The 60,948-nt window shown below is 41.3% G+C and overlaps 3 protein-coding genes across 7 annotated transcripts; 2 read left to right on the top strand and 1 right to left on the bottom strand.

Moving 5' to 3' along the window:
• Nucleotides 1-345: 345 nt before the first annotated feature.
• Nucleotides 346-15,295, top strand: smurf1 (SMAD specific E3 ubiquitin protein ligase 1). 2 transcript variants are annotated; one of them, XM_042007890.1, is made up of 18 exons: nt 346-615; nt 9,179-9,217; nt 9,399-9,507; nt 9,698-9,831; nt 9,950-10,015; nt 10,150-10,225; nt 10,326-10,537; nt 10,632-10,716; nt 11,049-11,195; nt 11,496-11,730; nt 11,832-11,935; nt 12,932-13,046; nt 13,132-13,310; nt 13,452-13,589; nt 13,684-13,804; nt 13,879-14,080; nt 14,771-14,846; nt 14,932-15,295. In XM_042007890.1, the coding sequence occupies exons 1-18, from the start codon at nt 561-563 to the stop codon at nt 15,029-15,031; spliced, it is 2,193 nt and encodes a 730-aa protein (XP_041863824.1). In that variant the 5' UTR covers nt 346-560; the 3' UTR covers nt 15,032-15,295. The 2 variants fall into 2 exon arrangements, with proteins under 2 accessions (XP_041863824.1, XP_041863816.1); XM_042007882.1 differs by having other exon boundaries at nt 14,762-14,846.
• Nucleotides 15,296-17,476: 2,181 nt separating this feature from the next.
• rnf216 (ring finger protein 216) lies at nt 17,477-35,213 on the top strand. Of its 4 annotated transcripts, none has more exons than XM_042007494.1 (17): nt 17,477-17,552; nt 18,471-18,604; nt 21,007-21,140; nt 21,314-22,648; nt 22,744-22,820; nt 22,985-23,093; nt 24,301-24,462; nt 24,602-24,713; nt 24,989-25,122; nt 25,797-25,847; nt 27,321-27,458; nt 27,706-27,854; nt 27,978-28,056; nt 32,305-32,402; nt 33,133-33,355; nt 34,160-34,229; nt 34,483-35,213. In XM_042007494.1, exons 2-17 carry the CDS (start codon nt 18,496-18,498, stop codon nt 34,851-34,853), a joined length of 3,351 nt encoding a protein of 1,116 aa, XP_041863428.1. In that variant the 5' UTR covers nt 17,477-17,552; nt 18,471-18,495; the 3' UTR covers nt 34,854-35,213. The 4 variants fall into 4 exon arrangements, with proteins under 4 accessions (XP_041863428.1, XP_041863412.1, XP_041863420.1 ...); XM_042007478.1 differs by having other exon boundaries at nt 17,530-17,618; XM_042007486.1 differs by having other exon boundaries at nt 17,535-17,613.
• Nucleotides 35,214-42,061: 6,848 nt separating this feature from the next.
• Nucleotides 42,062-57,360, bottom strand: fscn1a (fascin actin-bundling protein 1a). Its single transcript, XM_042008160.1, has 5 exons — nt 56,319-57,360; nt 46,911-47,067; nt 45,914-46,035; nt 44,409-44,576; nt 42,062-44,222 (listed from the first exon to the last, which is right to left on the bottom strand). The coding sequence occupies exons 1-5, from the start codon at nt 57,157-57,159 to the stop codon at nt 44,014-44,016; spliced, it is 1,497 nt and encodes a 498-aa protein (XP_041864094.1). The 5' UTR covers nt 57,160-57,360; the 3' UTR covers nt 42,062-44,013.
• Between the last annotated feature and the right edge of the window lie 3,588 nt (nt 57,361-60,948).

Raw genomic sequence — 60,948 nt, 5'->3', positions numbered from 1 at the left:
ACCTACACAACTGATCTTCGGATTGTTGGAAATCATGTTGGAGAAGATAATACCCATAAAAATGCAGGCACATCCTACACATTCCTTTACAAACAAGATATTCATTAATTTGTGATGATGTTGAAAGAGATTAAAATACCTTAGACTGAGCTAGTGGCATTGAGGAAGTCAGTGGTAGACTTGGGAATGGTAGAATCCCTCACTTATTTATTTGTTTGTTTATTTATTTATTTATCCCATATAAATACCTCAAACAAAAGTTACTGGCAAGAATGTAATTTCCATGGGAACGTTCACGCTTACAGGGGCGAGCACGTAGCGTTAAGAACATGACGTCAGTTGGCTACGTGCTTGAGCCTGCCCGAAAATGTTCTCCCGTGTTGTAGGATTTCAAAGGAGCGCAGGACTTTGCGGTGAAATAATACATTTTAATCCGTGAAGAAAACAAAAACAAATCGCATGATTTTATTCTATAGTAATTCACAGTCCCATTTTATGGCGAAACTGTGATTTTGGACGACTCCAACGGGAAGTTTACGTGATCTTTTTTTCCCGGAGTGATGTCGAATCCTGGGAGTCGGAGGAACGGGTCCAGCATCAAAATCCGACTGACAGGTAAAAAACGAGACCAAAAGAAATCGCTTACATTGCATGTTTTAACTGAGCTGAAACGTGTTCTTTACTAACCGCACTTGGAACATATAGACCTTATTAAACCGAACAAGGCATCACCAAGTTTCTTCGAGGGTCTTGGCTCTGTTCTTGTATGTCCAAACATCCGGTTTTTGTGTAGCAAACAGCAGCACAAGTGCTAGCTTGCTAGCTGACATGCTAACAAAATTACCGAGAGGACAGTCGAAAAGCAGTCAATATATCTATGTTTTACACATGCGGCAGGCGACTAATCCACTGTTTTAAAGTTATTGGAAAAGAGACATTTGAAACATACTTTATTAAGTACAAATAGCAGCTTTTTAGCCAGTTAGCGTTAGCTGGTAGTAACATTGTATTTAATGTTGACCGCTAATGCTTGCTAGCTACACCCATTTTTCGGGGGTGACCACTAACCTTACCTATCGCTTCTCATGAATGCGACACTCTCTGTTGCAAGAATGAAAGCAAGTATGAAATGCAGCCTCTCTTCAAATTGATTTATCTCTAACTGTGGCATGTTAGCCTAGTTTACCAGTGGGTATCGATTGGCATTTCGCTGCTGTGTCAGCTGCAGCTGGACTCGTTGAACTTACTCCGACCCAGAGAAGTTCACTTTTTGGGGATCACGTCCTCAACTTATCTGAGGGATGTATTCACTTTTTGGGTCAGAGTCTCCTCGTAGGGCATAGAAGAGTCTCTCCTTCAACCTCTTGCTCATACACAGACACAGCTGGAACAATGGTGTTTACTGTAGCTAATGTAACGCCACTAGGCATCGAGGGGCCTCTATTCAAATGGAAATGACCTCTCTGTGCCGCTGGGCAGACGGCTTGGCTTTCTTCTGATCCAAAACTGAACAAGCACAAACCAGAATTTGCTTTGTGGAGAACGAAAGTTTTATTGATATGGTTAGTATGGACAAATACTGGAGGGAACAGAAAGTTAATCATTATTATTAATGTTGCTATTGTACATAGTCTTTCATTTCTTTTGAGTACACATTTGCTTAGCTTTTCTTAAGTAGCAACTATTCAAAAGGACTGTGACAGTCATATTTTAGTAGATGATTAATTGATATCTAATTGTAATTTTCCATTCATTTTATGCCTGTTACTGTTAAAAATAATGTAACTATACCCTTGAGAAGATCCATTTATTTGGGTTCCCATGGTGTTGCTGTAATACTTGGCTTTGTGATTGAAGTCCTGCCATTGTAGAAATGCAGTCATTAAAAATTAAAAGTCAGGTTCCAAGACAATTACTTTGTGGTTTTGATTGTCCACTCAGGTACTAATAACACACTGCAAACTAAATGTGCACAGCATGATGTTCGAGACTGAGTCTAAAAGTGGAAGATAATGAGTAAATAATGGTGTGAATTGGGCATTTTTATTTGTTCATCCAGCTGCTGTTACAGTGTATCTGCAATCCCGTGATAGTAAAATTATTCTCAAAGATCCCAGAATTAATAGAAACTTTTGAATCCAACATTTTTAAAGAGATTAGGAATTTAAACAGAAAATAAAGTTATAACAATTAAGAATCGAGGAAAACACAACATTTGTAAAACAAAAATTTGTATGATTTAATAATGAAGTCGTGTTTTATAGTTAAACTGATGAAAAATTCTACATCCAACTTTTGGATTTTGGATGTCTTCTATCATTAACCAACGGACCTTTTTCTTAATTTGTGCATACGTTACTTGCACAAAACTGCTTTTAGAGTAGAGAAAGCACAGCTTTTAAGTGAACTAAGTTATTTGTTTGTGAAATTAGAGTGATGCTGGGCAGTTGTGTATTTGACTGTTGAAATTGTTGAGGTGAGAAGTTAGAGATCAGGAAATAAGTGTTCACCGCTTACCTGTGAAGAAACACCAGCGAGCAGCCTGGATTCATGCAATCGGCTGTACAAAATGGAAGGCTATGCCCTGACACTGGGCTTGCAGTGCTCACTTGGTCTTCGGTTGTCCATCTGATTACACCAAAGACGTGAACTACTGCTGCTCACCGGTGTGATGCAGAGAACAGCATTCAGCACCCACCCTGTTTACTGCATTTCAGTCAAAGTGTCACTGACTCACTTATTCAATAAATGCATTAACTCTACAACGGAATGAATTGGCAGTCATTAGCTAGATTGACATGGACAAATGTGTCATCTATTCGTTTGAAATCAGTCTGATAAGAGATGCCAGCTGAAATGTTTACATGGACGCTAGATAAAGTGATCTAATCGGTTGTGTGCTTACACGATAGAGAGATTTGATACGATCGTTATCCGAGATTGGTGTCATTCAGTGTAGGAAATGCCAATGTTGGATCCAATTGTTAGTAGCCTATACTAGTTCTGTCCCCCTGCTTCACAGCATCTTGAATTTCTCCGCCAGCAAGTCGAATGGTTTAGCCATCACAATCACGGCTAGAGTTGTTCTAGACAGCTTCTTAAGAAGATCTAAATAACTTTTGTCAGCCTCTTCGCTTTTCTTCAGCTTCTTCTGATCCACCTCTTTATAGAACATTTTACACTAGTTTTAAAGATGTTTTTCCCTGATCAGGTATGGAACATGTAGTTATGTGCTTGCAAAATCTCCCATTATACAAATAAATAATTAGGAGACTTGAGAAAACCAGTAATACCAGGACTGTAATATAGTAATTATGAATGTAAAATATGAAAAATAATATCCAAAAAAAAGTACAAGAGATGAGTTAATAAAAAGTGGTGCTTTACATGAGTTCTGATGAGGAGAGAAGCAGAGGCAGTCCCTCATTATTTCAGCTCTGGATGAAAACAGAGGTTATTGCCCCCTGAATGTGCCCCGCCCCCACAGGTATGATTGGAATTCTAATTGGGTGAGGAATGTGCTTTGAGCCAATGGGAGCGCTTTGCTGCCAGGCCGGCCAGCTCTGTTTAGTCTGTCAGGCAGAGCGGTTATTTGGCCTACATCAGAAAGGGCTGTGTGTCTGTGGCGAGTTTGACTCTGGGTCAGAGACTGTGTTGTGTTTATGAAGTTTCTTTTTAGCTAGACCCATAGTGATTGTTGAGTCTTCCTGTTTCTGTTGTATTATTATTACTATTATTACTACTATATTTTTATGGCCGATAAGCTTAAATGTCAGAAAGAAAAGCGCTTAAGGTTTAAAAAAAAAAAAAGATTTCACACTAGAATAATTTATATATATATATATATATATATATATATATATATATATATATATATATATATATATATATTTTTTTTTTTTTTTTTTTTAATTGCCATGGCTGCTGACCATTCAGATACCTTTTGAGCTACATTTTGGGTTCCATCAACATGTGTAATGTCTATACCTGATTTGACACTTGCACTGCAACCTTTGAAAATAACCTGAAATGTTCTCAGAAGGTTGCAGGTGAGAATGCAAATGTCGGCAATGTTCACTCCTGATTTGTTTGCTGAGGTTTTCCAGCCAGCTGTCCTGTAAGAAATCTGGAACATCAGTCAAGAAAGCTCACACGACATTCTCTGTCTGCAAGTTTTTTCCCCACATTTTGTTCCTCCTTCTGTATTTTTTGCTCAGACAGTATTGCAATATATTTTCTGCTGTGCGAGAAGACATATCCAGCAGAAAATCTCATCATGAAGGTCATGTGTGAACAACACCTTCAGAGCAAGTTTGAAATAAATTGTCTAAATATTGCTCCTGAAAATATCCGATGTTTTTGTGTGAAAACAGCTTATGCTAGCACAGGGACCCTGACAGTAACATGACGGCCACACACACAGGCTAAGGGCTCTTAGACACTAGAGAACCAGCACCTACAAGAGGATTTTTTCTGAGTTGCCAGCTTTGGAATAAACAGACCACAAAGACAACTTCCATCTATTATCTAGGACAGTCATTCTGAGCCAGCACAGAAAGACAGAGCTCATTATTCCAGAGCGTACTTCATTCAGTAAGATATAGCAGCGGACCGCTAAATAAAGTAAACATAGCAGCATATACTGTTTTCTGCAACTTCAAGCAGGAGTGGTCTCTCCTGGTTCAGTTGGTCTTCAGTGTTGCTTGTTTGGGAGAAATGAAGATGACAAATGGCAAGATGTGGTCCGGGAAATGTTCAAGTTAGCCGTCAGCCATCTTCGCTGCCGATACATTACACAGCCAATCAGGTATCATAACTGATGGATGGGTGGAAAAAAGAAGGGCATACACTTCGAAAGACTTTCAACAACATGCAAGAGGTGCCAAAAGGCTTATTATCATTTTGGGCCATAACAAGCCCCACTCATCAATGTAAAGTTAATGCAAACCTCACAGTTTGTTTAGATGTTTTTGATATATTCAAACATAGTTGACGGGTGTAAACATGGGGAGCTAGCACAAGCCTTCTCTGAACAACTCAAGTGTGAAATCTTTAAACTACTAATTTGTCTTGTAATAACGTAGTGCACAATAACAATCTAATTCCAAGGAAAACAAGCCATCCACCCTGCTGGATATAATTTTGGTTTTGTAAGTGCTGCTGGTTATGACATAAAATAGACAAAGGTGTCCACAAAGTGCAACGCTAACAACTTATTTCAGCCATGTGCATATGCAATGTTCAGTACAGAAGTCATTTTAAAACCTTTTTGGAAATCTTGAATGATTTTTCTCAAGAGTCTCAGATTTCTAAGCTGAAGAGGCGATTCTGTTCATTGATTTTATCATTAAATTGGACTTGTTACACTCAGAGTAATAAAATGACATGTCCTTGAAGCAGTTCTTGCTGTGTCCTCTGCAGTAATAGTTGCAGCTCCTCGCTCTCCTCAGAAAGATTGCTATACAGAGTGGGAGCATCTCTGCAGCCTTTTTTCCTCCCCGGTTAGATGGGATGCTGTTCGTGAGCCACCTCCTGTCAGCAACGTTCCACATCCTGCCTTCCCTAACCCTTAACAGAGCATCCTTAGAAAAGGACAAAGCTTCCTCTTTGCTGTTTAGTACCAAGAGAAAATCTCAAATCACCCCTCGTTCGTGTGTGTTTGTAATTTTGTTTTTGGGAAAATGAAAACTAGCAATTGAATTCAGGGACATGGAACAAGAGAAAATGCTGCAAATAAGTAGGTCAAAAAGTAGGAGAGAGGTGTTTTTGTTTATAATTGAAAGGAGTTCATTGTGGAGAGCCGGCATCTGCTGAATGCGTCAGTGGTTCAGCAGGATAATGTTAATTTGCCTGTGGAAGCAACACGTGCTGCTTAGATTTCGGTGCCAGCTTACCGGATTGAACACTAACTTGCCCAAACACAATGCTGAGCAGCATCTGGACAATGGCTGGGTGCAGGGTTCTCACAGGAGAGACGGAGAAATGAGTAGAAAGAGGACACGGAAAGCATAAAAGGCAACCATAATGAGAAAAGAAAAGAGGAATCATGCGTTCTAAAGAAGTAATAACAACTTGTAATCCTCTTATTTAGTGAGCCTAGGAGGAGCCTGTTTACACAGTTGCTCACAAATTAAATATAGAAATATGGAAGAAGACATTATGTGTGAAAAAGGCCACCAAAGATGTATTTGTAATTATTTAGTTTTTTCTTTCATTCACCACCTGATTTGACTGTATTTGTGTATCTCAGCATAGAAACATATTCCTCATCTCTAATGTTTGTTTGGTATGTTATTAGTGGGTGAAATATTTACCCACATGCCCTCAGACAGCTGTTTTTTTGTTTGTTTTGGGTTTTTTTTTTTTAGGATTGAGAGAATAAATGTCTCTAAAGGAAATGACAGAGATGTAAAACAAACATGATCAGACTACTTCACATCACAGTCTGTAAATGCTCAGACAGATTAATCTGCTTCATCTAATGTTTGTTTATCAGATTATAAATTATATACAGAACGCTGGTACCAAAGTACTGATCATTTTCTGTGATTTTTAAATAGTTTCAGGGATAGTTTTATGGTTCCAGCCACTGTTTAAGGATTTTGGTTTCTGTAGGTAGAAGTCAAAGAGTAGAACAAAACTTAGAACAAAAGATGGTTGATTGTGTTGCAAATACGATGCAACGTTAAATTCCTGTAGGAGCTGATAGCCTGTTACTGAAAATGCTCAGTTTTTCCATCATCTCCCAAAAAAAACCATTTCAGTTTCTTCCCTCATTACAGGTTAACAGGATTGTTCTTCAGCTTGCTACTTCCAACTCTTTTTTTTTTCTTTTGTTGCTTTTATTTTCTTCTGTTTTTTTGTTGTTTTGTTTTGTTTTGGGTTTTTTGGGAAAAGAGAAAGGCTTTAAATACTGCTCCCCCCACAGACAGGAAAAAAAGAAGAAAAATCAGTGGGGCATTGAAAGCCAGCCGAGCTGTCGCTGTGTATTTACCAGCAATGACCTTGGCAGAATGAGGAATTTCCTGAGACTCTGTGAAAGGGACTGTCACACATTCAGAGTCAGTTGAAGCGCCGGCTGAGAAGCAGGGGGACGGGGACAAAAAGGGAGTGAATGGGTGAAATTATGGGTGCCTCCTGTTACTGGCAAGAGATTGGAAGATTAGTGGTGTGGATAGTACAGCAGAAGCTGTGAAAAAGGACTGGTTTCTTCTACTTGTTAGAGAAAGATTAGACACATTACTGTTATTATTTTTTCCCCTGACTGTGTTTCTTTTAATGTTTCTGAAGAAGAGATGAGACCTCGGTGTGGAATGTGTGAGTCAGGAGGAGGAGACATGGAAGGGGTTGACGGGGAACAGGGAAGGATATCCTCCAGCCATTCTCCATGGGTTAATCACAGGAAATAGCCTCGGCTAAACCAGACACATCTCACCACCACAGTAACCACATCCTAAATCTGCCTGGCTAACTTCTAAGTTGGCTATTAGAGCCAAAAAGTAATAAATAAATGAATAAAAAATCCTGTTAATACCGAACAATACTGCAGTGCATCTAAAGCCCCTTTGACACATGAGGTACATGACATTAATGGTTTCATTGAACTGTTAAAGCAATGGCATTCAGTCATTTAGACATTAACTAACAACGCTTCTTAGAGATCACAGTAAATCAGGCTGTTTTAAGCATACCAGTGGTGAATGGAAGAAACTGAAAATATCACATTCTACATGTTGAAGCATGTTGAACAGTAGGTGAGTAACTAAAACATTTCATTTCCTCTTCCTGTAGGTTTAGTTTCAACAATATAGTTGTTACCAATACAAGAAACATTTTATCTCTTAATTCACCTGAGGGCGAGCTCTCCACTGTCAGCATTAATTATCAGATGAGAAGCTGTACTGCTTTAAGTCCTTCTAAAGTTACAGCTTTCTCATAGTATTTTGATTGTACATAAAAAGATTCAGCTTACAGGCATGTTGCATTTTAATAAAATAGTTGTGGACATGATCAGAACATCAGCTTCAACTGCAGCTCAAACACTTTATTTTAAGAGTTTTCTTATGTAGCTCAGACACTTGAGAGCTGAGTTATGTGGCTAATTATTGTAAGTTAGCGTGGTGTAGGAAAACTTGCACCAGCAAGTAGTATTTATTTGTTTGAAAATGCTATCTGTTGGATTCCCCTGAATGGCATATCAGGAGCCAAATTAAGGTGCTGCAGTGCATGCCTGGCCATCAGTGTAACTGCAGCAGCTCAGACTTGTGCTGTGTGGAAAGTGGTACGGTTTTGCAGTAGTCAGATTACCATCGCAAAATGTTATTAAAAAGCACCAGAGTGCTCATTCAGACAAGGCATCGTCATGTTACTGTTGGATCAATTGAAATCAGAGGCTCATGGTTCGCATTGTTGTTTCTGGCCACAGTTTATCCATCATTTTGTCATCAAACTGTCAAATGACACCTTAGTTATTACGGGGTAACGAAAACATGACATCAGTCTTGATAATCAAATAGGACACTTGGAATAGGTACAACAAAGCTGGAGAAGTGGATCATGCTGTAACATTAAAAAATGTATTTATTTATTTATTTATTTTTTTTAGTGGATGCATCAAACTGACACAGCCAGCAGCAATATGAGGACAGATTTAGACCAGATTTTAGCTGTTTGATCTGAACTGTGGTCTGTGGGACAATTTGGACCTGTAACTTGAGTCCAGACTTAACAGAAAAATCCAGATCAAACAGGGTGGGTGTAAAAGCACCATTAGAGGAACAGTAGACCACAAAATGAGCTGCGGTTCAGTTCTGTTTTAGGTGTTAGCTCTGAGAGGACCGGAGGTGACTATGTTTACTCGCTCAGCTTTGCTTACTACATCTACAAAGATAATGTGGCAGCAAAGGCATTCTCCCACTCTTGCTGTGGGCGTCCTGTGTGTGTGCAAAGGTCCTGAAACAGCGTGGTTGCATTTTACTGCTCACTCTGTCAGCATGCCACACAAGCTCTTCTGCTCATTACCATTCCCTGGCATTCATATATTATCCTAATCATTCTTCCTCCTCAGAGTTTTTTTTTCCTGCTATGCTCAAGAATTCATTTTAGCAGCCTACACACTCAGATTAGAAACAATGGTGTATGTGGCATTTTGTTCATATTTTATCTTAATCTTTTTCAGTATTGTGTGCCAAGAACCTCGCAAAGAAAGACTTCTTTCGTAAGTATTTTATTCCAGTCTTCTACACGCTTATTCTTCTCTCTTAATTATTGGTATTCACAATGAGGTGATGTGTTTCAGTTAGAATCTGTGTCTCATCAGATAATCGTCGTAAACAGAGTGGCATTAATGTTTTTCAAATGGGACATTTCAAAATCTGATGACTGTCTTGTTCTTGCAGGCCTGCCGGATCCATTTGCCAAAGTTGTGGTGGACGGATCGGGTCAATGCCACTCCACAGACACGGTCAAGAGCACACTGGACCCCAAATGGAATCAGCACTATGACCTGTGAGTCTCTTATTTACATTTGTTTCATGTAGTTGTCACAATACATTTAAAAGCATCCATAAACTGTTATATTACAATAAATAGTTGGTGACATCCATATGAGCTCATCTAGAGTCCAGCTGGATTTTAAAAACAAAACTTGGGTGAAATGATAGAAGTCTAATCATGTCTTCCACCCCCTCCAAACTAGCTACATTGGAAAGACAGACTCCATCACCATCAGTATATGGAACCACAAGAAGATCCATAAACGACAGGGGGCAGGTTTTTTGGGTTGTATACGACTGCTTTCTAATGCCATCAGCAGGCTAAAAGATACAGGATGTAAGTTATTTGTTTATTTCTTTAGCTCCTGTTTGAAATGGATGTATTTTTTTAACAAATGCTCCAGTTTTTTCCACATCTGTGTTAAGTAAAAACATAAATGTTCTTTCTCTTCCAGACCAGCGTCTAGATCTATGTAAGCTGAACCCTTCTGACAGTGATGCAGTGAGGGGGCAGATTGTCGGTAAGTCTGGACACGCTGATAAATTATTTGTCAAACTGACTCCTGCATGTTGCTTTTCTTTCTCTGTGTGCATATCCCACCCTCCTACTCTGCCAAACTGTCCCTCTGACCTCCACATTCTGCCTGTTTGACAGTGAGCTTACAGACGCGAGACCGTATTGGTAGCGGCGGCCCTGTTGTGGACTGTAGAGGACTTTTAGAAAATGATGGGTGAGTCTGTCAATAGATGTTTATGCAGACAATGTCATACGCTAACTTTCTGTGTAGCATCACCAGCTCGTTCATTGATTTATTATGTGATCGTTCACAGACCTGTTTTTGAGGGGTGTTTCAGTGAAGAACCGCTTCCCTACTCCGACCCCACCGGTGCTGCAGGAGGTGGAAACTGCCGACTGGACTCACCCAGTCAGGAGGGCCGTCTTCAGACACAGCGAATCAGAGGGCAGGACTCTAGAGGTCATGGCCACACCCCTCAGAACAGACCTCATGGGCATCAACCGCCTGACCTGCCAGAGGGCTACGGTCTGTCGGAAACTTATAAATCCAACGGATTTAAAACCGATAAGTCACATTTTTTAAGGTCAGTTTTCATATAATTGTTTCCTGTTTAAAACAGAGCAGCGAACAACGGTGCAGGGGCAGGTGTACTTCCTTCACACACAGACGGGTGTCAGCACCTGGCACGACCCTCGGATACCACGGTACGATTACGTCCTACTCGTCTTAGGTAGTCCAAGCACAAACTGAAAATAGGAAGAAACTAGGTCGTTGCAGCATTAGATGGTGATGGCATAAAGAACAATATAACACAGAAACAGAGCAGAACAAATCATGCTATATTTGGTAACCCACCAGACTCAGACTTTCGCTGAAGACAAGTTGAATATTCATAATAGTGTCTGCTGTTTTTATGGGAAACAGACAGTACATTCAGATGAAGAAAACAGATTAAAAACATGTGAAAATAGTCCCTCACTTCCACCAGTAAACAACAATCCAAGGAGAACTGAAACATTGTCTGCTTCTGGTTCAGGGACCTGGCCAGTGTGAGCTGTGAGGAACTTGGTCCACTGCCAGTAGGCTGGGAGGTTCGAAGCACTGTGTCCGGCCGCATATACTTTGTGGACCACAACAACCGAACCACACAGTTCACAGACCCACGTCTACACACCATTATCAGGTCTGTACACTTTGTCTATCATAGCAGGCTCAGTCTACACCTGAGTGTCCGACATGTACAAAATAAGTTTCCAAGACTAATCTCTTGATAATCTAATTTGTCTCTACTGTAAAGCTGAACTCAGACTGGACCTGAAGTGATCAGCTCTGTCAACACTTGTTAATTATATGATATACAGTAGTGTGAGCTTATGGCAAATTTAGCTCCATAAGGTGAATGTTGAATGTAATCCTGTCTGCTTTCCTGACACCTCTCCATCTCGTCCTGCTTTCTACTTTTCATCTTCTTCCCAAATTCCAGTCAGCAATCCCAAGCTAAGGAATCCTCCCAGGCCCCCCAGATGGATGTGGGGGTTGAGGAGGGGGGAGGTGGAGGAGTGAGTGGCGGCGGAGTAGGAGGAGGAGATGGAGATGTGGCGGCGCGCTATGAGAGAGACTTGGTGCATAAGTTGAAGCTGCTTCGCCACGAGCTGTCGCTGCAGCAGCCTCAAGCGGGACACTGTCGCATAGAGGTGTCCCGAGAGGAAATCTTTGAGGTAAGGAGATGCAGGTCTTTCTGATAGATGCAGACAGACAAATACAGACGTTACTGAATAACTTCTTCTATCCAGATGTTTAATGTGTGTTTTCTTCGTAGGAGTCATATCGGCAGATAATGAAAATGAGGCCCAAAGACCTGAAGAAACGTCTGATGGTGAAGTTCAGAGGAGAAGAGGGCCTGGATTATGGAGGGGTGGCCAGGTGATGTTTGCTTCTGTGTCTTGTATTTATCACGTGGCGTCCATTTCTGCCCACAAACTGCTTAAGGGATTTTTTTTTACAGCAAAATAAGAAAGAAAAAAAAAGTCTATTCAGTTTAAGATGGAGGCTCTGTCCACACATGTAAAGGTACTTTGATAACCGTGTTTTTGGCTTTCATCCACATGCAAATGCTGTTTTTGGGAAACGGGGAACAAGAGAGTCTGACTGCAGCAGTAACGCGTGGACAGGATAACCGTCGGTTTGGGCTCACTGCGTCAGATTGTTCGCCCCCTTCTGTGTTGCTTGTGTCACAATATGTGTTGTTAACACCTTTGTTTACATGGCAACAGCAGATGCAGCCAAGATGGTCCTGATGCTAATCTGGTTAACAGATTTTTCTCATGTTTGTATACAAATATACAGTTAGTCGCAGACTTAACTGAAGGATGAAGGTGTCACAACACGTAATTGAGGACAGGACTTCATTCATTTTGGGGGGAATTTACTAGAAACTATTTATTTTTTCTTGATTGGCCAAACAAGGCTTCAGAGGCCGAGATATTACACCACCTTTCTCGTTACCATTTCAGTTCTGTATGCGTGTTTTTATGTAAATAGTGTAGGTGTATTTGTTTGTTTTGTTTTTTTTTTACAAAAAGTAAACTAATGCTGAGCTATTTATTGTTCTTCAGTTCAAGCGAAGCGCGACATGTAAAGTTCACACTTGAGCTTGAAAGGTGCACCGTAATAGCATAAGAAATGTGGGAGAAAAATGTTTAAAAAAAAAAAAACTTCTTTTGAAAGAGTCATTTTGAAGGTTTAGTAGGAATTCAAATGTACGATTGTAAATCCTCAGAATATACCCAGTGTAAATTTAGTTTACCTCAGACAGTTTGCATTATTTTGTGCTATTTGGTAGGTTGTGATTGTAGCCATTTTAATAGCTAGAAAACGAACTACATGTAATGAGTGATTTACTGTTTTTGTTGTGTTTAGGGAGTGGTTGTACCTGCTGTGCCATGAGATGTTGAACCCCTACTACGGCCTTTTCCAGTACTCCACAGACAATATCTACACACTACAGATCAACCCTGACTCTTCCATCAATCCGGTGAGTATAGACAAATAAACACACTCTTCATTGTTGAATCCAGACTTTGTGTCTGACCTCGTGTCTCATGCTGGTTCTCTCGTAGGACCACCTGTCATATTTCCACTTTGTGGGTCGTGTGATGGGCTTGGCTGTCTTCCATGGTCATTACATCAATGGCAGCTTCACACTGCCCTTCTACAAACAGCTGCTCGGCAAACCCATCCAGCTCAATGACCTGGAGACCACCGACCCCGAGCTACACAAGAGCCTTGTGTGGATATTGTGAGCAAACACACTCAGCACAAAAATAAACTCTGTGACAGCAGACCTACTTTTTTACTTTGTGTCCTGCACACGGTGTGTGTTATATACACACACAGATTTTTCAGTTCAGTGTTACTTACTGTCATTTCCTGTCTGTAGAGAGAATGACATCACTTCAGTCCTCGATCACACGTTCTGCGTGGAGCACAATGCCTTTGGAAAGTTCTCTCAACATGAACTTAAACCTAATGGTCGAAATATCCCCGTCACAGAGGAGAACAAGAAGGAATACGTCAGGTAAAAACACACACTGTCCCTATAAGAGTGGAAACAATGCTTACAAGCTTTTATTGAAACATATTTAATTGTTAATGTTAATTGTGTGTTTCAGACTGTATGTAAACTGGAGGTTCATGCGTGGAATTGAAGCCCAGTTTCTGGCTCTTCAGAAGGGATTCAGTGAGCTAATCCCGCAGCACCTCCTCAAACCTTTTGACCATAAAGAACTTGAGGTACGCTTATCGTCTCTGAGCTGCAAGTCAGTATTTCTAACAGAGAGCTGATCCCCCTCTTTAAATCTCTCCAGTTGATAATCGGTGGACTTGGAAAAATAGACCTCACAGACTGGAAGACCAACACCCGCCTGAAACACTGCACAAGTGAAAGCAATGTGGTGCGGTGGTTCTGGCAGGCGGTGGAGGCCTTCAGTGAGGAGAGAAGGGGACGCCTCCTGCAGTTTGTTACAGGCTCCACCCGGGTCCCCCTGCAGGGGTTCAAAGCGCTGCAGGGTGGGTCATGCACTGTCTCAGAGACTACACACACACATCACTTAATGCAGCTTTTCCCAAATTAGGGTTCCCAACTTTTTCAGGGGGTCGCCAGATTATTATAAAAAAAACTATATAGCCCACATTTATTAAATAAATTTTTAATTGATTTTTATTAAGGCTGCCAAAATTAATGTAAAGAGAATAATCTGTAAATTCACGCTTTGATGTTTTAACAGATTAACGCATGAACAAAGTTATTACTTGTGCCTTATTAAAAATCTGAATTTGGCCTCATCCCAGCGAGAGAAGCTGATTTTGGGCATGTAGGCGCTTTGTCCCAGCAGTGAACCAAATTCACCAAAAGCTACTTTATCTTTTTTGTTTAAGCTTCGCAAACACCAGTGTATGTTATCTTGGGGGTTGAGACTCAAAAAGTTTGGGAACCACTTACTATGTTTTTTTTTATGGAAGCTTGTGTTTCACTTACTCGGCATAACTATAGGAAACATCTGCAAATGACCTGATTAATAGGCCAGAATTCATTAACATTCAAGAAGCTTTAGATAAACGTCTGACACCACTGTCTACTAGGATTAAATAATAAGTTATGTGCAAAGAATATGAATGTAATTTCCACTATGACTTGATTAATCTGTTTTCCAAAGTAGAGCAGTGATAACTAGAATGTATGTGTGTAAGGCTCTACAGGTTCTGCAGGACCAAGGCTCTTCACCATCCATTTGATAGATGCCAACACAGACAATTTACCCAAGGCCCACACATGGTAAGGACACATAAAGAATGCAGGTTCTGTTATATGTGCAGTTTAACTGCAGGGCGACTTATGTTTCTCCTGATTTTGTCTCCAGTTTTAACAGGATAGATATCCCTCCCTATGAGTCTTATGAGAAACTTTATGAGAAGCTGCTGACGGCCGTGGAGGAGACATGTGGCTTTGCTGTGGAGTAATGACTCCACCACCAAATCAACATATACACAGTCACACTGGCTTGCACTTGCACACAACTATTTGACATTTTAACATATATGCACACACAGACAGAATATCAAGTATACAGATAAGCCAAGTATCACAAGAAAACACTGTCTTCTTGCCACCTCTGCACCGCCGAACTGTTTGGAGGTCAAAGGAGGAAGCACAGCAGCAGCAGGAGGAGGAGGGAGGGACAGAAACAAACAAACAAAAAAAAAAAAGAGTATTTTAAATTTTTTCAAATGTTTTGGAGAAGCATTTTTATTCTTCAGTTTTAACAAGATATGAGGCCATTCATCAGAATGTCTAACCACAGCAAATCCAACTCCAGTCACACTCGAGTCTGAACAGAATCAGCCAATCACGTACGAGCCTGCGAACAGAGACTTTTTGACATCAGATTTGTAAAGAAAAAGGCAAAGAATGGTTGTCTTTCTCTCTAAGAAGCTGACTGATTGACTAGTATTCATGCTTCATGTTTAACCACTGTCGTGCATTGGTATGATTGTGTGCATGTGAGAGTGAGAGAGTTTACGAGTGTGTGTTTGTCTAGCATGGCACTCCGTTATGCTGTAAAAATGATCAAATGAGCCCGGTCCTTTGTTTGTTAACTTTTTTGTCTCATATGTCTGTATCTGCGACCACTCTGATCCACTCTGATATTTTATTATTTATTACTAAGTGATTACTGACCAAGCTGCTATCTGCTCTGCAACGAGCCCTCACTAATCTCTTAATCAGCCCTCTACCAGAGTTAAAGGGTCAGTTCTCATTCAATTCAAGTAATCCACAAAGTGGGTTTTATTGGATTTTGTTACTTCTTTTTTTAACATTCATATTACTGTGGAGAATAACTCTTGTCAGTGTATGAACTGTCAGTGTGTTGATGTTTTAAAATACCAGGTTACATTTATTGAAGTGAAAGGGAAATTACTTTTCCCATCCCTAGTTTTAAAGTCTAACTCGACTGATGTATGAATATGTCTGAAGGCATGGTTTGTTTCTTTTTTTCTTTTTCTTAATCAAAATGAGCCTTGAGGACGGAGAGAAGAGAGAAGTCAGTTGCATGAATTCTTCAGTTATGATGTGTAATAAAATTTCTTTAAGCCTTTTATACATGTTACATCACCCATATTGCTATATTTTTTATTCATGATGTCTTGCTGTCCATCTTTTTTTTTTCCCCTTTCCTCAACCATAGCCTGAATGGTAAAAGTAGTCATCATCCTTAAGACCACCATGAATGAGTATTTTCAGTCATTAAAGCTCCATAGAAGATAATAAAATTATACAAAAGCAACATGGACAAAGTGTTGGGATCTGCTCCAGATTGAAGACTGTTTAGCAGTATTATTTCAATCTGCATTTTTTAAGGTCTGAGTTCACTGTGTAATGGATGCAAAAGTATTGTAACTTACAATGTAATGAACATTTATGAAAAAATACAATGTAAATAAGATTATATCTAAAGAGATTAAATTGAAAATACAATCCCCGTGTTATGTGTGTAATTCTCTGTGAAAAAGAAAAACTTTAAAGCTGCCAAGGAAAATTTGATTAATCTTGAAGGAAATTAAATATGGTCTGCTTCCACTTAAATGCACCATATCATACTCACTTGTAAACAAAAAAGCAATAACACTAAGAGCACAGATGAATAAATACCAGTTTGTTGTCGCCCAGGTATTTGCAGGAGTTTCCACGTCCTTTGCCTTCATGGCCATGGGCTGTGTAGTCAAGGGAGGTGAATATGTTTAGCTGTCTTAGTGACACCATGCTATAAAATTCTTCACCAAGCTCTGATATTCTCCCTCCTTACATTTCCTGATACACACCTCTATTGCGATATGAGAGAATTTCTGCATGTAGCATGTATCTGAGTTATATTAGAAGTCGGTGGTGTGGAGGGGTATTACTATGGAGGACACCGCTTCCCCACCTAACAAACAGGTCTATCAAGGTGAGATTACATCCAAAGTGGTCATCTTCTCTTGGAGTAAGTGGAAGGCACTCAAAATACAAAGGCCAATAGATTATTATCAGTATTTCTGGACAAAGCAGGAAAATTAGTCATTTGTATGAAACATAATTTACTGTGAAAGCATTTATTGAAAAACACTGTAGGCATAACTTATTGTAAAACATAATGTCTGTTCACTAATTACCCTGTTATAGCTTTATGCAATAGTGTGTGTTTGCAAGATTATCTTAATTAATCTTACCTTAATAATTAAAAAAATAATTATAACAAAAAACAATTGAACATACCTTTAAATTGATACTTCTCTATTTGGTGCATTTATTTATTTATTTATTTATTTATTTATTTATTTATTTATTTATTTGTCTTTTTCTACATGCATTATAGCTGTCTGTTGCTTGTATTCGTTGTCTCAAAGACTACATTTCCCAGAAGCCAACAGTTGTACGTAGCGAAAGGCATTTTGCGTGACGACGCTGCTGTTCTTGTTTTGGCAGTTTGTCTTCGTTTCCACGGTTAGTCTATCAAGGAGGCGGACTAGCAGGAATTATACTGATTATCCACGACGAAGCTGCAGTATAGTACGTTTTTATTTTGACATGTTCTTGCTAGAGTTTACACTGTATGTTGAGGGGTTTCAAACTCTTATGTTTACAATCTTGACAGAAGTCAGCTAACTAGTTATCCAGCTAGCCACCTAGCTAGTCAAGCTAATGAACGTTAGCCTAGCTCAGTTTAGGGCTTTGCTGTGTGTGTGGGAGCGGAAATGATAAATATTTGCTCTGACATGCTCGTTTTTAAACTTTACTCTTTTAATTTTGTGCTTAACCTAATGCCAGTGTCACGAATACGACACAAGCTGTTGTAGCTGGAGTAGCAACATTGTCTTTCTCGCAGTATTATCGCGTATTGTTTAATAACATGTGAGATTCAAATTGATATATACCTTTGATCAGATTTAGAAAGAGTACAACAGCTAGCTTACACACAGATTGTTGTTAAATATTTTTATAAGAAGTATAATTTGAGGCGGGCAACTTAACCCCTCTTCTCTTTTGTATGTTTGTTTCTTAAGCTTCCTTTTACTAACATAGGAGTTGAGCTTAATAATCGTCTCCATCTCCTGTTATCTCTATTAGTCATGGGTGATTGGGTTATTTCTGGTCATAGGTTGGAATCTTGCCACTTTCGTTTTCCGTAAATGTAATAACAAAAAGTGATGAGCATAGAAATGAAACCATTTGTTGAAATTTCGGGGAATACCGGTACTGATATTTAGTTAGTCTATACCTAAATGACACATGGGTGATACGTAATATGTCCTTATTTGGGCAAAACGACAGTCACACACAAACAAACCTAAATTTACTTAAATGTGAATACTGGGTTCCTCAGATGTGATGGTAATGCAAATGTGTGTATTCCTGGAATAGATGCAACCAGCCTGGCAGTGATTCTATGCGTGGGCTGATTCAGGGAGCTGGGAAGTGTAGTTTCACAATGGCAGATGGAGGTAATGACGATGATGTCATACACCTGGCAAGCTTCAACGTCCACCGCAGTCAAGGTAAGACACAACGTCATATACTCACATGTTTATAGGCACCACACACAGCAATATTTACTAGATTTATCACTGTCCATCTTTTTTGTGTGTGATCAGCCTATACAGCCTCAGCTCACTTAATTAACAAACATGAATTTAATACCAGACTTGAATCCTTGAATTGTTCGTTCACGTAGCATCTCTATTTGAGATGTTCTGATTTCAGTTTACAGTGGTCCCTCGTTTATTGCGGAGGTTACGTTCTGAAAACACCCCGCAATAAATGAAATCCACGTAATGACGACCTTATTAATTTTTCACAATTCAAATGTGTGCCTATTTATCCCTCCTCAGAATGTTTATAGACCTTTCCCAAACTGTAATGAACATTTTCAACATTCTCACACACTTCATACACTTTCAAAAACCTACATATATTTAACAACGTGAATTTCTTAATACTTACTCACCCTGTAAAATATATCACACCTTCTCTGCTGACGCTGCGTCCCCACCTTCATCTGTAACGTCGTTTTTCACAGAAGGCCCGGGTGTTGCTGTCTTTTTCAGAGTGAAGAACATAGTTATGGGAAGTTGCTGGCGCTCCTTTTTTTCTGGGCGATAGTATTCTTATACACCGACATGCCACTTTCAATGACATTGGAGAACTGTAATGAGAGGTCCCACTCTTCTTCATCTTCATTTTCATAGCGATCAGGAATCGATATGAAACACAGTTAAAGAACACAGGACACGAAGTAGACTGACTCTGGACAGAGTCCTTTGGCCAATCAAGAAACAAAGCACAGTGGACGATTCCGACAGTAAAATTTGGACATAGAACGGTTTAAGTAGGCTTTACATATACTTAAATATGCAATGCTGCATATTGCGACAGACCACTGATATGATAATCCCTATTTCGCACTTTTCCAGAATTTGAGTCAGCCATTTCAGATTTTTTCCAATTCCAGTTCTCTTTCTAAGAGCTGTCACTGACAGCACACTAATTCCTACAAATATAATCAACTTTATCCTCAAAACCCTCAATTTAAAATAAATTTCAGCAGTATCCACTGTAACATGTGGATACTCACAAAAAAAAAAGATACCGTTAGTTTCAGAGGTCAAGGGCAAAAAGTAAACATTTGTAGGAATTTAAACATAATAATTAAAATATGGCTGAACTACAGGTATTTGTAGAGTGTATACATCATGTCTTTGATAATACTCTGCCATCAAAGGTGCTAGATAAATAATGATCATTTGTTCATTTCTGGAGCATAGAGCATGTGGAGATATGCATTTGCTGCCACCAAATGTTCCTGACAAAACTGGTCTAATGAGGACCTCTATTCTCTGCAGGCAAAACATTTCTTTGTATGTTTTTTTAATGCCAATATTTTGCCAGAGTTTTCAAAGCGCTCACAGAATTAATTGTCTAACTGAGCACAAACATACACAAACTGGAGAACATGTAACATGTAAGGTTGAGACTGGCTCAGTCAGGCACATTTCTCTACCATCTCTCTTTTCTCAAAATGAGTGATTGTAACTGTTCGCTGTGTGAGTTGCAACTTTATATTACTATTATTTTATTAAGTCATTATAAGACTTTTAAAGTAGAAAACTAAATTGAGTTTCCAGTTTAAATGGCAACTGGCGTTAATGAAAAACGGAGCAGTATAAATGCCTCCACTTCCACGTGGTCGTAATATGCTGCCAGTGATAGTAGTACCTTCTGTTTCTTTTAGCTGTCTCTCATAGGATTTCCAACACCTTACTGATTTTTTTTTTTAAATTCCAGTTAGTTTAGAAGTTTCAGCAAGATGCTTCCATACCAAAGACTTGCTATGCTAACGCAACTGTGTGGCCGTCGTTGTGCCCATGATGCCAACATTTGAATGACCGTGCAGTCTAATAAAATCTAAATACTTTGTCTTGTTAGATCTTTGATAAACTCTCTGAGATCTTTGATCTCAAGGGGAGAAAAACAACTGACTTAAAGACTAAAAGTTTTTTGCTCTGGTCACTTAAACTCAGGACTATGCAATTCACTATATGTTTGTACATCTGTCGGTGTATTTATATTTATTTATGACCTATTTATGTGCTTAATAAGAGATAAAAATCTAAATCTTACCAGGTATGTTATTTAAAGCTATATATGAAAAAATCTGTTGTTATTTTATGTTTTATTTGAATGACCTGTCGCATGCAAACAAACAGCTCTTACAAACTGACTAAAGGAATCTGTTTTGTTTTTGTTTTTACACATTTTTGTTAACACTTGTATAAATGTTGCTTTTTGTCTCTTTCCCACACTTGAATTTTAAATTAATGTCTTAAAAATAAATCTTTATTTACAGTGCTCTCCATCTCTGTGCTGTAAAATCCAACTGCATGTGACTGTGTCTGTGCAGGCTCTTGTGCTCGTCAGAGGGAGCTTATCACTATTTCTGATGACTCGGATGATGAGCCTGTGACTCTGGTACCTGGCAGTCCTGTTTTAGTTCCAGACGATGCAGACGACGATGATGACGTCAGCATACTGGAGGTGACTGATAAAAACATTCTTACACATTTATTTAGCTTTTAAGTCTTCTGGTAAAGTTGATATCATTAACTCTGTAAACATGTGGGCTAGTTCTGTTTTTCCAGTATTAAAAAAAGCAGTCATGTTAAAAGTGTTGTATTTTTTTTCTTCTGCTTCCTGATGTTGCCCTACAGCCACCAACTCCTGCACGCAAGCCTTTGATTCGCCAAGCAGCCATATGGAGCGGGGCCTCGAATAGCCGAATTAAAGTTGATCAAAGTAGCACAAACCCTGCTGTTTCCACAGGGGACCCCGGCTCAGCTCCCTCTACCTCCAGAGATGCCAAGGTCAACCGACCAGCCATACATACACAGACTTCAGCTCGGTCTGGCTTATCTGGACACACACTGCCACAACCTGGTCCATCCACACAAACAAAGTCTCAACCAAAGCACCAAAAATACTCACAGCATCAGGACGGTACATCAGCATTAACAAATGTGGAGCTCCATGCAGTTCCGTCTGCCTACATCCCATCTACCTCCACAAATGCCAAGGCTAGCGCCACCTCATCCAAAACACCTTTGCTTTTTCAGCCCCGGCCAAGTACATCTGGACTGTCACAGCCACCTGTTGGCTCTTCAGCACATTTACCTGTTGAGCGCCAGGCGAGTGCCTCAGTCAGTGTTGCACAATATACTTGTGTAGCCACAGTGACTGCATCAAGTTCTTCTGCAAACATTGATCAAAAGGCTAGTACGAGTAGCTCACTAGATGGTACTCAGGCCAGTACGTCATCTGCACATCTTCAGTCTCACAAACAGACGCAGCCTCAGCCTGGAACATCTGCACAGGTCCAGTCCACATATCTGCAGCAGCCTGGCCTCATCCAGGTGAAAACTGTAAAGCTGCTTGTTCTTCCACAACAGCCAAGCATCCAGGCTTCTTCTTTAGTAACGCAGTCCCAGCTGCAGCGTAGGCCCCAAAACCTACTGCAGCCTGTGTCTCACAATCGAATGCAGGGCAATCTCATTCAGATCGAGCCACAACCCCTGGCTCAGGCCCCTGCCCAGCCTGCAGTCCGGCCCGCTCAAACCCCTCAGGTTATACCAGTGGTCCCCCCTGCAGTTCTAATAGCTGCAGCCCCAGAGAGACTAGGTCCTCCAGAGGCGGGTCACCGGATCGTCTTGGGAAGCCAGTTGCCTGGAGCGGCAGCTCCCAATCCTCAGCCGCAGGCTGGAACCTCTAATGCAGCTCCACCAGCTCGCAGTCTCAATATCAGGGTGCTTAATGTGAATTCTAACCCCCCCGATCCTCCAGCTGCCACAGCGTCAGTACCCCACAACAGGGAACAGGCTGGTCTCATTCTAGCCCCAAACCCTCAACAAGAAAATCCAGCCCCTGTTCTGGTTGCAGTCCCTGCTGCAGCTGAGGATATTCCGCAAATAGAGGATGCAAGACCTGGACCCTCTGCAGCACAAGAGAGACCAGAGCAGCAGCCTTTTGTTAGAACCCTTATCAACGGTGTAGTGAGTATCACATAAACTTTAATTCTCACCAAATGAATTAACTTTATGGTTTATCTCTGTTCTCTCACCTCATTCCTTTTGTGCATCCTCTACAGTTGGATCTATTCCCAGACATCCAAGACACCTATGTAGCAGAACTGGTCTTAAAGAATAATGTGAAAGACTTGAATGTGTAAGAAGCCCTACAAGAAACACTTTCCAGTGTATTGTTTAGTGCTCAGATAAGTCATCAAAGAAAGGTTGAGCCTACCTGTCTCTAATTTCTGACATGCAGTTTGAGTGCAATTTAAGTCAGGCTTGTTTCCATACAACTCACTGTGCTCCTCCCCCCTCCAGTATCTGTAACCTGCTGTTGGAAAATCCAGAGTATCCAAGGAGGGAGACAGCAGCAACCACAGCGGCTCCTACCAGCATCCTGCTGGAGCCTGGAGACACCCAGGCAGAGGTGTGTGGCTGCATCTGTTAGACCTGAAAAAGTACAAATATTTTACAGCTGTGCCAAAATGACTGCAATGATTCTCACATTATTTAACCAAATTATTTATTTAAGAATAACACAGGGCTAATACATCTGATATAGAAACATTTACATACGCTAGGATCACATACATATGTATATATCCCATTTTATAAAGCAAAAATAGTTTTCAGTGGTTTAGTTTGCATTGCAGGAAGGCCAGTTTAGCAGCTGTACTAGATGCAGAATGTGTTTTGGCATTGTCTTGCTAAGAAAAGCAAGACCTTCCCTGAAAAACACTCCCACTGCAGTGAAACATGCTGCTCTAAAACCTGCATACATCATGCTTTTGCAGATTTGCAAACCAAAAGGATGCATGAACTGCTTTTCAGTTCACAGTAGTTTATTTAGATGAGCTCAGGTCCAGAGATTGCTGTTGCTTCTGGATCTTGCTCAGTTTTTTTCTCTGCATTTTAGGGTTTTAACTTCAACTTGTGGATGAAATGATGAGTTGTGTACACTGCCATTTTTCAGAAGTCTTCCTGATATCATGCAACAGTTTCCCTTGTACAACCCTGCCCAAAGGTCACAGACTTATTTTCTGACTCTTTTATAATGAGACTCTTTTAATGACGCCAGAGGTCACACACTTCCACAACTTGAATTATCTTTCCAGTTGTGAAATGTCCTCACCTTTTTTCATCAGTATACAACCTTTCAAGTCTTGTCTCCTTCTGTCTCATCTCTTTTTAAAATTGTGTATCTGTCGTTGTATTATTTTTAATTGGACATAGAGATCAAATTCTTTGTGAGGTATTAGTTTAACATTTAGTAATCAACATTTTAGCATAGTGTAAAAAATAGTGTTAGAATTAGACTTTAGTCTTATGAAGCTAGAATGCTCCTACCAGAGCAACAAGCAGTTATGTAAGCAGTGTGTGAGCAAATTGATAATGGCGAGATTGTTCCTCATTACATAAGTACAGGCTCAGTCAGGCTTAACAAATCATATTTTTTAGAATAGAACTATTTTTGGTATCACTCACCAGATTATGGCTTTTAAACAATGTTTTGATTAAGAAGCTTTAATTGCGAGCAGAAAACAACTATATTATGTAAGTGTTTTTAATGTTAGAGTTCTATACTTGTTCATAGATCAGATATGAAAGTACAAGAACTGCATCTGTGCTTCCAGGTGACTGAGGACTTGTTTGACTATGCCAAGCTGAGCACCATGGGAGCAGACGTTATCATGCAGGCTGCTGACTTGCTCATGGCAGATTTCAGGATGCTCAGCTGCCAAGACATCAAATGGGCCCTAAATGCCCTGAAGGGACACTATGCAATCACACGCAAGGTACCTGTGCTCCCGTAATGCACCATGCATCTTAGATATATATTTTTAATTCCTCCCTTTCCTCTACTTTACTATTCCACACTAGATCTGAACATCAAACTCCTTCACTTTCCTCTTCTGTTTTTTAAACTTCTCACAGGCCTTATGTGAAGCTCTGAAAAAGTGGCAGGAATCAGGTGATCCATCAGGAAAGAGACGTCGGAGCAGGACCTCCTCGGAGCGCTGCTACGTTGATTTTCATTTTGAGCACGGTGGGAAAACTTCCTCACTTTTTTTTTTTTTTTTTTTTTTTTTGCTTGCAGTGCATCTCATAATTTCTGCAATCACCTACATTTACATTATTGTTCTACTTGCCTTAATTTATAATTTCAATTTTCAAAAGCCATTTTTTACACTGGATACAGCTCATTAGATTTTAAGGAAAGTGCTGCAGGAGCATCATTGGAAAATATTTTGATACCTTTTTGTTTTTAAAAGATCTTTGAGGTGGTTTCTGTTGTTGCTGAACACCTTCCTTTTCGACCAGGTTCAGTGAAGTTGGACAGAAGGATGTTTTTCTTGGAGAATGATCGTCGCTACTGCAGGACATACAACAGTCTGGAAACTTCAGTGCAGAAGGAGCTATCCTTCTATCAGCAGAAGGCCAAGGAATGGGCAGAGGTACACACCCAGCTTCTTTTATTTATCATATGGTGCTATTTGTCAGTAAGCTACAGCAGCAGCTACATATCAGTAAATATAGAGTAGGAGGGTTTCTATTGTTTTTTTCTCAAAACCATTAACTGGATTGCTAAATAGATTATTTTTTATTAGGTATTTATTGCTGATGTGAATGCCTTTTGCATGTCAATGTCATTTTTGTTTATATAAATGTAGCACATTTACTACAACCCGGCAACTGCCCAAAGTGCTGCACGCCGAGTTAGTAGAACAATAAAAACTAGCACAATAAAACGATACATGACAGAAACATGATAAAACATAAAAACAAAGTTGAAATAAGTGTCAAGCTCAACTGTGTTTAAAAGCCAGTGCGAAGAAACGAGTCGTACGTAGGGACTTTAAACCAGAAAGTGTTTGAGCAGCTCTAATATAGGACCAGCCACCCAAAATGCTCCGTCATCCCTGGACTTCAGTCTGGATTTTAGAACCTCGAGGAGGAGCTGGGTAGAATACCTCTGAGCTCTGACTGGAACATGCCGATGTAGAAATAAAAAGTACATTTCTGCTCAGTTTGATAGCATCTATAACATTTAATAACATTAATTCAACATTTTTAAATTAGCATCTAGATGTTGTTTATAGATTTATTGGACTCTCCTCTTTCTCTCCAGCATGAAGACTTCCTGTTGGCTCTGCAGGTGAATGAAGATGAATATAAGGAGGTAGGAACCACAAATACTTGAACCAGACTGACGCATCATCCAGGGAGTTACATGTGGTCTTCACACTGAGAAAAACTATGTTCTGCTTCATTTGACTAAACATTCTAGTTACTTTGATGTTGTCATTCAACTGTGTGTTTATACTTGTGGATTGTGTTACTGCTGAATACATGTCCAAGATCAGTGACATGCATCCTACAAACCCCTGTTTCCTGGGGGCTGCCCAGAGTGGGGAAGAGTTTGGTCTTCTGACTTGTGGTCCGGGGACCTGCGTGGTACTGTACCACAGCTCTCTGGACTGGCCCTGCTCTCCTTTGTGTCAGACCGGTCCTTCTAGTGGTGGATAAATTTGTTGAAATAGTGGTGGGTGGCCCTTGGGTTCATGGATCCCTGGGTTTTGTCCCTTGCTCATACATGGGGGGGGTTGTCTATCGGCGATGGTGGACTGCTGCCCCGGGTTCCCTGGGGCCCGCGCTCCCTGGCAAGAGAAGGGGCTCTGGCTGCGCCTTTCCTCTGCCTCCTTTTGTTGGGACACATTACCCCCCCCCCCCCCCCCTGTGGTGGGCTGTCTTGGTTCTGTTCTCTGTGGTGGCTGCTGGTTGCCCGGGGCTTGGGGTGCTCTCGGTCTGCCTCTGATCCTTGGAGGGGGCGTGGTTGCATTTGCATGATCAATCAACATAACTCACCCCTCATGTTTAGTACACACCCCTACATACACACTAACACCCCTACACACAGTCACATACACACATGCAGACACACACACATATACTAGTTGCTGTTGTGTTTGTTGCTGCAAACTATTTCAGTGAGAGCAAAGAATTAGATTTAAGATTCAAAGGGAGCCCCATATCCAAAGGCTCTTCTTGACAAAGTTAATTTGTTTAGAACAGTAAAGCAGCCAGACCATCATTCTGCTGTCATGATGCAGGACAGGTTAAAAAAAAGAAAGAAAAATGGCCCCAAGCAAAAGTTTAGGTACCTTACATGGTCTGTAATTGGAAACATACACTCCTAATTCTGTAAGATTCTCAAGTCGTCTAGCATATATACTTACACACAAGTCTATCCACAGATAAGTAGTGATATTTAGGTTGGGGGACTGTGAGGGCCTTGACAAAACCTCCACCTTGTGCCTCTTGAGATAGTCTCTGGATTTTTTTTGGCACTTCAAAATCTTTAAGACTTAATATTGAGCCCATAAATTTGGACCTTTTTGTTTTTGTTCCAAACAGTTTTGTGTTCATTGCAGTGAAATGATTAAACTTGTGGCACGTTTGCAAACTAATGAGCATTTTGTAGCAAGAATTTCCATAAATTTGTTGAGCAGTAGAACAGTCCACCGAGGCCTCTCTGTCAAATCTTCCTGAAAGTGTTCTCCAGTCTTCCACATCAAACTTTTTTTCCTTTATTTCCTGTGCAGTCAACCAGCTGACTTTCACAATGTTTGTCTGTGCCTGATTCTTTGCCCAGGGAGGTCAGCTGATTGAATGTGGCTGTTGCTACGGGGAGTTTGCATTTGAGAAGATGACCCAGTGTTCAGATGGTCACCTGTTCTGTAAAGAGTGTCTGGTCAAGTACGCTCAGGAGGCAGTGTTTGGCTCCGGGAAGGTACGCGCACACACCCACTGTTTTTCCTCCCATTTGAATCACACTTAACTACTGATGTTGCCTGGCAACTATGAATGACTGTTACATACAAAAGAAATAATCTGTTTGTTTTTTTTAGCAGATGCAGTCAGAAAAAACGCAAAAGCTTTGTTTAAAATTCTGACCTCAGCTGAAACAGGCTGAACTTAATTAAGAAACATAACCTCTTGATTAAGAATAACTGTTTTTTTTTTTTTTTTCTCTGCAGTCGGAGTTGAGCTGCATGGAGGAGGGCTGCCCGTGCTCCTACCCCATGTGTGAGCTGGAGAAGGTCCTACCAGAGAATATACTGTGTAAATATAACGAGAGGCAGGCGGAGGAGGCGGTCGCAGCCACCTGTGCTGATGAGTTAGTGAGGTGAGTGTTTGTGTGTTGATGTCACAACTCTTGATTGTTTAATGTTTCCTATGGGTCATAAACATGTGCAGCTGGATCAAATACTTATTTGTTCTTATCTCTGATCCTCTCTGACCTTCGCAGGTGCCCATTTTGCAACTTTCCAGCCTTGTTGGACAAAAACATGTCTTTGTTTAGCTGTCCCAACCCTCGCTGCCGCAAGGTCAGTTCTCCTCTGTTTATTTTAGGTTTCTATGTTTTCTTCTAGCTTTCCTCAACAGGTTGTATTCATAGAAGATGATGTTCTCAGCTAAATCTCGAACAAAAGATAAATTAGGTCTAAATTTGAATTCATAAGTCGTGGTCATGCATAATTCAGCGTATCATGACAGAAGAGCATTTCTGCCCCGTATAAATCATCGTGTCTCCTGGACACAAGTTAGACATGAGTGATAGATGGGAGATTGGTGAGCAGTTATTTGGAGATGATGAACCGTTTCATCTGGCGAGGTTATGACCTCTGTCCTCCTCACTGTTTATCTCTGGGTCTCCTCCCTCCAACTCAGGAATGCTGCAGGGAAGGGAGGTGTTACTTTTTACCCACCAGAAGCTGTCACACCAAGTCCACTCAGAAAACTCTTGTTGTTTGGCAGAAATGATCCTAACACCCACACACAAACCTGAAGTCTATTCTCAGTCTTCACCACATCAACAAATCCCCAGTGTTTTTCTCCAGATCTGTCCTTGAATTTCTGCTCACCATCACTTCCCAATTCAACACAAACAAGCTTACACTTCTATCTCTTCATGCTAAAATCTCCCCGTACTCACACTCAGACGTCAACGATAAGATCCACAAATCAAATTCAAACTCTCCCATATAAAAAAAAAAATCATAGATGATCAAAATTCAGAATGGCAGCTTCCCTCTCTGGGCCTTTAGCTAATTTAAGATGGACTGATGAAAAGTGGAAATATGTTCTGTGGTCTGTGGAGCATGAAGTTCACTTTTGAAGTCATGGATGCTAAAGTGGAGAGGGACCATCCAGTTCATCAGCAAACATCAGAAAATCTCATCAGGTTTATGTTAAATTAGTAACTTTCACATGTAACTGCATCACTGAAGCTTAATAATATACACGGATGTTGGATGTTCCATCACCAAGGCTTAAGAGACGGGGAACATGTGACTTACACATCGTGAAAGATGAATATTTACAGTAGAATTCTCCTTTATGCACCTCTCCACACACCAGCAATTGGATTTCAACACACACTGTTTCGAATGCTCACCGTGGCTGATTCATCAAGGAAACACAAGCAGACATAACTGAAGAAAAAGAGGAAAAGAAAAAGATAAAGGGACAGAACAAGAGATGAGCCAAGAGTCAGAGACTGACTTTTACTGGCTGGAAAGAGTCAGTAGAGGTAGGCTGCAAGATGGATGTCGAATTAGCCATCGTTAGGAGGTGCCGTGCTGAGAAAATCTGCTTAAGTTAAGATTGCTTCTTTAAAGTGAGGAAGTCATCATGGGGTCTAGTATCCAGAAATTAGTTCTAAGTATGTAAATATCTTTCTGAGATACCTAAAAGATACATAAATATTTTTGAGAAAGGGGCTTGTATTTATTTGTTAAACTCACTAAAACAGCACGTGACAAATGTATGAGTCGCTGGTATTAAGCTCCTCACCACCGTAGAGCTGCAGCTCTGGTACCGTAGGTTGTTTTCTATGCTGGAACTTTCTGAGGGAATTTTTTAAACTGAAAGTATGGCAGTCAGAAATCAGTGTGTTCCCATGTTTGTCCTATTCCTGAGACATTTTGACTGTGTGGATCTAGTGGACTAAAATATATGTGATGGTCCCTGTTTGAATAGAAGTTAAGTTCAGACTGAAATACAGTTCTTACAGAAGCAACTCTCAGTATAAACCTGTAGGTGGAGCCAGAGGCTCACATTAGCCATCCTGCAGTCTTCGTAGAGCTGCAGTTTAACATGCTCACACACACCCCTAGAAACCTTTAGGTCTGATCCATTTATTTAAAGTCATTCATCTGTACACCATCATGTGGTATAAACTCAGTATAACATCTATAAAGATTTATATACAATCAAAAACCAGTGTTTTTGAGGTGGAGTGCTGGAGAGGAAACAGTGTTTGTACTTTAATTTATCTCGCTTATATTTGTTGAATGCTGAGTCAGCATTCACACAGTTCATTAACCTGCTCTTATTTCATGATTTTTAATGACATACACACTCTTATTGACCACAAACCTTTATCTGTATCACACTGTGAGCTTCCTTTTATTCCAATATTTCACTTTTGGCCTTCTGCAACGACTCATTAAAAGTTGAACATTTTTATTGTAAAACACACCAGTTTGAATCTGATTAGTTTGAACTCTAGAAACACTTGTGCTAACCCTTCAGCATCATGTCTTCAGCTATTGTAAACAAGACTTCTATAGTGTAGCAGATTGCATTCATTCAACAATCAGCATTCACACACCGCTTCCACTGAAACAGCCTTTCTAGTTTATTTTATTTTATTCCACTTTTTTTTCCTCTTTCTTTTTTCCATGAGGGAGTTGTTGCAGTTGCTCCGCAGCCCGCTCAATCCACCAGCAGGGAGGAGCATTATTATATAACTAACACAGTTCATAAGCCCACCCGCCTTCCCTCATGCAGCCACCTCATTGGCTGGATACCCCATCCACTCCTTTCATACTGGTGTCTTACTGGTTGGACAGGCTTCCTCCTCCATTTCAAATGTGGTTCAAATCAAGTTTGACCCAGATTCTCTTCCCTCTTCCTCCCGGCTTTGTCTGACCTATAGGCTACACTCCCTCTTACACACAATTACATCAATATGCATTCACATCAGTGGATGTTAATGTGTTCCATGTGTGGTTAGGAGGGCGTTTGGATGGGTTTGTCTCTGGCCTGTAATTGGTTTCTGAACTTTGAAAGCAAAGGAGTTTTTATGTAGGAACCACTGTCAGAACATCTGCAGATTTTACATGGATTCTCTAGTACAAGCATCTTATATAACACAACATCAGATGGTGTGTTTTCATGTTAGACCCATATCTCCTCTCTTGATCTCTTCCCTGTCATGTGAACTGAGCTTGAATTGCAAGAAAAGCCACCACCCCGCAAAAAATCGGAAGCTCTGCAAGTAGCCTGCGCTGCCTTATAAGGGCTGCTGCAGGAGGCGTCACCAGAGAAAACAAGTTGCAGTCAAACTTATGAAAGTCCTTTTTCTTCATAAAGTTGGTCTTGGTATCTCTGCCAGCTTTGTCAAAACTTGAGCTGTCCTCAGCTTTATTTAAATGAATCATCTGAGGCGGGGGAAGACACGCCCCACTGAAGATCTGACTCTGACGTCAACCGCTGTATTTTTAGCTTCGCTATAAGAGCTAAGGTGTTTTCCTGCTTTTCAACATCTTTGTCAAACAGGTCACAGACTCTCACACATGCTCTCATGCGCTCTTCCTGGTTCTTTTACCACTAGGGGGCGATCTATCACTATTCTCTCTGTCTTTGTCTGATCTTACCCCCCCCCCCCCCCAAATTTTGTGCACACTGGATCTTCTCTTTCTGTTAAAACTCTCCTTATGAATCCCTAAACTACAAATTAGCATATTTACTTTTGCTCTCATCTCTTTAATTTAATTTGAACCATTTGGATCCCTCTCATCTTTGAGGGAGTGCCCACCGTCTGAGCTGCTCCAAATGCCAACAAAAACTGGCTTCTCCAGCCTACTCCTACACCCTCTGGCTGACCTTGCACACACACACAGCTGTCTCAGACCATTGTGAGAGGAGCTCTATGGAAGCAGAGCTGTATAAACAATAGTACACACACACACACACACACACACACACACAAACAGTGGTCTAAGTATGCGTAAGGAGGTCTCAGGATGTAGAGGGTGAGATTGGCTTTCCATGGACAGGAGGTTGCTCTGCAGATATGCATCACACTCTGCTCCATCAGCTGTCATACGCCACACTCTTTAATATTAGATGAGCAATTCAAAAATTTATGGTGACACCACTTAGCTAAAGGTTAGGAGGTGGGGGGCAGCTAATGTGAGTGTGCGCCATGATGCCGTCTGCCCCGGATGTCCTTCACATGCACATGTCTGACTAGACAAAAGGGGTCAGAGGATAGAGATGTTGTTTCTAGGCAACCAGTTTGCAGCAAAAGGCCCCACCTAGCCATGTCTGTGTATCCCTGCAGTGGGAATAGCAGCAGCATACAGAGCAGACACTGTGGGTATGTTATTCCGGCTGCAGCATTCTGCTTATTCAGCATTTATTGGAAACGTGTCACAGTGGATAGATGGATGGGGTGTGGTAATGTTAGGTGCAGGATTTTATTTTTCTCATTTCAGCAAGCACATCCCTGTGTGATTTCTCAGAATCAACATCTCGCTCATGTCTTGTCTTTTTTATTCTTTTAGGAGAGCTGCAGAAAGTGCCACGTGCAGTGGAAGCAGCACATGGGGAAGACCTGTGAACAGGTTCTGGAGAGGGATGAGATTCGCATGAGGGTGCTCTTGTAAGTGGGTCACAGTATTCCCATGTCAGCACATCATTTAGTCTTCTCATTTAAAGGTCATATCCAGATATTTATAGAATTTGATAGTTATGTTTATTCTTACCATCCACACCTTTTCAACCATTGGTATTTTTTGGAACCACCATACGGAAAGTTTTACTTTAATAATCACATTAAGTGGACATTTTGACTTTGCACATTTGTCCCAGCATACCTCATCTCATAACCGTCTCATCAGAGAGGATGTCGGGTAAACATTTCAGTGTTTCCCGGACAACACTTAGGAAGTACAGAGGCCGGCTGCTTCCTGTGGCCCAGCAGGCCCACTGGCAGTACTTCCTGTTTTCAGATCGTCTTACTTCCTGGTGCTGAAAGAGGCAGGAAGTGGCCTGGTAGACAGATCAGTGGTCTGATGGTTTTAACAGGACAAAACTAAAAGGAATTATAAAAACATTCAAGGCACTCCAGGTGGTGGAGGTTTGCTTCCTCCGGCCACAAATAGTACAAGTAGTTCTTACTGTCACAGCCTTTTGATTTTTATCTTTAAACAATGAGTGTTTGTGGATTCCTAAATATTCCAACATAATAAACATGTTTAAACAAGCAGTGTCAGAGAAAAGGACATCTTCAGATCCATATCAACACAACTGTCATGTTAAGAAATAAGAATTATATCTTTCTTTTAGTTCCTTTTGTTAGCGTTAACCCTGTCATTTTCCACGTGCTGCAGCGAGGAGCGAATGACAGCAGCACGGGTGAGGAAGTGTGTCAAATGCGGAATGGGCCTGGTCAAATCAGAGGGCTGCAACCGGATGTCGTGTCGCTGCGGCAGCTTCATGTGCTACCTTTGTCGAGAAGCCATCAACGGCTACAACCACTTCTGTCAGCACGCCCGCTCTCCCGGCGCTCCCTGCCGACACTGTCACAAGTGTTCCCTCTGGACTGATCCCACGGTGCGCTCCAAAACTAAACTGCAACTATCTTTTTTTCTGAGAACCACATGTTTTTTCTTCTCTGTCTTTTGATGTTTTAATTGTATTATGAAGGCAATGGAGGGTATGCTATCTTAAAGATGACAATATTACAGTATTAGGACAGAATCCTTTTTGCAAAGGGGTGCAAACTACCCCCCTGGCCATTTGACCTTCACCGGCCGACTCCATCGCTGCCCGCAGTGACCTGGCTGTAGAATCACTGGCAACCAAAAGCATCAATTAGTGCCCAAGTGTTTAATGAGCTGGAGCAGCTCCAGCAGCTCTGCAGAGGCACCCGAGCTGGCAAAGAGCTTTTCATGGCAGCAAAACAAGAAGAAGGATTAATACTTGAGGGAAAGAGTAATCTGATCTCTTATCTTTATTCAACAGTTTTAATGTAAACTTGCTCTATTATAGTTCATTATGATGGTGCTTTGAAGCTCCAGAGTGTTGGCATTTAGCCGCAATAAGCTACACCTGGGGATGCTAGAAACCTGGGCTGTTCTGAGTTTTCTGCAGGTTTTTTTTTTAATGCTGGTGGATGTTATTAACTGGCAGTGATGAAGTTCAAGTCAGCCACAGTGACCAGAAAGCTTAGCCTCAGAGTCTCTCGCTTGTATGTTTAGCTGAATTAGTTTAAAAGCAGTGGTAATGCTGTTTCTGTTATTCCTGTGTACATTTGTCGTACTGCTTGTGTTTCGCTAGCCACCAGAATTTCCTCAGTAAAGCAGCATTTCCTGAGTTTTTAACAAACTTTTTGTGTGTGTGTGTGTGTCTCTGCAGCAAGATGATGAGCGGCTCATTCAGGAGATCCAGAAGGAAGGTGAAGCCGAGCTAAATAAGAAGTGCACAGGTCAGTTACAGAAATTATTTATTGCTGTGTGTTTCTGTTTCTTTTATCTCCTCTCTTTGCTTTTCACTGATGTAGAAACAGTGGATCATGATGTTACCTGGCAGGAAAATACAGCAGCGCGGTACATCGTCTTCCTCCCTGCTGCTTCCTCTCTTATTTATTCAGACCAGTTGGCAGCAGTTACACGAGTGTTTCCTGTGTTTCTTTTGAGGATGAAAAAAGTGTGACATTAACTTCATTTTTCTTCTCTCAGATAATTCAGGGAAGAGAGTGGGCCCACCCCCAGAGGCCATCACAGACTCCAAGAGGCCACGTGTGGGTCCAGCCCCAGAAAACCCACCCAATCTGAACCCTGCTGCCCCTCCACACCCCCAGGCAGTACAAGCTCCCCTGTTTGTTCCTCCACGAGCCCGCTACCCCCCAGGTCCTATACAGGGCCACTTGTACCACCAGATCATCATACCCCGGCTGCCCCCGGCGCCCTACGTGCCCCCACTTCAGCACCTGCCTCCTTTGAACAATAACAACCAGAATAACCACAATCCTCCCTTCCACCCTCATCACCCCAACATGGACCTGCCCATGCACTACGGACCCCCACCACACTACTACAGACGCTACTAACACAGTCAGGCTTCTCAGCGCTGTTAACGTTTTCCTTTTTCAATCACTCCAACTGTTTTCATGTTTGTCTCCCAACATGGCCTTTCATTCATCTGGTTTAACACTGAAACGATGGGCGTATCCGTGGAGACTCTTTGCCTTCTCCTGCTGAACAGAGGACTTGGAAAACTTAAGAAACTTCGCTTTGACATGCTCATATTTTCACTCATTAAAAAATCTTGAGACAAATAATTTCCTGTTTATACAGATATTTTTGAGTAAACTATATAAAGAAAAAAACTTGCTAGCATTCCCTTCTGTATTTTTTTGGCTAACGTGTGTGAGACCAGAGTTTTCTAATAAAGTTTTCTGTTTAAATTCTCTCAGTATTCAGCCTCATATAAGCCCATATTTGCCAGGAGACGGAGATATTTTAGCTGCCCCCTCCTTTAGTGTGTGTTACCGGCCCATGTCTCATTTCAGGAAAATGGGCTGACTCATGATAACCAAGCCCAGGGGCTGTGCACCAATCACATGACAGAAAGAGGTGCTTTCCACCAATCATGGCGTCAGTGGAGGCTTTGTAATGTTATTCAGAGTTCTTTGTTCAGCCAAGTGTGCTGCGAGTGTGACAAATCATTTAACTACACACCGTCTCCTGTTTCTGGATGCAAACTCTAAAAGCAGCACTGCAAATCTCCATTGTGCCCTGGGGGTCCTAATAGTTTAAGTCATGGATGCAATGAGACAGCCTGTTTTTTCTTCTTTTTTTTTTCATGAAAACCAAAATTAGACTTTAATCAGATTGTGCATCATTTAACCCATTCCCAGCCAAAATGTTTTGAATCATCTCTGTTGTACTTAAAACATGAGGGGCTTTCACAGATAAAAATAGTAAACAGTAAAGATCTATTCTTTACCGTTACAGTTTTACTGTCTCCTTGTGACCACTATGTTCACTCAGTATAAACCCTGCCCTTTGACTGTTTGACCCTGCACCCAAACTGCCACTTCTGATCAACAGCATGTGCCTGAGTCCAATAAAACAGTCTCTTTGTCTTCTTATAACATCCTTTTTGGATACTTTATTCCTTTTTTAGGTCCTTGAAGACACCCCTGGGCTCTCCAGACAAGCGTATGGGTCATGGATTACAGTTGGATAGAATTAAAGAGAATTATCGGCTAATGACTCATTAAACTCAAACAACAAAAGACTGGATTAATTGAAACGATTAGACCAAATAAAGGAGAATTTCAGGGATATGTGCTGTCACTCATACACACCCACTGCAATGAAGACTAAAAGATGGTCAGAGGACATAGTTGCAATGAACAGAAAAAGTCCACCACACACACAAACTAAACCTTATGCAGAAATAATTTAAATGATCTTCATCAGTAAATTTATCCAGCTGGAGTAAAAATGAGTTCAAGTTTTCCAACAACTTGCTCAACACTAGTTTACATGGACACATTTATTTGGATTAAAAGCCTGATCAGAGTAAAAATGCTGCATGTAAACACAACAAACTGAATACTGAATATACATTTTACTTTCAAAACTTCTGTATATATATTTTATTTATTACAGAATTATGATCAATTTTACTTTTTTTCCACTAAGTACCCCTTGGAGTGTCTCCAAATACCCCTAGAGTATGTGTAATCCCATTTGAGGAAAAAGTGCCAGACTATGTAAGGTTTATGGAAACCTCAATAAACCAAAGAGCTACATCTTAGACTCTTCAGGCCCCAGTTAGCATGTTAAAGTTTATGGCAGTATTAGAAAAAGACTGTACTAGTATGGCTGCAGTAGGGAGCTAGAAAACGTCCGGCACAGTGCTGGAGGGTTGATGATTGATCAATCGTGAGACCATCTGACAGCTTAAGATTTACCGAAACGGTTAAACAGGAAAATGATCCCAAACACAGCCGCAAAGCTACAGCAGGCTGGCTGAAAAATAAAAACTGATAATGAATCTGCTGGATTGTTCCAGTCTATACCATCTGCGAAAGGAAAAGTACAGCGAATCAAAAGCTTCATAAAACTGTGTTTATATAAATTTAATTTTAGGAATGCTGTGAATGGGTTTTGATTAAACAGATTTGAAGCCCTGAAAACATGAACCAGACATGACCCACGTTATCTTCTGAGACACCTGAGAAGAACAAATCCCATCTCTGCTGCAGCTTCCTGTTATTCTGTATTCATGTTCCTGTGAGAAAGCATGATCATAGTGTGTGTTTATTCACATACACACGCATGCATTTATACACAGGCAAGCTTTTGTGTCTGAGGACAAAGAAGGGTAAATGTGTGTGAGTATGCATATTAAAGCCCTGCACACCCTCCTCCTCCTCCTCCTCCTCCTCCTCAGGGACGGCTGGTGTTTGCCAGCATTTGCTCTCCAGACGCTTTAGGCTGCTCCGCCTCCCTTGGCATTGTTTATGTTTGTGATTGTTCGTGTGTATCTATAAAGAGTGTATATATTTCTAATGATAATTTGCTTTTACAGCTGTGCCCTCAGTGCAGCTGCTCACACCTGCACTCCTCTCTGTACTTCCGTTTCTAATTAGTTTTTCTTCTCCAAGATCTACTGTTCACTGAAGCCTCATCAGAAATGGTCTCCATGGAAGGGTGGTTGTCTAGAAGTCATTCTAAAGGAAGGGAAGCAGGTAGAAGAGGCTGATATATGCCAGACGTCACAAGAACTGGACTGAAAATCAGTGGCAGCAGGTCTGATGAAGCCCAAACTTCAACATTATTGAAGGAGAGTGGGATCATCTTGGCAGCAAACAGAATAAAAGGCAACAAAATCCAAATATTTTTCAATGTACTTCACAAACACCTGAAGAACTATTTTTGAAGACTACTTAAAAAAAAGACAAGAAATCTCGTCTAAGACGGCGCGACCGTGTTGAAAAATGAAGTTTGAATTGTCTAAACCCTGTTTTGGTCTTATATGCTGTAGTTCCATGGATGTTTTCATGCACCTATTTCTCCTGGCCATATATTAAGCCATTAGGAGTGACTCTAGATGGTTGCATCATAGGATGCTCCAGGCCTCTGCTGGGTCTATTTTCATCATCAGTGTTTGGACAAATAAAAAAAAGCACACACACTGTGCAAGAGGACATAACACTTCAGAGCAACTTTTCCAACACTTACATTTTTTTATCCATCAGTCAAACCAGCCAACTCCATCTTCTTTCTTCCCTCCTTCTCTCCTTTTTCAGGCATTGTCTGTAGGTTCTACAGTCGACCTTCTCAGATGGAACCCATCCACTTCAAGTCTCCTTCTCCCAACCCACCAATCACAAGACATCACTGATTAATTTAACAAGGAGGCCTCCACATTCATCCAAACCCTCACTTCCAATTCTCCCTGGTGCTGTCTAATGCTTCGACTCCACACTGAAGTATTAATACATGTTAGCGTGGTCTACACATGTATTAATACTGATAATACATTTTTAAAAATGTATTGAATTGTCAGTCTATTCTTAATACTGTACATCACCGGCTAAACATCATCACTGAGTTCAGTATAATTCTGTGGTGTATCTTGTCTCCCTGTACCGCCATTAGCTTTGCTTTTGTGGTTCAGATTCAGTTGTTTGTGCACATTTACATCTTCAGGTTTATATATAAACAAATGATGTTCCACAGTAAAGATATAAAATTCTCTTTGCTAATGTTGATGTGAAAGTATGCAGAGTCCCTGTCTGGTTATGATTTGCATTAGTGACTCATCCTGCTATTCATCCTGTACAGACCCGTGTTGCATCTTTACATCCCCTAAAGAGATTACTGAGCGACCCACTGACCCTTGTGCTTGACTGCCTGGACTTGTGAGTGATGCAGAAACATGGAGGGTGGGGGGTATATTTGATTAGAGAGCTGATAGATAGAGCCAGTCAGATTAATGAGGTTTGAGGACAGTTCTGTAGAACCCTGTGTTGTTTTCTCAATGATAAAAGGAAGGCACCCCCTTCCCCCTCCACCTCTTCCTCCTTCAAATCCCTCTAGCTCTGTGCAGCCCAACCCCCCTTCTGCCACATGAGCCTCTCATGAGGCCTCAGCATTTTGGATGTAATGAAGATTTTTGACACTTCTCACCCTGATGATACCACACATTCACTCACCTCTCTGCCTCTCCCTGCTGCCGTTTCCATGGTAACAGTGGGGCTGGCTAGGGCAGTGACTGAAACATAGGAGGAAAAAGCAGCCATTTTGCATGCTGCTTCTCCCTCTCTTTCCCCACCTGTAGCCACCAGCCACCCCCGCCCCTCTGGCCAAAGCTTTACCCACAAACCAATGCATTCATTTCCTGTTATCTGGATCATATTTTCAGTGACTCATCTTTTGGGCTCAAAGGATGGAGGAGATTAAAAAAGGGGAGGAAGAGGTAGAGAATATGAAGGATAGAGGGATTTATGGGAGGTGAGGGGCAAAGCAGGAACGCAGGAGGGGCATAGGAGATTAAACAAGGCGGTGTGTGTTTGTTTTGCTATGTTGGGTGTTCCTCTGGGATCTGCAAACCTGACGGGGGGAGACGGATTAGAGAACAGCTCGGGAGACTCCATCGTTACATTACCACCCTGAATGGTGTGCAGGAGGATCTTCAGCGGGGTCGCCCTCTCCGCGCTAGAATAAATGTTACAACACAAAGGCTCTATTCAGGAGGCAGGAAAAAGTGTGTGCGTCTCTCCTCATAATTGTGTGTAAGTGGGACAACACATGGAGCTGGTGCGGTCAGAAAACTGGAGGGAGGCCAGACACGAAGCTATGATTTCATGAGAAATGAGCAGGGCAAAAAAAGGCTATGATTTACAAAACTATGCAGGTTGAACTCTACAACATTTCAGTTCTGATGAGACAAAGTCCAGCCATGACAGAACAAAGGAATCTGATATTTAAACTCAAAATGTTTTTGGTGATCTGTTTAAATGCCAAGTTGAATCCCAGTAAATGTGAGAATTTGCCAAATGGCAGTTTAAAGTTAATCCACCCCCCCAATCATTGCTTAGTGACTGTAACCAAGCACATTTATGTTGTATATGTAAGAGCATGACTTTGCATATTCAGGATTGTGGCTTTATTTTCCCATTGGTTCATGTATTTTGAGGAAAAAAGAAGAATGGGTAAAACACCAAAATAGAGTTGGTTTGACCAACTTTATTCTGAGCCACCTTAGACAAGATTTGTCTCACTGAGTACTGCTTTAGTAATGTTGAGGTATGGACTCTGGGGAGGATTCACCACTCCATCAGGCCTGTTGCAACAGTTTTTCCAAGTCCTGTTATTCTATATTTTGGAATAACTGAGCCTTTTCTCCCCAATTCCCTTAATAAAGGCTTATTGACAGCCACACTTCCATGGAGACCAGTTCTGATTAGGCTTCAGTGAACAGTAGATGAAAGTCCAGATGCATCTCTCAAGTCCAGAGGTGGGTAGTAATGACTTTTATTTTGGGCAACACTCTGCTACACTCAGCAACACCCAACTCCTCCACTCATCTCCTATTGTTGAGGTTTTCAACATAAAACTACATTGTGGATGTGTGATACTGTGTCAGGCTCAAAAATGCTCAAATTAGTAGCTAAAAATCTATCAGAGGAAAAACAGTCTGGAGTCAAAAACTTTGAAGACAACAAGTTGCAAACAGGGTGCATTTATTGAACCAGCATCAAAAACACAGGCAACAAATGCAAAAGTCAAGACTGACTTTACTCTGCTGGACTGCTGCTTTTATACAGTTTGGGGCTTGGCTAATTTCTTATACACCTTCCCATAATTACATTACTCCATTCATTTTCATGATGTGTGGTAGGGCTCAGCGCTGACCACCCCCACAGAGCGGGTACTTCAGGGTCTCTTTGTTCTATTGAAGTCACGTTGGGCTTAATACATTCACACGTGTGCTCATTATAAAGTATTTGGCATGCATATGTACCCATCAGTAGTCACAAAATGAGGTACAGTACGGTGACGTAATGTTTTTACACACAAGCATTTTGGTCAGGCATGGTAAGTTACGTAGTCATTTCATAGTTTACACAGCCATTCTCTTGGTGTCCCTCGTTAGCAAGCTGCCTCTACTAAACGTTATAACAGTTAGATGGATGTCCAATTAAACTTGGCAGGTTTACTACCGACTTCTGCAAAGTGTCTAATTTGAACTTTTAATGAGGGTCAGATACCTGATTAAACTCCTGGGGTCTTTTTTAATAACTTTTTGTTTTGGTCCACAAATGTAGCTTCTGTCCCTTGAATGTCTTTAATGAGGGCTTGAACGTTTCATGAGGGAACAACCTACTGGATGCTTACTCTTCTCCGGAAGCCACAGGGGACCTGTTGAATGCTTATTCTTCAGGACCTGGTGGATTACTACACAACCTCTCATTACTTCAAAAAGAGCCAGGTGTCTCCCAGAGGCCAACCATCCAATCTGCTGCCTCTGCAGATGACACACTGATCAGCGTTAACAAGCACAGTATCACACAGTTAAGGGGTTTAATGGCCCCGATAATAACTATCTTTTTATAGCTCTATAACTTAGCCTGAAAAGCCACTGTCCTATGAAAAGCTCTGTAGGTTTTTCTCCACACCATCTGGATTTTCTCATATTTTCCTAATGGACACCATTTTTTTATAGATACTTTAAAACCCATCTCTGCTTCTTTCATCCTCGGATTTGTCCACTATTCTGTCCTTTTTAAAGGACACACTGCACAAGATGCTGAGGTGAGACATGTTTTCAGCTCTTGGACATTACCTTGGTCCAAAATTACCATTTTGTGTCTGTCAGACTCATCTTTTTTAACAGGCTGCTTATCAAGCGCTTAGAGATAAATGATTGAGAAAGCTGCTAATATACAAAGAAACCCTTCAGAAAACCTGGAAACTGTTGGTCAAGACCAAATTAGAGTATTACAAGAAAGTCTGGCTCCTTCTAAGCAAAATATAAGGAAATGAGAAATGTACGCATCCATCTAGTATTGACTTTAAAATCCTAAAATATCTCTAAAGTCAGCTGAAAGCATTAATATTACACCAAATGCTAACATTTAATGTAAGGTTAAATTCCTGCATCTGTAATGGTTGTATGACTTGACTTAAAATCAAATTAGCATTTCCTAAAGAAAACATCAAGAACACCAGATTTCAAGTGAAATCCATTAGGATTGAATAGGGAGAGAGGAAAAAAAAGGCAATTAGAGTCATGGAGCATTCCAAATCCCAGTTTTATTGGTCGCTGGATTTTAGGTGAACCAATGGCACAAGAGAGATTAATCCACAATATCAAAAGAAATAATAATTGTACAAAATAATACAAAAGGAAGTTCCAGTTTTACAAAGCAAAGATGTGGACTTAATTTTTTTCTAATTTTGATTTTCCTACTGCCCAAAAACTCAAGAGTAAGGCACAGTCATTACCACATGTTTACCGTTCCACATCTGCTTGCCTGAGCCTTGGTCTTTGTTTTTCTGATGTAAACCGCTTCTTTTGAGATTCAAAACCCTTCATCTACAACGAAAAAATAAAAAATTACAATTTCTAAGAGAAAGTTGGACAGATCTCATGATGGACTGGCTACAATCATGCATCATTTCACCAGTTCAGGGCTATGTGGTGAGAAAATCTTCCTGCAAGAACTAGATGGAAACCATTTCTAACTGAAGGGTAGAGAATCAAAGGACAGAACTCGTAGGCTCAGCATGTTACATGACTGCATTACAAAAAAATGTAATAAACAAAACCTCCAGTTTTCCCTTCTTCAGCACATCCCTTCCACGTTTGCTGACTAGACGGGAACAGAAATAAATCCAACTGAACAAATAAAAAGGGGTTATATCGTAAATATTGTCATGACACTGCTGAGAGTTCAAAGTGGAATGAAAACTGAAGCGGCAGCAGATGTCGGTGAGAAAGGCTACGAAGGCCGTCAAAATAAATCACTGTTCAGACGGTGTGAGATGAATTTGTTAGTAGCACCAGTTTTTATTAATTTGGTGTAAGATGGACAGTTTATTGATCCAGTATCAAAGGTTTGGTCTGAGTAAAGGCTGAGGTGGCCGTTTGGTCGGTGGGAATCAAGAAAAAGCAGCTTTGGAAGTGTCTATAAATCATTTCAATACAGTTGCTATGGCTACCCGCTGTACACTTCTTCATGATAATGTCTGTGCCTTGGACGTAGAAAAAGAAATTAACCCAACTGTGCAAGTGTTTTAATTTTTCTTCCTCAACGAGACACGAGTGCGGTAAACATACATTTGCGTTTTCTTTGTGCCGTTCCCATGATTGAGCATTTTAACTTCCTACATCCTGTAAGATCCAGGAAATCTGACTGTTCACCAACCAATGGGAACACAGCTAGAGATCAACACAGGAAACTAGCTTACATCTGAACATTTTACACTTGAGATGAAAGGTGGGCTTTATCCAGTCAGTTACATCGTCTTCAACATCATCAGTCCACTCCAGTTATATTACAGTCAACACAGGCAGCAAGGCCTGCTCATGAAAACACACGCACATACATACACACACACTCTCTCTCACGCACTCGGTCTGGTCTGACAGAAGCAGAAACATCAGCATCTACAAGATCCAACCACAAACAGACTGATTTTCCTGGTATTTCACAGCCAGCGGGCAGGAAGTTGTTTAAGAAGATTGGATCAGGTAGACCAGCTCAAACACCATAAATACTGCCACCGTGTGCTGCTCACAGACAATAGAAACAAATAGAAACATGAGCGGGTGTGGGTAGGGGTTGGGGGTGACTGGGAGAAAAGGGGGCTCTTTAAATGTGGCTCGGCTCTGGGATGGGGGCAGCCCAATCATAAGGCAAGGACGGAATAAGTGACAGGTCGAGCAGCGAACCAGATCGAAGCAGAAAAAAAGTGCACAGCCCCCGTGGTAGCTATGGCAACAGATAAAGGTCGGCACTGCAGGGAGGAGATGAGAAAGTGAGTGAAGGATGAAAGGAAGGAAAGGGAGGGAAAGAGGAGTCTCCTTCCTTCTTTCACCCCTCCCTGTGCAGTTTATCAACATAAAGTCACAAGGATATAATATAAAGGTGGGAGCCGGGGGGAGGGCAGGTAGATCAAGAAGGACGGGCAGTGATGGGGGGGGGGACTGCATCCCTGTCGCCGTGGTTTCCCCAGCTTCCCTCAGTATTCCCAGAGCGTGGCGGTCTCCAGGTCGTCGGCGTTGGCCTTCAGCACGCCAGCGTGATCCCCGCGGAGGTACTTACCATCACCGGCATGGCGAACGGCCAGTTTGTTGTAGTCGCAGAACTCAAAGAGGAAATCAACGGGAGTGTCGCTGCTGCTCACAACAGACTGCTCATTTCCCACCATCCAGTATTTTCCTGTCGAGTCTGCAGGAAGAGAAGCAAAGATTTAGAATCAAACCTTTTCTTTTGGCACAAATGCCTTATCACAACAGTCAAGAGACATGATTTTAATCCCTGGTCTCCTTGCAGGACGTCTATCGAGTTGCTCTGACCAAACACTGTGTGAATCTCTTTACAGCTACGACCAACTCAGCCTTCAGCAGCACTGACCTTGCAGGCTGTACGCTCCATCTCTGAACTCCAGAGTAAAGTAGTCATAGGAGGAGCGGTTTGAGTCCAGCGTCCCAGTCACCTTCCTGCAGCCGATGAAGCCGTGTTCTCCTCGCAGCACGATGATGGGGCGGTTAATCAGCTTCATGATAAACTCCTCAGACTCGCCTGCAGACAGACAAAAAGATGCACGAGTTAAAACCTGGTCATGGTTTATTGTATGATTCAAAGTCTAAAATAGAATCAGACTTCATTCCGACTCTGCAAAAACATCTGCGTTTTGTTTTGTTGCAGCTACCAAATGCTGAGTCGTCTTCCATCCTAATAAAAAAGAAAAATCTAAGTGATGCAGTCCATGTCAGAAATATCTGCTAACGGGCGTGCTGCATCTGTCTTCAGCTTTATTCCACTTTCTCTGAAAGCCAACACATCTATAACTGGATCCTTTTCTGATCTGCTTGCTGACTTTGCAGCAATGAAAGCTGTCGTCTTGGTGTTCCCTTTTTCTAACAGCTCTGTGCTGGAGAACAGTCAGTGTAAGACAGTAAAACACGACCTGTTGGAGATTTTAGAACATGTTCTTGCCAAAAGATGAAGCCTCAGGCCATAACTCAGACAAGCAGTTTTGGATCCGATACCATTTGCACGTTGACACAAAATGCGGGTCTGAGCTCACATTGTTGTCCAGTTCAAAATTAAACTAAATTGTAGGACGGTTATCGTGATGAGCACTCCAGCACTGGGACTACCTGTAACAACCCAGTGAAGTCAAGAGGATGAATAACCTCCAGTTTGTTTTAAACATGTTTACTGTATTAAATAGAAAATGCTAGAAGCACAAAAATCAATTAAACTGTTGCACAATGAATCAGTGTTTAGTACTTGAAAGTAACAGAATGATCACATGCTGCTTTTCATGCTCACAGCCTCAGTATTAAAATCTTGTACTACATTTAACTGATGTATGAACATGTGGAGCCCCAGAAAATGTCTGAATCTCTACAGATATTGTGTAACATTAACTGTGAGGTTACAGCAGAGAACAGACAGTCTGGCTCTGTGTGAAAGCAAAAACACATATCCCAATTAATCCACAAAAAAAAGATTAAAATTTGGAATTTTTATTAGTTAATGTTGAACAAACTAAAGTCTGATAGTTATCTCTTTAGAATCAAGCATTAGAAAACCTTAATGTATGAAGAGGGGTGTGTGTCTTTCAGCATCAGAAGTTAAAATCGTGATTATTTTCATCCTCAGCAATTCTGCACACTCAGAACTTTCTCATCATGTTTCCAACCAGCGTGATTAACTACAGAGCTTAAAACTCAGAGCAGTAAACAACAACAATATTCAACGTCTCAGGGGGAACAAAAACTGAAGCCTTTGAAGTCCAGAGAAATCTTGCCATGATCTAATTACTTTTTATCCCTCTGAAACTCCACGTGTCATTGCCGAGCAGTAAATCAGATATCTACAATGTTTCTGGATCAACGAGTCACACCGACCTGCCGAGTCCATGGTGGCTGCTAGCTGGCCGTTTTTCTTGGCGGCCACATACTTCCCATTAGCAGCCCGGAGAGTCAGCCTCTTCCCACGCCACTCGATGTCAAAGTAGCAATTAGCTGACCTAAAGACAAAGATGGAGGAGAAAAAGCCATGATAGGTAAGGATTAATACTGAAGTGAGCAGGTTTAGCCCAAGTTAAAGTTCCTGTTGGGAAAGTTTTGGGGTAAAAGAACTGACTCGAGTACTTTGCTAAATCCTTTTCACTTGGCTGTTTTTCTTGATATGCTTTTAAATCAGAGAAGCTCTAAAACATCCTCTGAACGGTTTCTCAAACCACAGCTGGGCTTTGTGAAAGATCAGATTTTTGTGGTCAGCTGTGGAGGAAATAAGCAGTCAGATCTCAAGAATGTGATGGAGGAATGTGGTGAACGTCCTGCAGAGCGCTCCACAGCGTGACCCTAAAAGAGGATCCTCTCTGCTCCGTCTTATCTTAAGGTCTTTATAAAAAATAAAAAAAAATAAAAAAAAAAGGGGGGGGGGATCTGCCTGATTTAACACCAAACACATGTCTGATACTGGGTCAGATTCTTCTGCTTCTTTTTGATCACCACTCATTTTATAATTAAATGTAATTCTGATGCCCCCTCCCCCCCAATTTAGAGCTCCATTTGTCTGGTGAGGAAAATCATCCAGGAGCACAGGGTCAAAGGTTAAAGGTCAGGGGTTAACAGCCAGCTCTGGTTGGAAAGAACTATGGCTCTTAAAACACTAGCTGCAGGTTAAGGTTGCACACAAACACACTTCATCTCCTACAACATGCCAACTGCCATGACATGAGCTCACTTACTCTTAACCTCCTGCACACACATCAGCCAGCCCACCCCACACACACACCATCTCAAATTACCAGTTTCAAGCTCTCCGGGATTGTTTCACACACAATTGCTGCCCAGAGATTACTGCGTGGACAGATTGAAGCAGGTGAGGGATTCTTACTTGGTGGAGGCGGTGCACTGCAGGCCGCCGTTAGCAGTGAGGGTCCAGTATTTCCCAGCAGCGGTCCGAAATGCACACTTCCTGTTTTCACGGCAGATCTCCACCTGGAACACCTCCTGGTCGCCTTCCTCATCCTGATTGGCTGACAGGTCCATGCCTAGGCAGAGGGGGAAGACAGATGGTTTGGGAAAAGGGGTTAGCAAGAGTATGGGCTAGTGGGTCAGTACCAAGTATGACGCACGTGGGGGAGCGAGGTTGATGGTAACACACATCCTGTGGTCAGGCTCAGACGGACTAAATGAGCAACATCAGACAGCTCAGATTAGTGAAGGATTTTGCACAGCTGCGCACACACCCACCCACACACACAACCACATCTGTCACAGTCAAGACAGACCTCGCTACACTTCAAAGGACAAGGCGTCCTGGTGGACAAAGACCACAAGAGCTGAGACGGTTAACTGAACAGAGAAGCCTCGTTAATTCTCAGTTTACCCAATTTACCAGCTGTAATATGAAGAACAGCAGTTTATCAGTCAGTCCACAAAAAGTGCAGTTGAAGATCTGAGAGACAGTTTTTGATGGGATTTGGTCAAAGTCAATCATGACTAAGCAAAATCTGGAACTGATTATTTCAGCCAGGAGAAGAACAGTGCTGACAGATTCACACCCACATCTGAGCATGTCAAACGCTCGTTGGATCACACCTCTAATATAAACATATGCACATCACTTTTGTGCATGTTACACTCTCAGTTAGCTGACTGATAATTAGGTCAAAATCAGTCAACTAGAACAATGGTTTTCAAACTGGGGATCGGGACCCACAAGGGGGTCGCGAGATAGTTTCAGGGGGTTGCCAGATCATTCTTAAATATAGCCTACATTTATTAAATTTTGTATTTTTTTTTTTTAAACAAGGCTGTCAAAATTAAATCATAAATGAAGAGATAAATCTTTGAAATTAGCATCTTATTTTCCTTAACACAAACAAATTTATTACACATGCCATATAAAAATCTGAATTTGACATGAAGCTGATTTTCGGCATGTCGGTGCCTTATTACAGTGGTGAACCCCCAAAACCCCTTTATCTTCCTTATGTATGAATATTCTGACAATTTTCCAGCCTTACTTTTAGATGATGTCTGCAAGATGACCCATTTGATACATGAGACACTTAATGACTAAGTCATTGCGTGGAAGTGGGGATCTTATCTTGGGGGTCACGGCTCAAAAAGTTTGAAAACCACTGAACTAGAAGCACTCAGAACGCAGACCTCTGCAAAGCCATAGGATCACTCAGCCTAGGAAAAACCCCAAAAGGCCCAACAGTCCTCTAGTTACCATCCCAACATTTATGTATACTTCAAGCTAATATCACCATCTAACTCCATCATTAGGATAGATGCCACATCTTAGATTGGAAAAGGGTGGCAAGTGAAAAAAGCAGACCACTGATTAAAAAAAAACAAACAAAAAAAAAAACACAGTAGCAGGTGTTTCTATTAAAGACTAAAAGACAACAAAAGCATAACAAAAGTTTCTAAACAGCATTAAGTTACCAAATGCAGTTTATCGTCACGTCACTGTCGGCGCATCCTTTGTGACTCAGTCGCTGACATACGGCTGTACAATAATGACCATTATGTGTAACTTTTAGCTGGAGATCGAGCTTCAGCTGCTTTTAACTCTGCAGCGTAAAAGGCTCTAGTGTGTGTGCGCGTGTGCGTGCATGTCCATCCATACATCCCACATCAACCTCACTCGAGCTCTTAAAAGCAACTAAGTGGTGAACAAATATGAGTCAACCATTGGATGAACACACACAAGCACAATCGCTTCATACAGCACAATGTGTGGTTTTGTACATGAGGTCACGGCGTGGCTGGACTTACAGCCAGAGGGTTCATAGGGACGGGGGGGGGGGGGGGGGGGGGGGGGGGGGGGGGGGGGATGTTGTGTTTAGAAAAAAAGATAAATGTGCTCATGTTTTCACCATCCATCTCCCTTTTTATGTGCAACACCCTCCCCCTCATCTCGTTTTCTCCATGTTGGCGTTTTACAGTCTGAGCCGGCTCCAGTGGTAATTCGTTATTTCAAGCCGACACCTCATTACCCGCAATGAAACTCTAGTAGAACCAATATAACTCATGCAGAACATGAGGTGCACGCTGCAGAGGTCTGGACCACCTCCTCACCGTCATCATTTAAGTTTATAATCCACAAACATCGACTCTTGTGACATGACACCCTCAATGGAGCCACAAAAAGCACACACACCACACTTCTAGGTCCACTTCCCTTTAAAAAAGACCAAAAAGGAGCTAAATTATTTCACTATTGTTGAATTTTTTGCTACTTTTTTTTTTACTTAACACAGGGTCCAAAGAAAATATATTAAAAACTAAATTTAAAAAGTTTAAAACATAAAAAAAGGTTAACCCAAATCCTCCCAACCAATCATTTTTACACCAATTTGAACAGAATCAGAGTATTTGTGGTGAAAAAGTCAGGACTGTAGCCACAGAGCAAGTCTTACATAAGTTACTTTGTCCTGCTGGATCAGGTTTCTACAGAAATATGTGGGGACGTTCGCTTGATGCACATGTAACAAACAGATGATTGAGAAGGAAAATATAAACTGATCATAATGGGAACCACATGTTTGGAAAGGAAGGATTACAAAAGTTTATCTGGAGCAGAAGCATTAGTGGGGGAAAAACTGCATCGAAGAAGAAGATGATGAAAAATGTAGGAGAAAAAAAAAAAAGTGGACTGAGCCCTGCTCGTCTCCACGATGAGTCACAGTTAACTCCTTTAATCCTCACTGCGTCCTCTACAGTAGCACAGGAGGGTCAATTTATTACCAACCCAAAGCAGACAGGATGGACTAATGACTGATCAATAACCAAACTTACTCTTTAAATGGCCTTTGTATCACCATCTAAAACCTAAAACCCCATCTGGTAATGGTAACTTTTATAAAAGGGACTTCAATTCAGTTAATGATAAAACAGCATTTATATGCAGAAATCCCTTAAAAAGGCCTTAATCTCTGAATCACATTAGGACCACAGAATCTCAGGCGAAAGCAGTCAGAGTTAAAAATGACCATTGAACCAGTGCATCCTGTTCTATCCCATCCTACCCTCGTCTTCATAAAAGACTTTCCACACCGTTTATTTGGTGCATGAAATCTAGATTCAAATTATTAACCTTTAAGCGACTGGAGATTCAGCTGAAATGAAACTGTCCTTCAGCAGCTTCATCTCAGATAAAAAGATTTACTCTGGACCTTTTTTTTTATAGCGTCAACATCACGGAACAGAAGATCTCAGGTTACATCAAAGAGGGGAAAGTCACTTCTCCTTCTGCTGAAAACATGATTATACCACCATGTTTTGCATAGATAACGGCTCTTTGCTGCCATATTGGGATTATGATCAGGGACATTTTTCCACTGCTACCACTTCCTGTTCAATGACGGTCATTTGGTTTTATGCCTGTCAGATTTTATTCATCCCAAATAACCAGGACAGTTTTAATTAAAGCCATTTTTGCATGAAAGAAAACAACTTGTGATCTGTTCCTTCAAAGCAGCTCCCAGGTCATTTAATAGTCTTGATCCTGCCTGAGGAAAGTCACAAAATGAGTTATGCGTTTGAGCTTTAGAGATGCAGGCAGGTGGATTTTGTTACCTTTGAACTGGTCCTTGCACATGAAAATAACTCACATGCTACTGGTGGCTTCAAATTAAAATTGTATAGATATATAGTGCAAACATATGATTAAAACATTTAACTCATACCAGATGCGGTCCAGCACAGTCCAACAGGAAAAAAAAAATCACTCATAAATTTTACTCTATGAAAATAAACCAGGAAGCTAAAAAAGGAACATTCCACATCCTGGAGAGAAAACAACCTACCACTCAGCTGAATTTAATACATTAATGCCCCTCCACCCAAACAGAATTACATTTGAATAATAGTTGTGATGCAGCCTGACATTTTTTTATGCTGGATGAATAAAGAGTTTTTTTTTTGTCTGCATATTCTGCTCTTTAATGTTTATCCTTCTGTGAATCATATTAATCAAAACTGGTCACAAGGACATGAAAATGTTAGTATGAGCAGACGGAGGGTGAAAACAAGCCTGATGGAGACAAAACACTCCCAAGTGATGACCCAAAGAGAGGCCGAGGCTGTCTGCAAGGATGTGTGTGTGCGAGCTGACTAAACAACCAGATTCATCTACACTGATGTTTTTGAAGCTGACAGGGGAACAGAAGGAGGGGTAGGAAGAGGGTCTGCAATCATGTGCACTTTTAACATCCCTCCTCAAAACCACACCAAAAGTGACCACACACACACAAACACATAAAAACAACCCCTCCATCTTTCTGTCCACTCCACCCACTGCTCTCAGCCTAATGGCGGCAGGCACAGAGTTCCTGTGAGCCAGCACCGGAGGCCTGCTGCCAGTGCACACGCGATTGCATCTAGAGCGATTGTGTGTGTTTGTATGTCTTCTATTGTTCAGCAAGCCTGACTGAGGAGGCGACCAGCTGGGGCACAAACAGGCAGCCAGATCATCGCCCTTTACTCTGATCCAAACGGACACGCAGAGTCTAGGCCAGCCGGCCTACACACTCAGCACAATGCGGACTGAAACACTGCTGCTCTGACAAAGAAAAAAAGTGTCTGAGGATATCCCAAATCTCTTTATAAACTGATTTAAACTCCACCATTTGCTTGGTGTGACATAGAAACCAACGTGTGAGCTGGAAAGCATTAATTTAAGAGACACACCCTGAGCAGGACAGAATGATAAACTGGAGACCAGCTGAAGCTTAACCTATAATAAGGCAGACGACACCGAGCAGAGAGAGCCAGCATGATCTGGCAACCTCCCTACACACAGACACTGACAAGGCACGAACATACAAAAGAGTCCATAAACACATTAACACATCAGGGAGCACGATCAGTCACAGCCACTGAGCATTACTGAGGACACATAGATCGCTCCCTTTCCTTTCTCCTCCTCTGCTGGGCAGCCATCATGAGTGCCGCACTGCAGACGGAGGACACAAATCATCACCCTTCACCCTGCAGGGATTATCGCACTAGACAAGGTCGGAGATGCACATCTCATGTCTCATTTCCTGTCAGCAGGGGGTGAAGGATGCCGAAAGGGTGTCAGGGCTGACGCTGAGGCAGACACAACAGAGCCATAGCAGCAGTCTACTCTACTTCACACAAACACACAGTGATCTTAACTGAACATACAAGTTCACATACCTGCACTTTTAACTCACTCAGACCTGATACAGCTCATTACTGTCCCACTTATCCAGTTATGTTTACAGAGCACCTCTTAATGGATTAAAGCTGATAAGTTAGCATAAACGAGCTAACTTGTTAACCACATGAATGAGCTCATTTTCTTTGAGTGAATCATTTTCAAAGCTGATCAGTATTTTAGATATTCTGTGGCTTTAATAATGTTTAATAGGCAATAATTTTCATATGACGCCTTATAAAAATCAAATTCACAGCTAGCAGAGCGGACATTAGCCACAGGATCCATCTGGGGGGGAGGGGGGGAACTCTCAGCGACCACAACATCAAATGTCATCGGAAATTCAATATTTATCCAAAAATAACTGACCAAAAAAGAGCCCTAGCCCCAGCAGGGATCACATACAGAGAATAGTGGGTGTCCACACCAGTAGCAAACAGGATGTGATGGGATCTCGTCCATTTAGCTAACAAGCCAGCACTGCTTTCACTCACACTTATGCTCTACAGTTTAAAGGGCAGAACAGGCCACTTAAAAAGCCACTGAGCTCCAGGCTAACTGACTGATAATTGTGGCTCAGACCACACGAGGGTCGTTAAACCGTCTCAGAGAATTTGTAACCATGGATGAGCAGAGATTATGATAAGAACCGGAAACAGCACAGAGTCCATTTAAACGGAAGTTTTAAATGCTTGAGTTTGACTACAGAAGCAGCAGCAGCTCTGCTGTGATCTGCACATAATATTTACAAGATGAATCATCGGACTTGTTTAGTTTTCCTGTATATGACGAGATTATCCATCAGTATGTCAGAATATAGCATGGACTTGTTGGACATCCATAAATAATTAATCCATGTAGAGAAATTTGAAGCCAAACATTAAATTCAGGCATGTTTTCCATTAATGGTGTTGAGAGATGAACCAAAGGTGGATGGTCTCATGAGGAGGTGGTGACATGGATGCTGCTGCACGGCTTTTAAGACGGTTGGAAACAAAACCTTGAGTAAGAAAAAAAAAATAGATTTGTGCTTTTGTCCATGTGAGAAAAATCAAACAAGCTCTTTGGGACTTTTATTCATTTGGGGACGTTGTGATTATTCATTCGTGCCAATGAGTAGGGGCCATGTTTTAGTTCGTGTCAGAGGTTCAAAAGCTTTTTCCACCTCCACTAATGTGCATCAATCTTTTCTAATGAAGCAAAACCCAGGTCCAAAATATATAAAAGCTTAATAAAAGCTTGCTAAATCTGTGTGTTTCCTTCAAATAACTTTTTAAACAAGTAGTTTGAGAATTCACATTAAAATTCTTCTGGATTCACCAACAAGGAGACCACAAAAAGTTCTGAATTTAACTGTTTACTGTGGGAAAAGTTTTAATCTTAAAAATCAAAATGGCACTTGAAACTAGATTCTTGTTTTGAAGTAGCACAGAAATAAGAACTTATTAAAATAAAACTGTATAACTAGATTTAGATTTAGTTTAGGAGAATGAAGCTGGTAAACGATTAAAACAGTTAGTGAATCAGCTGTCGTGATTTGACAAAAAGGAGCTTTTGCATTGACCCACTTGGGCTTGGCCAGGACCAAAACCTCCCACTGCTAATGAAAGCCAGCAGAATTCAACAGCCATCTAGGCTCAGGTCTGATAGGACTGCCAGCAGCTGCCCATTTGCAAAACATCTGGAGCCAGTTTAATTCCACTCAATGTTTAATCCTCATCACAATGATCCAGATAAATGTGGCTTCCCGTAAAGATTCAAGTCTCCTGATTAACATGTGCCAATTGTAGCAGAGCAGGGAGAGCATGAGGGGTGAACGCCTGTGGGCAAAATGGGCTAACTCATACCTTCTTGTAAGTTGCTTTCACCGTTTCCAATTTTCAACACAGTGACAAGTGAATCAACAGCCTGCCAGTTTTCTGTTTGATCATGAATGACTGGTGGCTGACAGTCGATGCTTCGACATATCCGACTTCCTGCTATTCATTTCCACACATAAGAGCATCGTAATTAACCATATCTTGCATGCACTACATGCACAAGCAAACGTCAAAATGTGGAGGAATCTGCTAGCTAAAGAGGCTAAACTGAAAGCCCAGGATTATGTTTAAATGAGATTTACTGTCAAGCCAAGAATGGGCGATATAAAATTAGATTAGAAGTCATTTCATTTGTTTTATGAACATGCAATCGAATTATAAAATGAAATGGATGTGTCTGCTGTGATTTCTTAAATAAACAAATAAAATTAGCATGTTAGATGAAACAGATGAGCATCAGATGAGAAAAGTCTCTCCAAAACTGGAGGCCAAACCCCGTGAGGCAGCATACTGCAAGTTAAACATGCATGACAAATAAATAAATAAAATCCTTCCAAACAGGAAAGAAATGTCAAATATTCAATGTCTAGCTGAGAAACACTGAATGCACCACAAGTTTATTTTATTTCTTGTGACATTATGTCACATTTCTGAACAGAAATCATTTTAGTATTAAATTGTGCAATTACAGTTAAGCTTTCCCTTTAAATTCTATCAAAGCAGAGACATTTAAATGAGCCGTGTCATCCATAATGAAAAGACTATTTTTGCTAATTTAATTTTTTAGCCATGAAGTCAACATCAGGAGGACAAACCTGCCGGTAAGCGGTTCGATATGTCTTCTCCATATACGTTATAATTAGAGTCCTGTTTATATTGCAAAGATAGTCTTCCTCCGTTTCCAAAAGCCGACCTCCATTTTGTGCCCGAGCACTGTTTCAGGAGGAGCTGCCAGTGGAGACAACCTGATGAATATCCTCATAAGTAAGCAGGGATGGAGTGAAAACATGCCCAATGTGTGACAAAGATGCCACTAAAGGAAAATAAAGTGATGAATGGATCATATTTTCCACAAAAAGAAGCAAAGCCACTAAACCACATGGCATTCTCAGTGTGCTGCTCTTACCAGATGCCAAATATAAAACTCACACAGCATCCCAAATTTCCCTGAGGACTCTCCAAAGGGATTAATAAAGTATTTCTATTCTATTCTTAGAAATCCCTGTCACTCATTACAGCCAGTGGCCTTCAGGAGCTTCCTTCATCACCATCCAAACACCACTAAGAGAGTTTCCTGAAGAATTTCAGACTTATTTCTTCCTTTTGATAAAAACATGGCTTTAAGAACACTTTTAAAAGGCATTAGGGATGTCAAGCCACCGGCACAGCAGCCAAGCAGACAGGAAGACTAGAAGAAGTGGGGGAGGAGAAGTTAAGAATGCACAGAGACATAATGGAACAGATGTCAGGGGGAAGAAAAGAGGCAGAAATGTGAAGATGGGGAAAAACATTGGGAAGAAAAAGAAAGGAAAGAAAGAAGGTGGAGGGATACACTTGTATCTGTGCTGAGCTGAAAGCTAAGACACCAAAAACAAAGCTAATCAGAAACATTCAAGTTTGGGAGCGTGGCCACCTGATGCAGTGCAGCCATCAGAAACATGGGTTTAACCAGGTGCAAAGCTCTCATATGAAGTGGCAGTCTGCTTTCCAAGAGGCTCCAATTTCAACTTTATTCTTTGTCCAGCCATCAATAGATGGTATTGACCTTTTTCCTCAGACCTTTTTTTGTTGACTAATACCAACAATGGCTTTTTAAGCCATTTTGCTTTGTGTCAAGTCAATTTAACCCAAAACATTAAGGATTTTTTACATTTGAATGATGCCACACTTGCACATGTGGCTGAATCATTATCATGCAAAACTGATTTCTTTTTAACCATTAAATCAATGTTTCTAAATATCAGTAGGGGGGTGGGGATATAGGAAGTAAAAATGGTATATAGTGTTTTTATATTTGAGATTTTCCTGATGTAAGGAGGTGGATTCAGGCCAAACAAGCTATTGTTTAACATGTAAATACACACAAACCACTTGTGTGACTAGGCCACGTCCTGTGTGTGTGTGCGTGTGTGTGTGTGTGTGTGGGGGGGGGGGGGGGGGGGGGGGGGCTGCAGTCTCACATTCCATCAGTTAACCCTTCCTCTGCCACAGGAGGTATACACACACTCACACTCTCATGCACTGTGACTCAGAAGACCCTGGGCTGGACCACCACACCCACCTTGGCGGGTGGAGACGTTCCTCTCGTTGCCAGCGGTGAGCACGACCTGCGGGTGGCTCTGCTCCAGCACAAACAGCTCATCCTTTCCCACCCGCGCGCTCTTGCCGGACTTCATGGTACCAGAGGGGCCGGAGGGTGCGAGGTACCTGCCGCTGCAGTCCCTGAAGGCCACCTTCCCGGAGCGGAACTCGAGCGTGTAGCCCGTGCTCTTGTCCGTTGTGGCGACCAGCGCACCGTCGTTCTTCAGAAAGCGGTTGTCGGACGTCTGCAGGTGATAGCGCTGGTCGCGGAACACCAGCGTGATCATGGAGTCCACCCCCCACGGGACATCCCGGTCGATGGCAATTTCGTCCACCTTATCGCTCAGGTGCGCGTAACGTTTGCGCGTCATGCTGAAGATGTTCACCTGCGGGTGCATGGCGATGTGCACGCTCCATTTCTCCGCCACGGAGACGGTCTGAGCAAAGCAGATGATCCGGTCCTCGGTGCCGCCCAGGTAACGGCCGTGCGGTTCGGACTGCAGGGACCAGCGGCCGTCATCGTGGGCGGTGATGATGAACCGGCAATCCGGACCTGGGGTCTCGCTGTCTCCGGTGACGTTTCCGTCCTTATCAGTGGCGATGTACCGACCCAGATGTGACTTGAGGAAGAACACGTTCCCGTTGGAGTCGTCCCCGCTCTGCTCCAGAGTCCAGATCTGCTTCTTCTTCATGCTCGTGGCGGAGGCATTGATTTTAAAGCCGAAGGTCTCCGCCGTGAGGTATTTGTTCCCACAGTTGATGAGACCGAACTGGATCTGCAGCATGTCGCTGGTTCCGTTAGTCGCACCGTTAGTTGTCATCGTCTCAGGCTTCTCGGACCGGACCGGTTCTGTCTGGGAGGGATGGGGGATGAGCTGGCGGCTTGAAAGGGTGGGATGCTCTGCTGCCTCGCGTGCTTCTCTTTGTTTGGGGAGTGTGTGTGTGTGTTGCTGAGAGGGAATCTGTGAGCGCGCGCCGCCGGGTAGTCAGTGCTCTGCTTGTCTCAGCAGCGCGGGCCCGTCGCCACAGCTGCAGCCTATATACCAATCAGTGACGTTGCGCGACAAACCACGCCCCCTGAGAGAGCAAAAAATAAAAAATAAATAAATCTGGAAGCAGAGCAGATATATTCTTTTCCTCTGCTGATGATCTGATGAATTTCATTCTTCTATGAATATGGAAGAAAAAGATATTTTTCAGAACAGGAAACTGAGATTTCTGCCTTAATCTCTAAATTTAAAATGAACACGAACCATTTAAATCAACCATCCTGTTCAACCTTGTTTGTACACTTTGGAATCTGTTTTCCACCAGATGGTAAAATCATAGCACTCTCTCCCATGGACTTTGATCAGATGAACTCTATATTCAAATCATGACGAGTGTGTGTGTGTGTCCACATACAAAGCTCTATTCATGGCCTGAGCATGCACATCAGAGGACAGGAAGGGCCCAGATCCACAAACAAAGAGTCCAAACAGATCACACTGACATCTCCTTGTCGCACTCACATGAATGTGCCTTGAAATACACACACATATACAAAACTGTACAAAGTGCGGGGGCCCATATCAGCACTAGTCACACACTCTTTATACTGAAACACACACAAAGGTCAAAGCAAGAAGTACTTCGTGAACCAGTGACATGGCACAAGAGATGTTATTGTTTGTTATTGTCGGTCTAGTCTTTGGCACTAAACAAGCTCTCGTGTTCGTGTCAACACAGTAGACATGCTGGTGCTGCGATCTGAATCTTTATGCAAAATCTGTATAACAGCTTACACACTGTGCAAATTTCAACCACATATTAGCATGTTCAGCATGCAGAGTCAAACATGAATACTCTTCCAGTTCTGTGACTTTTTCACCTGTCATTCCACTGCAAACTACTGGGTTTGGTGGTCCGGTGCATCTTTACTCATCTCTCTGCATGCTGCTGGGTTTGCAGACATGAAGTAATCTGACCCTAAAATGGCATGTAATCTAATCTAATCTCTGACTGCCTCTTTTTCTCCCAGTCTCTGGATAAATTCAATCCTCAGAAAGAACATCTTAAACTAAATTAGATTTGGATGCAATTTCAGCTCCCAGAATCCTTTTCTAATAAAATCACCAGACTTTTTCTGTTTTTTGTTTTTGTTGCTTGACCGTGTTGAGTTATATGAAATTTCTGAAGGGCTGTGTTACAAAACATCAAATTCTAAAAGAAGTTTGTAATGATTTCCGAGACAGCTATCGGCCAACTTACCAATGGCTACTGCAGGTCACCTGATTCTGTGTCAGGGATTATTTTTTTGTCGTGCGTCTCCTGGATTTTTAGAAGAAACATTTGTTCAGTCGATGTAATGCAGACTTTAGAGCTTGTCAATGTTATGCTAACCTGATATCTGACATCTATTAGACATTTGATAATAAAAAGCTTCTTTAATCTTTGTTCAACTTACACACACTTAGAGACACGGAACGGACCATGTCAGCAATCGCACTGCAATTTCTATAGATCTTGCATTATCTAGACTAGTTAAATATTTTCTCTATCTTTTAACAGACACCGGCTCTCTGTTACCCACTATTTCATATATCCATGCTAAGAGTTACCTGTTCCTTTAAAGATGTTTCAAGCTTAAAGAAACTTCTTTAGGATAACTGCATGCTGTCCTTAAAGCGAAATGAATCAACTCATAGTGACTGATTCACACAGCTTATTCTCAAAAATGCTAAATCCCTCACATTACCCTGCAGCACAAATTAAGTAAGAGGATTTACTGGAGATGAGTAATTGAATTCCATCCACACAATAATCGGTGTAAATTATATATGCAATAATTATTACATCATAATCACAATGAACGAATCACTGTAGTCAGTTCAGTGTGAAAAGGTTTGTTTTACTTACACCAAACACCTTTTTTACAGAGTGTGCGGTTAATTGTTTAAAAGTACAATGTGTTCACTTATTGACTTAACTGCATGGAAAAACAGAAAGCAGGCAGTTCTGGGCTTAATAATGACAAACTGTTCAAATGAGCACAGCCATCTCTAAACACATCTTTGAAACAGGCAAAGGGATTAAAAAAGAAATGACTGTAATATGATGCAGTGTTAGGGATGGGTGATAACAAAAATTTCCCTTTCAATATGATACCATTAGTTAATGGTACATTTTGAATAATATAGATAATGATACGTTTAGCCTTTAAAAGCAAAAAAAAATACTGTGTGCATTGAATCTTTATTCTAAGGCTATACAAATTATGTGGACAGAATGCTTAGCAAACTATAATAAAAATATATCAATGGGTGAATTAAATAAAAAATAAGATGAAAATCAATATTTTTAAAATGATAAAACCAATAATTGGACTACAGAACTTTGGCATATTTTCTAACTGAGGCACCTTCATTTAATTTGGTATCCATCTTGCGTCCTGCCTCTACTCTGAGCTCTTTCCAGTCAGTAAAAGTCACTCAAAGCTCTTGCCTTATCTCTTGCTTTGTTCCTTTTTCTTTCTTTTCCTCTTTTCTTTCAATAATTTCCTTTTGCCTTCTTTGATGAATTAGTCACGGTGTGTGTTCAAAACGGCCAGTGTGTTGATATCCAGCTGCTGACACGATGTGTGATGTGGAACTCAGCTGTCATGTGACGCATCGTCCTGGATGAAAAAGTTGTGAAGTGCTGCTTCTCAGCCTTGGGATGCTTTGGACAAAGATGGCTGCAGGAATGTTCAAAATAAATGTCACTGTGCCATCAAAAGGAATCAGAAACACACATATTTAAGGTCAGAAAGTGCTCATTTTAATTGAAAGCATATAGTGCTCACAAACCTGCATTAAACCAGCAAATATTAAAAACACATCATCATAACTAACACTAGCATCATCATCGTCATAACATCAGGTGTGTCACAATTCAGTGTCTGCATACTTCAAAGTGTGGATTCGTAGGCCACATACGTCATCGCGGTGCACAAAGTACTGTCCCAATTCACAGAATTTTAAGGACCCTTCAAATCCACACTTTATTTAGCCTCAAATGAAGGCTGCTGGTGATGCATCCTTCGCGGTCTCTTTTCTCCCACAATTCATTACGTACAAGACGGTGGCGAATCAGCAACCTCAGAAGAATCTTATTAAGTTTAAATAAGTTTTAACTACACTTCAGTATATACGTTACAAAACCAAGTACATTTAAAGCATATTTGTTAAATGGTGACATTAAAATTTGGTAATATTTGATATTCAAGGACCTTTAAGGGGTTAAAGTGATTTACACGTCCTGTGTTGTTGCTATGGGAAATTCTTGTTGACTAGGTAGGCTGTCCCATTTCACAAACGTTAAGCGGACTTCGAAGTGTGTAGACTACGGAGGACACTCTGTAGCCTACATAGTCTGCGCAGTGTGCAGACCCTGAATTGGGACACACCCCATCATTACATCTGATAAGTTACCGTAATCATGTGCCATAGAAGACACACAAGGAATATTCCTGTGGTTGTTTTTACACATAATTTTTTTTGCCTGAAACCATCAGAATTGAAAGCAGTCTGCATGTTTTGTTTTAGATCCGAGGTATTTCAATGTTTTAAAAGTATTGAATCTATTATTTT

The sequence above is a fragment of the Melanotaenia boesemani genome, chromosome 2, assembly GCF_017639745.1.
Source record: "Melanotaenia boesemani isolate fMelBoe1 chromosome 2, fMelBoe1.pri, whole genome shotgun sequence".
In the NCBI taxonomy this organism is placed as follows: domain Eukaryota; kingdom Metazoa; phylum Chordata; class Actinopteri; order Atheriniformes; family Melanotaeniidae; genus Melanotaenia; species Melanotaenia boesemani.
The sequence above is the reverse complement of the archived record's forward strand: the minus strand, read 5'-3'. Positions and strand labels throughout refer to the sequence as shown.

What these genes read in the sequence shown, in the direction of transcription:
- smurf1 (XM_042007882.1), top strand. Translation starts at nt 561, where the DNA reads ATGTCGAATCCTGGGAGTCGGAGGAACGGGTCCAGCATCAAAATCCGA. An exon ending in CACGACCCTCGGATACCACG is followed by an intron (nt 10,717 to 11,048) that starts GTACGATTACGT and finishes CTTCTGGTTCAG; the next exon opens with GGACCTGGCCAGTGTGAGCT. An exon ending in CGTCTACACACCATTATCAG is followed by an intron (nt 11,196 to 11,495) that starts GTCTGTACACTT and finishes CCCAAATTCCAG; the next exon opens with TCAGCAATCCCAAGCTAAGG.
- rnf216 (XM_042007474.1), top strand. Translation starts at nt 17,637, where the DNA reads ATGTTCTTGCTAGAGTTTACACT. An exon ending in CTGGAGACACCCAGGCAGAG is followed by an intron (nt 23,094 to 24,300) that starts GTGTGTGGCTGC and finishes CTGTGCTTCCAG; the next exon opens with GTGACTGAGGACTTGTTTGA. An exon ending in AGGCCAAGGAATGGGCAGAG is followed by an intron (nt 25,123 to 25,796) that starts GTACACACCCAG and finishes CTTTCTCTCCAG; the next exon opens with CATGAAGACTTCCTGTTGGC.
- fscn1a (XM_042008160.1), bottom strand. Translation starts at nt 57,159, where the DNA reads ATGACAACTAACGGTGCGACTAACGGAACCAGCGACATGCTGCAGATC. An exon ending in GAACGTCTCCACCCGCCAAG is followed by an intron (nt 47,068 to 56,318) that starts GTGGGTGTGGTG and finishes CCCTCTGCCTAG; the next exon opens with GCATGGACCTGTCAGCCAAT. An exon ending in CAGTGCACCGCCTCCACCAA is followed by an intron (nt 46,036 to 46,910) that starts GTAAGAATCCCT and finishes CTTTGTCTTTAG; the next exon opens with GTCAGCTAATTGCTACTTTG.